Consider the following 72,089-nt stretch of genomic DNA (forward strand, 5'->3'; position numbering starts at 1 on the left):
TGTCATCTCCCCATAATGTATGTTTTTTTTTTCTCCCCCTATTGCACTATAAGCTACCTGGGTACTTGATAACAGTGTTGCTACCAATCATTGAATAACCAATATTACACTAAATTCAGAGAAAGCCTCAGGAATCACCTCCTGACTTCACTGGTTATAAGATGCAGTGGGATAGGAATGAGCCCTGTTCCACTAGGGCTCTGTCAGCTTTGGAAAATAAAAACATGTGGAGTATATATATATGCCAAATTAATGATTACTTTCTCGGTTATTTTATGCTTTATCTCCTTCCTTGTATACATATTAGGTGAGGTAAGATTGAAGTACAGCTTATCTTTTGAAAAGAAATACAACACCGATTTTCCTGATCCATTGTTCTACTCTCAGTAAGCCAATTAAAGAGTTTATGAACTCTTCCTCTGGAATCTTGCCACAATATACTTAAAAATTATACAAAAACAAATGGAAGAAAACATAAATGGAGCCAACCTCTGAGATGGTAACAGGCAGGAAGGCCAGGGGTCTCCAAAGGGAGGAAATAGGGTACAAGTGTCAGACATTTTTTATCTCTCTCTTAAGCAGCAGGAATTCCCTGGTGGCTCAGATGGTAAAGCGTCTGCCTACAATGTGGGTAGACCTGGGTTCGATACCTGGGACAGGAAGATCCCCCGGAGAAGGAAATGGGAACCCACTCCAGTATTCTTGCCTGGAAAATCCCATGGATGGAGTAGCCTGGTAGGTTACAGTCCACGGGGTCACAAAGAGTTGGACACGACTGAACGACTTCACTTTCACTTGAAGCAGCAGGAGGAAGTAAGCAAGTGTTAGATTTTTTTTCCCCTTCTCTATACTAATTTAAAAAGAGGTTTCTCTTAAAATTCTGTGTTGCCATGACGACACCTGGCTCCACCTGAACTTTACTTAAACCTTGAGCTAACCAATGTGTTTTTCTTAATGGAATTGTTTGTCTTAAGCTATGTTAATGAGCTATGTATTTATCCTAGACTCTGTCTTCAAGTCTGTTCAGCCTAAGACTCAGAACAGATTTGACAAACCAGTATGTTTTACTCATGCAAATGTTCTCTTAAGCTATGTTGATGAGACTGTATTTGCTTGGAAATCTGCCTTTCTTCAAGATTCATGTCAGTCATTTTATGGCACCGGACAACTCACCTTGTGCCAGTGTTATCTCAAAATGTATGTTGTGGGTGAGGGGCCTGGTGCCAGTCTCTGAGTTTTGAGACATTTCCTTGCTTTAATTAGCAGACTGCTAGTAGCTATATGACATCCAGCTAAAGACTAGCAGGGGGGCACCCTTTCTACTCCCTTCTGATGTCTATGTCAGAAGCTTTCTCTATCTCTTTTACACTTTAATAAAACTTTATTACACTACAGCTCTGAGCAATCAAGCCTTGTGACTGGCCCCGGACTGAATTCTTCTCCAGAGGCCAAGAATCCCAGTATCTTTTGTGGTTCAGCAACGAACTTTCACCTCTAGTGAGGTTATGCTAATAATTTAATTTTGTTTATAGAATAGTAGATCTGTGGGGAATCCTCTTCTATCTTTCCAGAATATGATTTATCATTGCCACTCCCAAACATCTGTTTTCCAAGTGACTATCTTAAACTGAGGTGCAGAGTGAAACTTCACTGACCCCAAGTCTCATGGGTCAATTGTTATATGTTAGTACTTAAAGCTTTTTTTAATATTTTAATTATTTTTAGCCATGGTGGGTCTTTGTTGTTGCATGTGGGCTTTCTCTAGTTGCAGCAAGTGGGGGCTACTCTTCATTGTAGTGTGCTGACCTCTCCTCGCGGTGGCTTTTCTTGTTGTGGAGCACGGGATCTAGGTGCATGGGCTTCAGTGGTTGCAGCTCATGGGCTCTAGAGCATGGACTCAGTAGTTTGGGCACATTGGCTTAGTTGCTCCATGGCATGTGAGATCTTCCTGGACCAGGGATCAAACTTGTGTCCCCTACATTGCAAGGCAGAGTCTTAACCACTGGACCACCTGGTACGTCCTAATATTTAGTTTTTAATTCTCTTTGGACTTGATTAAAAGGTCCCAAGAAACTTCAGTCTGTTTTTAAATTAGTTAAGTTTCTTTTTCAATCTTAAGGCTACCCCTTTTCTCTAATGACATCATGATGCTTCTTTCACTTTCTTGATATCACTGTGAAATTCGCCTGTCCGAAGCTGAGCTTTGCTTTCCCACTTTCTTGCCTCTGAGCTCATATATTTCTCAGAAATCTATGACCCAGCTCTGGCATTTCAGAGTCTTGCCAAGAGAACCTCACAGACTCTCTTCATCTGTCTCTTACTCCCAGTTTCCTCTGATACCACCCTAGTCTCTGATGCCACACATCCTGAGTCTGATCTCCTGTCCTGTTTACCTTTCCAGCTTCACACTGATTTTTAAATGGGAACATTATATTTTATATTCACTTAAGACCATCCAGTCCAACTCCCTCTCATTTCCTTTTTCTGCCCAGAAACTCTCAATGACTCCTTTTACCTAAACAGTTAATGACAATAACCCTCTCTGTCAGTCTTCCAGGTCTAACCCTACTCTTTCCTCAATCTTTCTTAGCATCAGGGTCTTTTCTAATGAGTTGGCTCTTCGTATCAGGTGGTCAAAGTATTGGAGCTTCAGCTTCAGCATCAGTCCTTCCAATGAATATTCAGAACTGATTTCCTTTAGGATTGACTGATTGGATCTCCTTGCAGTCCAAGGGACTCTCAAGAGTCTACTCCAACACCACAGTTCAAAAGCATCAATTCTTTGGCACTCAACCTTCTTTATGGTCCAACTCTCCCAACCATACATGACTATGGGAAAAACCATAGCTTTGACTAGACAGACCTTTGCTGGCAAAGCAATGTCTCTGCTTTTTAATATGCTGTCTAGGTTTGTCAAAGCTTTTCTTCCAAGGAGCAAGGGTCTTTTAATTTCATGGCTGCAGTCACCCTCTGCAGTGATATTGGAGCCCAAGAAAATAAAGTCTCTCACCGTTTCCATTGTTTCCCCATCTATTTGCCATGAAGTCATGAGACCAGATGCCATGATATTCGTTTTTTGAATGTTGAATTTTAAGTCACCTTTTCCACTGTCCTCTTTCACTATCAATGACAGAATCTCATAGCCTGCTCCAAAATAGAGTCAGTTCCTTAAGACTACTCCCAGTACCTCCTGTCTGGGGTAGATTTCTGGGGGAAATTGGCGAGAGAGATTTGTTTGTAGGTAATTTACAGGGGGCATGCTCAGAAGAACACTTCTGAGGGAAGCAGGATTAGCAGAGAAATTGAACTGTAATACAGTCCCAACAAAGGACTCAGCAGATCCAATGGCCTTTCAGAGTTGCCCAAAATTGAAACAAGAAGCCTGACATTTATATACCTACATTATCCCATCAGTGTGGGCTATGCCCAGGAGAGGGCATGACCTAAGCAGAGGCAGTTCCCTTCAGACAAGGCCAATTCCCCAGAAGGGGAGATGAGTGTCTCTATCTTGAAAAGTGTGACAATTCTGGGGAGCACAACACCACACCTATTACAACAAATTTCTTTGTATATCCATTGCTGTTATCTATTCTGTCAATCTATGTAATTTGAAACTTTTATTTTCTATTATTTCCTTTACTATCTTTACCACAGTCTCTTCTCTCTTGTATTCCTTCCAATTTAAGTTTATTTTGCTATCATACTTACTGGGATCCACTTTCTCTAGTCTCCTCCCCATCTACTACTCTCTGAACTTTTCCTTTACTTTACCCATTATATTTCTGCCTGTTATATTTGATTTCTGAAACTAGGAGTTTTCATTTTATATGTGTGTTGTTTTTTCTGGAGAAAACTTTATGCTGGATAGTTCTGAAGTCCTTGGGGCTTAGTTCACCAGAGTGCTCTATGATCTCTTGCTGATTCTGTACCATTTTTTCCACTCACTTGCAATTCAGGGCCTGTAATGACTTCTTTCAATGTTTCAGTTACTCTCATACCTATTTTCTCAGTTTGATCAAAAAATAATGATGTCTTAGATGACAGTGGTAACTGAAGATGAAGAGAATTGGACATTAGGAGAGATATCTTGGTGATACTATCAAGAGGGATTGCTTATGGTCTAATGTAGGAGTGAAGAGGTGCTCCAAAGTGGTTTTTGGCTTGGGTAACTGGATGAAGGTTTTATAGAAATGAGGAACACTGGAAGATGAATGACTGATAATAGAACAAGCAGGCACTCTATTTGGCTACGTGAAATTTGAAGTACCTGTTAGATAGCCAAGTGGATATATCAAAGAAGTAGGTCTGAACTGAGAGGAAAAGGTTTGCTTAGATGTCACTTCCTTTGGGAAGCCTTTCCTGAATACCCACTTTCCATCTCATGAAGCATTACCCTTGCTACCCACAGCATCTTTCATCACTCTCATTGTAGCCTTTATCAAATTTACACTATAGTTTCTTCTTTATTAGTCCATTTTCTCTGTTAGAATGTGAGCTCTTTGTGGAGCAGAACTTACGTTCTTCATTTTTTTTTTTCTCAAATTTCTTTCCTGGATATGTGCTATGAGTCAGTTCTTATCATTTGTCCAATGCATGCATATAACTAGGCAGCCAATTACATTTTTCTCCATAGCTACAATCATTGAAAATTATTTTCTAAATTCAGTCAAAATTTGCCTCCTTCTACTTTCTATTCAGTTGAGGATATACCTATGAAGCTAAGTGTTACTAATTTACTTGTCTGAATACTGAGTTCAATAAGTTGCCTTAAATCATATGTGATTTTATATATATATGTGTGTGTGTGTGTATATATATGCATATTAGCCTTTCAAGCCAAGCATGTAATAAAAATCCCAACGTTGTTTTCACATGTAATATCTTTTTTTCTCCTCCCACATGTAATATCTTAAAAACAATGTCTCCTCAAACATGTTTTTGTATTGTCTTCCATAGCCAAATGAGGATTTATTGTTTATACTAATAACTTTTATCTTGCTATATTCAGCACTCAACTCCAGAAGTTGAGATCATTTTTGATCCCTGAATATATATTTAAATATCTCAAAATACTGTTACTTCCAAGTGTTCAGCTGCAGAAGCTGGAAGCAAAGCAAATGTGCCAAAGTAGGTAACAGAAAATTTATTTTATGGTGGGGTTAAGATAAAGTTCATTTTTGGCCAAAAAAGCTTTTTTTGGCCAAAAACACCCACCAAAAATATTTCAAAACCATTTACTAGAGCAAGTCAATGATAACTTCTCCAAGAATGCAGTCAACACCACATCCTTATTTCTCATCAAACTTGCCACACCAGCGATTTAAATGATTTACCCAGTATTGACTAAAATTTTAATTTTTAATGTGTGCAGCTAATTTTAATGAATAATTACCTATTTTGGAAATATCAGAGTAATTTGGTATCTTTGTGAATATTCTTATGATATATAGTTTGAATTCCAACCTTGCAGCTTTCCAGATAAGCAAAAGATAAGAGAATTCAGCACACTAAACCAGTTTTACAACAAATGCTAAAAGAACTTCTCTAGACAAGAAACACAAGAGAAGGAAACGATCTGCAAAAAATAAACCCCAAACAATTAACAAAATGGTAATAGGATCATATATATCAATAATTACACATTTTTTCAAGTGCACATGGGACATTCTCTAGGGCTGACCATCCGCTGGGCCATAAGGCAGGCCTTGGTAAATCTAAGAAAGTCGAAATCTTATCAAGCAGCTTTTCTGATCACAACACTATGAGATTAGAAATAAACTTCAAAGAAAACTCTAAGAAACACATGGTGGCTAAACAATATGCTACTAAGCAACCATTTGATTACTGAAGAAATCAAAGAAGAAATAAAAAAAAAACACCTAGACACAAATGAAAATGAAAGTACAATGGTCCAAAACTTACTGGACGCAGCAAAAGCAGTTCTAAAAAAGAAGTTTATAGCTATACAATCTTACCTCCAAAAACAAGAAAAATTTCAAATAAACAAACTAACCTTACACCTAAAGCAACTATAGAAAGAACAAACAAACCCTAAAGTTAGTAGAAGGAAGGAAATCATAAAGATCAGAACAGAAATAAATGAGAGACAAAACAACGGCAAAGATCAATGAAACTAAAAGCTGGTTCTTTGAACAGATAAATGAGATTGAGGACTTAAGTCAGTAAAATTAGAAATGAGGAGTTACAACTGACTCCACAGAAATACCAAGAATCATAAGAGACTACTATGAACAACTATACACCAATAAAATGGACAACCTGGAAGAAATGGAAAAGGTACAGTCTTCCTAGACTGAACCAGGAAGAAATAGAAAATATGAACAGACCAATCACAAGACTATAGGGCTTATTTCTGGGTTTTCTATTCTGTTCCATTGACCTATATATTTCCATTTTTGTGCCAGTACCATACTGTTTTGATGACTTCAATGAGATATCACCTCACACTAGTCAGAATGGCAATCATCAAAAACTCCACAAACAATAAATGCTGGAGAGGGTGTGGAGAGAAGGGAACCCTCCTGCGCTATTGGTGGGAATGTAAATTGGTACAGCCACTATGGAGAATAGTATAGAGATTCCTTAAAAAACTAAAAATAGAGCTACCATATGACTCTGCAAAAAAACTGAAAATAGAGCTACCATATGACCTTGCAATCCCACTCCTGGGCATATGTCCAGAGAAAAATATGGCCTGAAATGATACATGCACCCCAATGTTCACTGAAGCATTGTTTGCAATAGCTAAGACATGGAAACAACCTAAATGTCCATCAACAGAGGAATGGATAAAGAAGTGGTACACATATACAATGGAATATTACTCAGCCATTAAAAAGAATGAAATAAGGCCATTTGCATCAATATGGATGGACCTGGAGAGTGTCATACTGAATGAAGTATGTTAGAGAAGGAGAAATATCATATGACATCCTTCAAATGTGGAATCTAAAAAGAAATGATACAAATTAACTTACTTATGAAACAGGAAGAGACTCACAGACTTAGAAAAGGAACTCATGGTTGCCAGGGGGAAGGGATAGTTAAAGACTTTTGGAAGGCCATGTATACACTGCTATATTTTAAATGGATAAGCAACAAAAACCAATTGTATACCACATGGAATTCTGCTCAATGTTATATGCCAGCCTGGATGGGAAAGTGGTTTGGGGGAGAATGGATACATGAATATGTACGGCTGAGTCCCTTCACTGTTCACCTGAAACTATCACAACATTGTTAATTGGCTATACCTCAATACAGAATGTTTTTGGTGTTAAAAAAATGAATTAAAAAATAAATAAATAGAAATATCAGTAAGGAAAACAAAACAAAAAACTTTACAGTGTGATCTCCTTAGAGGTGAAAATTGTTTATTTCCCCTCTCACTCCCAAAGTAAAATAATATTCAGCTGGGAAATAATTATTTACATAAAACAATATATAGAAATTAAAACACTTTAATATAAACATTTACAGAATATAGACTGATTTTTTATCAGTACTTTTTGAGAGAACTCTTTAAAACTATATATCATCTACATTTATTATAGACTTTCCCACTTTCAGAACTAGAAAATACAAAAATACACTGTAAATTATATTTAACAAACAAACAAAAAATCAATCTAAATTGCTTCACATATTTTCCTTGGAGAAAACCAAGAAACATAAACAAACATATAATAGCAATAAAAAATACCACCAACACTAACACAACCCAAACAGAGGATGGATTCTATAATGCCTGCTGATTTTCTCATTTAAAACTAATTTTCTCCCATAGGTAAATAATTCACTATCAGAGCAACTGGATGAACAGAAGCAGAGACAGCCTCATTAAGATAAATTACTTTATACGTAGGAAATATGTAATTTTTCTTCCATGTTAAGAAATGAGAAAAATAACTTAAGGAAAAGGCATATTGAATACTCTTACTTTACTTGGCTTTTGTTAACGGTTAAAGTAACTGTTCACTTAGGGAAATTCAAATAACATGAATTTCATGAAACCAAACACTTCAACTTATTTCTTCAATTCAACCTTAAAGGAACACAACTGAAAAGTTCAAAATCCAAGAGAAGACTCGTCCTAAAGCGCTGACATGTTTGTCTTTTAACTGGCTTCCTTTTCTCTTATGTTCTTATCTGTGTTCTTTTGTTCTTCTTTCTCAGAGGCGAGGTTTAGGCTTGTTTGTCTCTTCTTTCAAGTCAATTTCAATTTTTACACACAAAAAACTAAGCGTTCTTGAACTGACACTGACTGTACTCACCTCTCTTTTTCTTCATTGGATGTTTCTGTCTTTGTCTAAATTCCCCCATTCTATTTCTCCTGGGGTAAACAAGGCTAAAAGTTTAAAATCCAAGAATAGACTCATCCCAAAGCATTTCCTCTTCCGTCTTTTCTTCAACAGGTTTCTTTTTCTCTTTCTTGTGCTTACGTTCTTCCTTCTCAGAGGGTACACCACGGCTTTTTTTCTTTTTTCGATGCTTAAGCTTTCCTGAACTGACACTGAGTTTATCTCTGCCTCTTTTCCCTTCCCCAGTGCCCTTGTCCTTGTCTAGATCTGTATCCCCATAACCCTTTTTTCTTTTATGCTTGGACTGCTCCTTCTCTGGCCTTTCTTCACCTTTCTCCATGTGCCTTCTTCTCTTCTGATGTTTCCGCTTACGACCTGCTTGATGCTCACTGGTATCGTTTCCTGAGGAGAGGTGCTTATAAACGTCAGATTCTACACTGTATGTGCCAGAGTTATTGTCCTGCTGACTAAGGCTCAGGGGTACTGGTTTTTCTGGGAAACAGTCTCTTGTGGGTTGACAGTAGGTCACAGGGTCTAATCTCTGTTTGTTGTCATGAGTTGGTAAAGGATGAGGTAACAGGTTTTCTTCTGCCTGTGAAATACTGTATGATCCTGGGTAAGTCTGGAAAGTCTCAAATGGGAGTTTTTGCTCAAACATTCTAGGTCTGAGTCTGTAATCAACCATTTCTCTGTGCTTATGGGTTTCTACAGAGCTATCACTTATCTTTCTGAAAGAAGTCTTTGGCTCTAGTCCTCTGGCTTTCTGCACTTTGATATAATCCTCAAGTTCATCTTGGAAAGAGTTATATGTCCTCTTTGACTGAGCTGGTAACCAGTGATATAATTGGCTTTCCACTGGTGAAGTAGTGTATGGTCGTTGGTAGGTCTGAGAAGTCGCAAATGAATATCTTTGTTCACACATTCTTGGTCTGGGTCCAGAATCAATTTCTCTGTACCCATGGGTTTCCACAGAGCTCTCTCTTTCCTTTCTGAAACAAGTCTTTGGATCTAGTCCTCTGGCTTTCTGCGCTTTGATATAATCTTCCAGTTCATCTTGAAAAGAGTCATATGTTTTCTTTGATTGAGCTGGTAAGCAATGAGGTAACTGGTTTTCCACTGTTTGTGAAATATTATATGGTCCTGGGTATGTCCAGAAAGTCTCACCTGGGGATCTTTGTTCAAACATTCTATGTCTGGATCTAGAATCAACTGCTTCTCTGTACCCAAAGGCTTCCAAAGAACCTTCTTCCATCTTTCTAAAACAAGTCTTTGGTTCTGATCCTCTGGCTTTCTGTACTTTGATGTAATCTGTATATTCATCTTGGCAAGATTCTGGTGGCTTCCTTGATTTCTTCACTAGATTAATAACAATGGATTCTCTGCAAATAAGACAGTAGAAAGTTCTTGTTACTAGATTATTTTATTTGGAATATTTGCTTTGCTTTCAAAAATACTAGTTTGAAAAAAAAAATACAACAGAGGCCCAAGCAAAATTTTAAAACCTACCTTAATATAAAAGCTATAAATCATGACTTTGTATGCCAAAGAGAAGAAGCAGGAATAGTCACATATCTCCTAGGCACCTCACAATTTTTTATACATAAAAAATTTTCACACTTGGGATGAAAGGGAAGATAGGTATAAAGAAGCAGACATATCTGATACTGTTGTAGTACTTAAAAATGTAAGACATGTTGGGATGTGTGGGAAAGGACCAATAATATTTAATGCCCTAAAGATGGTCTGATCTGCATGTCACATTGCTGTAAAAAGTTCTAATTATCAGTTCCTTGTATAGATCTATAAATGTGACATCTATTTATTCTGGAACTCTGAAATTTTACAGAGTGTAAATGAAGGTTAATTTGGTTAGTTATACAATTTAGCTACCTAGTATTCAGACTCAATAATACAAATATTTTCTACCAGAATAATGTAAGTTATACTAAAAGCAACAAAATAAATATACAATACTTAAGTGCCCCCCTGTCCCACTACTTGACTTATCCAGTCCCCAACTGTCCAGTCAATCTTCTCCTTAAAATAACAGAACAAATTGGAATAAATGTGTACTAAGCTCCTACAATGGGACCTTACCCGTATTTTTATACTTCATTATAACCACTTTATGTCAGAGCTGTCCAAAATTACTTGGCAGAAAGATCTGGTATTCCAGTTTGATTCTGTTTAACAGCAAGACCTTTTTTCTTAACCACTATACCTCACTGGAAGGATGACAAATGGATAGCTGAATCTCTGGAACTAGCCAACCTTCCAAGGATTACAGGGATTATTTGAATTATCTGGCTAGCCTGAGAATGATCCTTTAGCATCCTTCCAAAGATGTCTGGTCAGCAGGGTTGCCTGTGAGCCAGCTCTTTCGGCATACTATCATACTATCATGGCTAGAGAACTCCCTAGGAGATGGAACTAGCATATAATATGTTACAAATACTACCAACCATATCCAGGATCAACTCTTAAGGAAATAAATGTCTAGAAAGTTTGTAAAATACATGTAAAGATACTTGACAGAACCCCTGTTTTTTGGTATCATACAAACACTTTGGTAAGAAATTCTTACTTAAGTTGATGTTCACCTCCTTGCATATGAGACCGGAACATTTCTAAAGATGTAAAGGTGATATTACAAATACGACAATCGTAGGTTCTCATACTAAATGCTGGAAAAAACAGAGTTCAAGTTAAAAAGGTCAATAGGAATATACTTAGAATTACATAGCTGGACAGGAGTTTACTAGAAACCATCTACTTGAACTTTCCCAATTTAAAGATAAGGCCTAGAGAAGATAAATGATTTGGTTGAAGTTGCAGAGTCAGTTAGTAACAGAGATAGCTTCTCAGAGCCCACGTCTCTTAAAGTCCAAAATTCTTCACACTATACCACACTGAAGCTCCAGCCTTGGTCTCTTTAAGAAACTGCTATCTGCTTGTTTATTTTTGTTATGCGAAAGTACAACAGACACTTCAAATGTAGTGTGCCTAATCTATCTTTGCCTCTTAATCCCTCAATCAACCTCTTTTTGTTTGTCCCCAACTTTCTTTCTACCCAACTAAAACTTGAAACATCCCAAAATATTAAAGATGAATAAAGGCAAATGTTTACTCTCTTACCTGAAATCACTGTAATGCATTAGTTTACCAAAAGTGATTTCCATAGACAGATTTTAGAGCGAGTTTCAGTGAGCCCCACTCTCAAGATAAATGCTGAAAGCAAAATTCTAAAATAAAACTATTAGTTACCACTTCATAAGAGTCAAGAACTATAGAATAGGTATACTAGTTACCTCTCTATTCTGACTGATAGATAGAACTGGAAGCAGGTGATAGGTTAAGTTTTATTTTCTTAATCTTATTATCCCTCCACTTTCTCTTCAGTCAGAAGATGCAAATTAATAAATTTCATTAAGCTAAATATAAAAACAATCTCACTCTAAAGAAGAGGCAATAAATTCATGGCTGCAGAGATTTTAGGGTCCAGCAAGGCTATCTTCTTTGAAATCAAACAGCAAATTGATCATTTAAAGGACACTAAATTAATCATCACTAGGTGTATTGGCCATGTCCAAGCAAAGATTAATCATAGAGACAGGAAACTACTGTCACAGGGAAAGGAAGATCCTGACTTTGAAGCACATGAGGACTATGCTCACTATTGATGTATTTTCTGCAGTGGGCCCAGGAGAGCTCAGCCGGTTACATCAAAGTCTGAATAAATGATTCTTCAAAACTATCCTCTCTTCCTGTGCTGACTTTTGCACTTGCCAAGTCACTTCTGATTATAATTTGGTTTCCTATATTACTGATACCAATAAGAGGATAATCTAAATGATATTTTTTTTTTACAAACCTGGGAACTGAAATATCTATTTATGTTCCTACCATAAACCAATAACAGAAGACAGTGAATTAAACTGCAATGTTTCCCAGACTTCTCTGATAAGAATCAATTGGAGTGTGAGTTAAAAATATAGATCCCCAGACCCCTTCTTCTGGAGAATATGATACATTGGGACAGGGAATTTGTATTTTAACAATATTCCAGCTAATTATTGTCACAGAATGGGTGGAAAAAAAACCTTAAAGGAGTGTCTTTCCAGTTCCTTTGTTATTTATCACCATCTTGCAATTTTGTTTTTGGTTTGGGAAGTCCTTCATTTGAGGCTAATCACCTTTGAAGATTCTGGCAAAGCTGAGAATTGAATCCAGGACTCTGCATGCTTATAAAAACCCTTTACAGACATTATAGCTAACATTATTTACAGGTGGGAAAATTAAGGCTCGGATTCACTTGGATACGTATTCTGAGGGCACCCAAGTTATGCAAGATAAGCAGGACTCCTGGTTTCTAATGTGTTAGTTACATATTAGAACCATGTGGAGAACTCTAAAAATTATTCATGTTACAGCTCAACATAAAACCAATTTAATCAGAATCTCTAGGGGTAGAACTAGGCTTTCTTACTTTCTGCAAGCATTCTAGTTGATTTTTCTGTGCAGAGACTGTTAAGCACCACTGCCTTGATGATCTCCAATGATTATAAACTTAGATTATATTTCAGAGGTTTTACACATTTGTCTAGTGCTTATAGAGTATATATAATGTTCTTTTCAGTTCCTCCTTGGTTTCTTCACAAGTTATATCAGAAGATTATAATACAGGCAATATAGTAGTTTAGAGGAGCTGCAGGTCACATATGAAAGACCTAGAAGCAGTTCTGGAAAAGTATGGTCTGCTTCTATTACCTTGCTGCTGCTAAGTTGCTTCAGTCGTGTCCGACTCTGTGCGACCCCATAGACGGCAGCCCACTAGGCTCCTCTGTCCCTGGGATTCTCCAGGCAAGAATACTGGAGTGGGTTGCCATTTCCTTCTCCAATGCATGAAAGTGAAAAGTGAAAGGGAAGTCACTCAGTCGTGTCTGACTCTTCGAGACCCCATGGACTGCAGCCTACCAGGCTCCTCCGTCCATGGGATTTTCCAGGCAAGAGTACTGGAGTGAGTTGCCGTTGCTTTCTCTATTACCTTAGCCCTTGTCTTTTTAACACGTTGATATTCTTTTTCTAGGATAGTCTTCTGAGAAAATAACATATGAAAATGGTGTAAACCCTTTCTGTGAAGACATGAAGCCTATGTATTTGTCTCAAGATCAAAATTCCTGGTCTAATCCTACTGAAACCTGCCTCTACTGTTTCTCATACTGTCCATTCTCCTGAGTCTGTTCCTTGGGCCTGTCAAATTTTGCTCCCCTCAGCCCTGCTAGGATTCCTTGTTTCTGACTTCACCCAGCAACTCAAGTTTCTTTGTATCTGGTAACTTTCAAAATCATCCATAACCTAACACATGTGGGGCAGACTTTTCTCCTAATCACAGTCCTATCTTATAACTCCCTGGACTAAGGTCTTTGATTTCAAAGGAGAGATTAGGGGAATGCATGTCTTTATAGTCTAACATTATGGTTCTCAATCTTGGCTCTATATTGTAATCACTTGGGGAGTTAGAAAAGAAAAAAAAAACACTAATGTGAGTGCCAGGGATTCTAATTTAATTGATTTGAGGGATGGCCTGAACATTAGGATTTCTAAAAGATCCCTGCATGATTTTAGTATGTAGTAGAGAATGAGAATCATTGGTCTAATATCTTAAATGGGGAAAATCAATTGAGAGCTACATGTAAGCAAAAATGCAACTTAACATGGCATTTAGCTTATGAAGAAAAAACAGAAAATGTACAAATTACATGTTTAAAAATTATGACAGGGAAACAATATTTTAAGAAAACTAACATTTGTTGAGGACATATTCTGTGATGGGTATGCTATATACTGCTTCATTTCACCCTTTTTTCAATCCTGTGACGTAGCCTTATTTTCATTTTATACCTGAGGAATTTAAGGTACAACTGGGCAAGTGACTCAAACACCTCTATGTTTATCCCACTGCCTCTCAATAAACAATTATCAAATATTGAGAAAAATATATATTCATTGGAGTATAAAGCACTGAGAAATATATTTCAATATAAAATACAATCCCTATCTTAAGGGGCCAATTAAGTTAAGAGACTATAACACAACTGTCAATGAATAGTAAAGCCTATGAGAAATCAGAGGAAAGGGAGAATACCAAGAGTGAGAGCAGTGAGGGAAGTTGTGAAGGACTTTGGAGGAAAAGGATTTGAATTATAAGGAAAATAGGTAGGGCATTCTAGGGGATGAAAATAATATCAGGTATGGAAGAGACAGAAATGAGCATGGTGTGCTGAATTCAAATAATCTGTTCAACAAACACTAAATACCTCTGTGGCACCAAGTATCATGCTAGATGCTAGGGGTACAAGATGAACAAAATGGGCAGGTTGCTCACAAATTCAAATGAGAAAAAGATACATGAACAGAGGGGTTCAATCTCATTTCATAAAAGATAAGAGAAGTATGCTTAAGACGTATGGGAATTCCAGGAAGCAGATACACTTAGTATAATATGGGAGTCTGAAGAGTGCTACTGAAGGAGATGAGGCCTTAGTTAAATTTGGAAAAGTAGTTAATGGTGAAAGGAGTTGAAAAGAGCATAGAAGTATTTATAGGAACTTTTTGAAATTTGGAATTGTAGAATAAAATATAAGGGGATGGCATGGGAGAGGCAAAAAGGTGTCAGATCAAAGAGACTTCTGTATTATGCTAAGGAGTTTAGCAGGTGGTGCAGTGGTAAAGAACCTGCTTGCCAATGCAGGAGATATAAGAGACATGGGTTTTGGTCCCTGGGTTGGGCTCATCCCCTGGAGTAGGAAATGGCAACCCATTCCAGTATTCTTGCCTGGAAGATTCCATGGACAGAGAAGCCTGGCGGGCTACAGTCCATTGGGTCACAAAGACTTGGACACGACTGAGCAACTGAGCACACAGAGCACAAGGAGTCTAGACTTTTTATTCTGTGGGCTGGGAAACCATCAGGTGGTTTAACCAGTATGTAACATGGTCAATTGTGTGTTTTAGAGAAATCTCTTCTCTAACTGCAATATGGAAGGTAATTTTGAGAGGAGCAAGCCTGGAAGTAAGGAGACCACAGTTACATAAATATACCAGACCAGGCAAGAGATAAGGAGGCATGGGCTAGAAAGGTCACAGTAGGGACTGACAGGAGCAGAGATATTGATGTAATATTTACCATTAAATCCAACAAAATTTAATGACTGATTAAATATGGGAGATAAAGGAGAAGGAGGAATCTAGAGAGGTCTAAAATAACTCAGCATAGTTTGATGACTGAGTGTGTGGTGATCCTAACTGAATTGGAATTTCATAAGGAATACTACTGGACATGGGAGAATAATCAATGGTGAGTTTGAATTTGGATACACAGAGTCTGCTATATCTCTGAGATTTCCATATAAAGGTGTCCAACAGGTAGTTAGATATGGGAATTTGAAAGGGAAACGATAGCTTAGAGTGATTTTGGAGAAATCTGAGGATAAAGGGTAATTAAGACAGAGTGGATGAGATCTCTTGAGGACAATGTATGGGTGGGAACAGGAATAGGAACATAATGATAAAAACCCTGGATAGTGTCACTCTTTAAACTAGACGGTAGAGGAGGAGGGGGTCCATGAAAAGTCAAGAAGGACAGAGTTGCAAGGATGAACAGGAGAAAGTGATGTCAAAGGAGCTAAGGAAGTAGAGATTTTTAAGAGGAATGTTTAGTGAATGGAGCAAAGATGTCTATGGGATTTAAGCATTTAGAAGTCACAACAACCCTGTGAGGAATAGTTTCAGTGAAATAGTAGAGTGGTGGTGTGGAGGGCTGGGGGGATGTGTGGCAACAAATGGCAGTGAGTTGAGGAGTGAATATCAGTGAGGACAGTAAGAGCATATCTGAAAAATAAGAACACAACAACAAAAACCTTGGCTAAGAAAACAAGGGGAAAGTATCATAGTGAAAGGGAAACTCAAGGTTAAAGGATTATTTGGTTAGGGTAAGATGCTTGGTATCCACATGTGATGGTTACATTTTTCTTGATGGCATAAGGAATAAGCTTGTCTGAAGGATGTGAGGAGGTGGGGTGTTGAAGAGTAGAACAAAGTGTTGGAAGGTGGTGTAGATTTAAAAATTACTGCTGAAAGGAAAATGAAGGAAAAGGAAAAGTACTAAGTAGGACTAAAAGGTCACAGGGATTGGATACTAAGACTCTATAGAGGTACCCAATCTCTAGCCTTATATAATTTTCCATAGCACCACTAAGTATTCTGAATGTAAAAGTAGAACAGGTAGACTGTGGAATTGATCCTAGGTTGAAATCTTGCTACTAGGTAGTGAGAGAATAACAATGAGGTATAAGTAAAGCCTTCTAGAAGGTGGTTACAGCATTAAAGTGATGGTAATGAAAATGCAATGGAAGGGTACAGGTAGGAGAAACAGTTCTAAGAAGACTTGATAAGACTGTGGATGGATAGGATATAGGGGAATTTTGTCAAAGATGCCCTCAAAGATTCAAGTGTAGGTGACTAAAAAATAGTGCTACTACTGGCAAAAACAAAAAACTTGATAAATTCAAGATGGTTTCAGGGAAGATTATTAATTCAGTGTTAGGTACGTTGAGTTACAGGTGAAGGTGAGACAATAAATACAACAATGGGGCTATAAATTAATGAAATAAATACAATAAATAAAAAATACATACATACTTTAGCTCTGTATCGTTATGGCAGCAATTCCTGTGCTAGTAAGATCTGGGCTGGATGAAGGACATGAAGAGAGCAGTAAGAATGATGAAGAAACAGAGAAAGAGATTAGATAGAGTAGAAACATATATAAACAATAGCAGATAAAAAAGAAGGCAAAGAGAGCAAGAAGGGAGAAACTGGGTGAAGAGTAAAAATAATTAAAGTGGCACATGTTAAACTGCTTTTGTCTTACTGCTTGCTCACTTATAATATATGGGCTTCTGCTGTTGCTGTTCTTTGAAATTCTCATTGGCTAATTTAAATTCTCCAGCTAGTTTTTTTTTAAATTTTTAAAAAAAAATTGGAATATAATTGCTCTACAGTGTTGTGTTAGTTTCTGCTGTACAACAGTGCTCCAGCTATTTTTTAATCCTCAATGTTTACTGTAATCAAAATGAAATAGTTAAGGCAGGGTTGAAAATCTTTTGAGCTTCCAGCTTCAGAGGCTAATGTAAAACGACTTCAATGACTGGATTAAATTATGCTGATGATCAGCAGCCCGCCTCCCTGGCCAGATGAAAATTTCACCAAAATCCTCTTTCTCTCATTCTAATAATCTTGCAACTTCAGAGTGTAAAATAACCCTCCTTTCAGAAGTGACCAGAGTACACCTCTCTCTCAGAGCTGACACACTTTTCAGTTCCAATTTACCCAATGCCACACAACTAGAAGCCACTTATTTCAGAGAACGCTCTGTATGGCAACAGGAAAAACAACCTATCAAGTCTGTTGTATCTTCTAACTTCCATGACTTTCAGGAGCCCTACGACTTCTATTTCTGCTGCTGCTGCTGCTGCTAAGTCGTTTCAGTCGTGTCCGACTCTGTGCGACCCCATAGATGGCAGCCCACCAGGCTCCCCCATCCCTGGGATTCTCCAGGCAAGAACACTGGAGTGGGTTGCCATTTCCTTCTCCAATGCATGAAAGTGAAAAGTGAAAGTGAAGTTGCCCAGTCATGTCTGACTCTTAGTGACCCCACGAACTGCAGCCCACCAGGCTCCAGCGTCCATGGGATTCTCCAGGCAAGAGTACTGGAATGCATTGCCATTGCCTTCTCCAACTTCTATTTCTACATTTGTCTAAATCAACATTCTTTAAAATTCTAGATAAAAACACAGATTTCTATGTAACTTTTGGTGAGATGTTGAATCACAATAAGCAGCAAACTTAATAATACAAACACAGGGTTAGCATTCAATAAATAAAGGTTAATAGTTCACTGATTCATATATTAAACTAATGTCTATTGAGGTAGGCCTACTCTGTGCCAGTTTCTATCTCTAGGAATGGAAATACAGATGAGTTAGATGAAATCCCCTTCCTCAAAGACCTTACATTCTAATGGGAGACAAAGACACAGGAAGAGATAATTAGATATGCAGGTTAAGGAAGCAGAGAAGACAAGCCTTGAAGGAAGTAAAAAGACTTACAGGGAAGTAGCATTTTAAAGTATGAGTAAGAGTTGGTCAAGAAAAGAGGGACATGAAGATGTTCCAGGCAAAATGGCAGCATGAAAGGCACAGAAACTAAAAGCATTTTGCAGGTTCATGACTCACAAAGATCACAGCAGGAAGTAGCAGGGAATAAGCCTGGAGGAGGAAGACAGGACAAGATGGTAGAGAACTATGAAGCTTATATTTTTATCCTTAGAAAATAGAAAAATAAGGATTTTTAAGCAGGGAAGTGACATAGAAAGATATGCACTTTAGGTGAAATACTCCAGTGGTTAAATTGAGGGTGGATTTGGGGAGACAAAACTGATGGACGGAGAATAGTTAGGAGGCTGTGTCAATATTCTTGAACAATGCTTCTCAAAATTTATTGTGAGTACAAACCACCCAGGGATCTTGTTAAAATGCATAAAATGCAGATTCAGATTCAGTAGGTCTGCAGTGAAGCCTGAGATTCTTTTTTCTAACAAGCTCTGAAGTGGTGCTGATGATGCTGCCTACAAACAACACTTTGAATAGCAAAGCTCTAGGAAAGATATTGAGGGCTTGAACTAGTATAAGAAAAGCAGAGCAGGAGATAAGGTAACAGTGATATTCAGAAGGTAAAACAGTCATGGCTTGGTACTTCATTAGATACAGAAAGTGAAGTAGATGGTGTTGGGGGATTTAAAGTTAACTACAGGTTTCTACTTGGAATGACTGAGTGGATTTGAAATGGCTATGAGGTGTCCAGGTGAAGAGGTAGCTGCTCTTTGGATATATGAGTCTAAAGTTTTACAGAAAGTTCATAAGCATATAGATGAGATAAGAAATCAAGGGAATGGATTAGATTATTTTACAGATTAAGGTCAAGAATGGAATCATGGGAATGCCTACATTTAGGCAATAATATTTTTAATTAATTTTTAAAATTTTATTTATTTTAATTGGAGGCTAATTACTTCACAATATTATAGTGGTTTTTGCCATACATTGACATGTAGGCAATATATTTTAAAAAGAGCCCCCAAATAAAACGGAAAAGAAAGAGAAACACAAGAAAAGAACACATGCAAAAAGAGTTACATAAAGCAGAATAGAGCTTCAAGGAGGGAGTAATGAACATTTCCGCATGAAGCAGAAAAGTCTAGTAAGGAAGGAACTGAAAAATAATAGTAAGCAGAGGAAAAGAAATGGGTGGAAGAGAGAATATGAAAAGGGAATAAAATACACTAGTAGTGAGAAGGTGCCTGTGGGGGGGAAATGAAAAAAAAAAATATGGTTAGACAACCAAGTGGATCACTCCAGTCAGGATCAGAATCTTTATTGTGCCGGAATTCTTGCCACTCTTCCTAAATTCCTTTGTTCATCCTCTGTCCTTCCCACTTCTATCAATGCAAATCATACATTTCCTTTAAAAAGATTTTTTGAGTCATTTTATTTCACTCCTCTGGTTATCAAAAATATGTACACAAAAATCCATGGCTGCAGCCTCTTGCAAAGAAGTGCTATTAACCCAAGTAGTTTATACACTTGCCCTTATCAGGTAAAGTGGTGCATCTTCATTTGTATTCCCAAGAATGACTAGCCTAGCACCCAAGAGACACTTAAGCCATACTTAGTGACTGAATGAAATAACTATATAATACTAATTTAAAATACTTTCTGTAAGTACCTATAATATAACATGAAACCATGGTAATTCCCATATTTGATAAATAAGAGTCATTTAAACCTTTCTGGGTCTCATTTTCCAGAAAACCACAGACAAACCTACATGGACTCAAAAGTCCTTACTTACTGAAAATTCTATGATCCCATGAGTATTATCAACCTCCTATTCAGTAAGAGTAAAATGGTATATATATAAGCCAGTATTTTTATAAACTATAAACTTCCTAAGAAAGAAATTTGGGATATTCTTACTGTTTACCATTTGCATCTGATTTTGCAGGAAGAGGTTTCTCTCTTATCTTGTCTATAAACTTCTTTCTAGCTTCATTTCTTTTGTGTTTTTTCCCAGCATAATGTTGTTGGGCCATTAATGGACTATTAAAAGAAGCAGGACAGAGCTTGCAATACTTGTTTGGATTATTCAAATCCAAAGCACTGCTGGAAGAAGGCATAATCTTGTCTTTAATCCCACCTGGAGGAGGCTTGACAGCAAGAGGCTTCAGAAAAGTTGACTCTGCAGAGGTAGTAATAGGCACACCTGCTGAAATGGTCATAATGAAAAGTGATCCACATGTTTTCATTATAAAGTATTAGAGAGAGTTCTTTTAAAACCTACTGTCTCTGGACTTTTTCCACACAGCACTGTTGGATAAAGGTATTCAGGCTAAAAATAATTGAATATAAGTCTGTCACCAAGTGTCTCCAACAAAGATACAGGAAGCAATATTCAGCAATCAATGAAGGCATGAGAGCTGTATTAGGATGGCTCTTGAAATAAGTGAGGGTAAAAGAGACAGGTACCAACTTCTAAGTTGATGTCTTTCTTAAGTAGCATAGTAAGTAGATCATCTATTCAGTGGTGTTTGTATCAAAATACAGTTTATGCAGTTGTTCAAGGCTATAAAATTATATGTTCCCACAATTACAGTTATTTCAGAGCTCTTTCATGTAGTCTCCTTTCTGAGCCCAAATTTATGAATTTGGGGGACTAAAGATAAGGCTTTACAAAATGCTTTATTTTGTGTGGTACACTGATTCTGTCCCTCTTGACTGACAGCAGAACAACAAATATACAAAAATCAGGGAGACTAGAATAAATGTAAAAATAATTCATTTCATTTATTAAGAAAACAATGTTTTAATCCTGATGTGGCCTATGCTATGAGTTGGAAATTAATGTAGGTAAAATTGTGATGCCAGGCATGCTTTATTCCTAAAATGTTGAAGTTAGTGAGAATATGGTAAATTATTTACTCCAGAGGATTAATCATTATTTTTTGTTCTAGCACACAACATTTTCAAAACACAGGCTGGAGCATACTCTGCCACTTCAGGCCAAAAGTGAGATCTGTGGGTCAGTTCTCTCATGTGCTGGTGGCCCAAAATCACTGGAAGGACAGATCAACATGTTATATAGTTCTCTGGATCTCTGGATCTAACATAAAGTAAGTTTTCAATAACTGCTGATTAATATAGCTAATGGTACTTTTTCTTTACATTCATAGGAAGAAAGGAATGAGCTATCAGGGTAGAAGAAGATTCCATACCACTTTTTTTTTGTCTACAGTTAAAGTCAGAAAATGCTGCAACATAACTATATTATGGTGAAGACATTGGTCTGAACACACATTATGAGATAATGTTTTGTAAAGTACTAAAGCAAAAAAAAAAAAAAAGAATGAGATAAATGCCAAGGGGAGGAAGTAAGAAGAAACTATGACTTAATAATTTGATTAGAAACCGGAGAGCTCAGGTTGCTTATTGTTGTTTCTTTATAGCAAACATGTTTTTATTTGGATTTAATAAACTGAAAAGGAGAAGTCACAACATTTCTTAAAATTTAGCTAGCAATAATGATCTCTATATTAAATGTCAAGGGCACAGAAAGAGATTAACTGAGCAGAAGAACCAAGTTTTTGTGGCAGAGTAAAATTCTCTCCAATAAAAAATGGATAGCAGAGATGCGAAAAAAATTATAGAGAGACTCTGTATTGAAGCTAAAGAGGTGAATGTCATCTTACCCGTTGCTGGCTGAAATCTTGATGGAGATACCTGACCACGCTCCTCCATTAATTGCTTCAGTTTTTTAGAATGGACTTTCCCCACATAGTGAGACCGAGCAACAACTGAGGAGCTAAAAACCATGTGGCAGAGACCACAAAATTTGTTTCTGTTCACTACTTCACTTCTATGCTCCTGAAATAAGCACAATCTTGTTAGAAAGATTCAATAACTAAGTTTTTAATTACAACATCAACATAAGCCACTCACCTGAAAATTCCTAACATCCATCTTCATTTTCTTACCAGGCACTTCATTTTGTTCCCCATGCATTTGAAAATAAAACCTAACATTTTGAGCATGTTTTTCACTCTGGAAAAAGATACAATATGACTTTGTTTATTCAACAACAGAGGCACGTCAAATTTACACCTCTTTGAATCTGAGGACAGCACCTGTGAGTTGGAATATATTTAGTGTGTACCTAGTTTATGAAAAGGTTTTACATGCTTTCAAGGCTCTAAATCTCAGTTAAAATGAAAATAATACTACAATTTAGAGACCAATAACTTTTAGTTTTTGACAGAAACTCCTGCTGCTGCTAAGTCGCTTCAGTCATGTCCAACTCTGTGCTACCCCACAGACGGCAGCCCACCAGGCTCCCCCATCCCTGGGATTCTCCAGGCAAGAACACTGGAGTGGGTTGCCATTTCCTTCTCCAATGCATGAAAGTGAAAGTGAAGTCACTCAGTCGTGTCTGACTCTTCGTGACCCCATGGACTGCAGCCTACCAGGCTCCTCCGTCCATGGGATTTTCCAGGCAAGAGTACTGGAGTGGGGTGCCATTGCCTTCTCTGCAGAAAGTCCTAGTTTTTGTCTAATATCAAATTTTTCTTCTTCCTTAGTTACACATCTTAGGCAATAAACCCAGCTAAAAGACTGCATATTCCAGCTTCCCTTTCAGCAAGATGTAACCATGTGACTATATTCTAGACAATAAGATGTAATCTGAAATGTTGGGTAGAACTTCTGGAAGTCTCCTAACAGAATGCGGGATGAACTCGTCTCATCTTCTTCTCTCCTGCTTCTGGAATTAAGATATAAAGGTCATCTAGGACAATGGGAGCTCTTGAGGACAGAGGCTAGTTCATCAGAGTAGAAAGACAGAAAATGCCTAGATCTCTGATAGTGTTATGAAGCTGTCACATCAGCCCTGTATTGTTTACCTCTCAAATTCTTTTCTGTGAGGCAATTAACCTTTCTAAGTTAAGCATATAAAAAAAATCTCTCAACACATATTTAACAAAATACACAATAACCAAAATGTTGATGTCAATAGAAGGGACACATTAATATGCCTGAGCACATACTGTGAAGCAATTACTCTATCTACAGCATTTTAAATTGTGAAGTGTGTGCAGGAATATAGCTGAAGTACATACCCACTGCCTAGTTGTAATAGATTTCAACATTTTTCTCTATTTCTTTCAATCTCCTTTTCAAAAGAGGTATAATTTTACACAAGAAGTCCTAGCTCCTCATTTCAACAATCGCTTCCTCCTTGGTCTTTCCCCAGTAGGTAACTACTATCTTAAAGTTGTTTTGTACCATTTCCTCTTACTCTTTTACCAGATATGCATGTACCTATAAACAGTAATATGTACTATTGTCATTTAAAATTTTTTATGAAAATGGAATCAGCCTATTCCTATCCTTTCAACTTTTTATAACTCAATATTATATAAGATTTGTCCATATTGATACATATGGCTCTAGTTCATTATATTACATGCTGCATAACATTCTACTCCATATGCTACCCATCAAATCCCCTAATGAAGGCAGTTATGTTTCTGATTATTTTCTTATTACAAACATCTCTGCACTGAACATATGTAAATGTATCTCCTAATATAATGGCCAAGAGTTTCTTTAAAGTAGATACATAGATATGGACTATCTGGCTTATATGAGGGTTTTCAGCTTTAATAGGTACTATAAAATTTATCTCCAAAGATGCTGAAGCAGTTTACAAGTCCAAATGTAGCACGTACGAGTATTTTTCACTTCCTATATTTTCTTAAGTGTTAAGTGCTATTAGGTTTTAATTTTTGTGAGTATGATGGTGTTGATAAGATAGTTCATTATCATTTTAACTTGAATTTCCCATATGATCAACTCTGAAGTTAAGTATCTGTACTCTAGGCTGTTCATATCATTTTCCCATTTTTCTATTGGGCTGTTCCTTGTTCTGATACATAGTTATTTATGTAGTCCAGATACTAATCCTTTGTTAGTTATTGGAATATAAATGCCATTCAATCTATGGCTTGTCTTTTAACTTTATAATGAGTTTTCTGTCATATAAATTCCCCTATCAAGTATCATGATATATTTTAAAGCTACAGTAATAAGATGAAATTATTTTAGAGACAGGCAAACATAGTAATACAATAAAACAATAAGAGAATAAAGTATATATGAAAAGTAGCTTATGATAGAGATGCCACTACAAATCAGTGGGGCAAAAATGAACTGTTAAATAAATAGTGCTGGAACACCTACTATCTGTATGGAAAACAATGTTATCACCTTGCATATATGAAAATAAATACCAGATGGATCACACACATTAACCCAAGAAATAAAACTTTTAACAGTATTAGAAAAGAATAGAAGGAAATATTTATCTGGCAAAAACACAGAGAATAGTTTCTTAAACATGTATAAACATAAATATAAAAGGAAATATTTATAAGTGCAACCTTATTAAAATTCAAAATTTTTGCCATACTGTCCTATATTACATGCCCAATAAATACTATGCTGAGATAGTCTGACAATATTAACCAAGCTGTATATTAAAGAGGAAAAAAATCACCTTTACAAGCAGGATATTTGTAAAGAAGTGCTTTCAAATATAGTTTGAAAGTCATGTATAGTTTGAGTTGGTTATTTAACAAGCTTAAGCACTAAACTTATAGATGGCACTGGAATTTAAATAAAAAATATGCTATAACATTATATAACATATGCTTTATAGTCATTAAACTATTATAGAAAAGTAAGAAGATGTAATGATAGGACAAAGTGTTCAGAATATGTTCTTATATGAAAAAGCAAGGGCAAAACAACATATACAATTCTCTTTTGTAAAAATGTATATGTGTTTAGAAAGCATACTGGAATCATATAAGCTAAAGAGAAGTTAATTAAATGATGGTTACCCACAAGTGACAGACTTATGATTGATTCACATTTTCTCATAATTTTGTACATTTTCTACACTGAATAGTAAGTACTTCATAAGCCCATAAAAGCTATTTTTCAAATTTAAATTCCAATGGTTCCAACCATGGTTATCAGAGAGCTCCTTGATTATATGTTTCTCTTTATTAACTCTTTGAGCTTTGGGGTGCCAGGATGTGCTAGGCACACTCAAATGTTTGATTTCATTTAATTTTCACAAGAATAGTAAGAGAGATTTTAGCTTCCATTTTGCAGCCTGAAGAAACATGCTCAGAGAGGTAAAGTGACTTGGCCAGGGTTACACAACAATGGCTTGAACCTAGTTGAGGTGGTTTACTCACTAAGTCATGTCTGACTTTTGCAAACCTATGGGCTGTAGCTTGCCATGCTCCTCTGTTCATGGGATTCTCCAGGCAAGAATACTGGAGTGGGTTGCCATTTCTTTCTCCAGGGGATTTTGCCAACCCAGGAATCGAACCCAGGTCTCCTGCATTGCAGGCAGATACTTTACTGACTGAGTGAACCTAGGTCCTCTCAATCCACAGCCAACACAATCTCACCATCTATAATTATAGTATTAATAGTTGAATCCAAATCAACATAAGGACAAAGATATAACTGCCAATAAGATTAGTACTGGGCAAAACAAGATCAGGTGTTTCTAGTTTTTAAAGTAGAACTGGCATTATATTTCTTTTAAGTAAATGTATCTGGTACTTTTTTTAATACAGATACCACATATGAAAAAAATCCAATAGTTGATAACATGATGTAGAAATGGGAGACAACACTAAATGAAAGGAAAGAACACTAGATATGAAATCAGAGGAGATCATCTTTAAGCTTAGTAATGCCAAGATTAGCTATGGTTAATCACTATTCCTCTGGGTTTCTAATCAATAAACTAAAGAAGTAAGAACATTAAATATTCCTTCTTTTAGCTCTAGAATTCTATGGTATTGGGCTTAAAAATATGTAGTTAAATCAAGTGCAAGACTAGTTCATTTTGTTTTTATCCTTCATTTACTGTAAAGGAAAATTCTGGAGTTCAGTGAGATCCCTTGATTCACATTAATAGTTTCCTATTCAAGCCTTATAAAACTTTCCTTATATTTACTACAAGGACATGAATCATACAGTGACTTGATAGAAAGGGAGGCAGAATGATGTGAAGAAAAGAAAATATGCTTTGGAGTCAAAAGAGACTGAGTTTAAACCCAAATTTCCCAAACTTAAGCTGGTAAATTACGTTCCTCACTGAGCCAGGCTCCTCATCTATCAGAGGGAAATAATACACAGGATTCTCATAAGTATCAAAACCAGATAACATATGAAGTTTATCTGCTGCATTAAAAAATCTATTTTATACTCTATTTCCATTGTTTTTAACCTACCTCATAATGTGAAATCCTTTGTGATTCAGACTGAAGCACCACTCCACATACATTACAAAAATTATCTGCAAAAAGTTTAGTCTTTTCCTGTTCATTCCAAGTTATATCTATGAATAAAATAAAGGGAAGTGAGACATATATCACATCAATGAATAGTTAGAATACATATTGTTTCATGAGATGAGATGAGATGAGATGAAGTCGCTCAAGTCGTGTCCAACTCTTTGTGACCCCATGGACTGTAGCCTACCAGGCTCCTCTGACCATGGGATTTTCCAGGCAAGAATACTGGAGTGGGTTGCCATTTCCTACTTCAGGGGATCTTCCTGACCCAGAGATTGAACCCTGTCTTCTGCATCTCCTGCATTGGCAGGCAGATTTTTTTTTTTTTTATCACTATGCCACATGTAAAACACAAAATTCCGAGGGTTGGTTTCTTAATCCTGCCTTTCATTATTGGTGCCCCAAATCATTTTATGAAGCTCACAAAGTTACTGGTACCCCCATAACTTCCCTGGTGGCTCAGTGGTAAAGAATCCATTTGTCAATGCAGGAGTGGGGGGTTTGATCCCTGGGTCGGGAAGATCCCCTGGAGAAGGAAATGGCAACCCACTCCAGTATTCTTGTGTGGAAAATCCCATGGACAGAGGAGCCTGGTGGGCTACAGTCCATGGGGTTGCAAAGACTTGAAAAAGTTGGACAAGATTGAGCAACTGAGCACTCACATACATAATCCTTAAAAAGGCATTGTTATAATACTGTCACTTATCTGGAGCTATGGCTCCAGTATTATCATATTTCCCTGGTGGCTCATACAGTAAAGAATCTGCCTACAATGTAGGAGACCCAGGTTTGATCCCTGGGTTGGGAAGATCCCCTGGAGAAGGGAACAGCAACCCACTCCAGTATTCTTGCCTGGAGAATTCCATGGGCAGAGGAGCCTGGTGGGGTAGAGTCCATGGGATGGCAAAGAGTCAGACACAACTGACCAACTAACACAAAAATCACACGGAACCACAAAAAACTTTGTCTATAGTAGGCAAACATTTTCCATTGTTATACAAACATTGGCACGCTCATTTGGCCAAACAAGTCTCACACAAGCCCCTGAAGTATTATTAATAACATCCACAAATTATGCTACATTTTTCACTGTAATAACACAAGTCAAAATATTTCTGAATTTACACTTGAGGTCCACACTTCAAACTAAGCTTTCTAATAGCTACAATGTATTCTGCCAAAATTTATTAGTGTATCTACAAGGTATAAATCACAAAACATCAAAATTTTGCTTGCTGTTTGGCTATTTAAATGAATAAGCTAATACTACACATACTTTCACGGTGAAATGCCCATGACATATCAAATGGACAAAAAATTGTAGAACAATAAATATAATACATTCATTTCCAACACTAAGAAAAATTAAATATACATCACATATAAATATGTGGAAAGATATAAATTAAATTTAAAAATGATTAACTTTGGGAAGGAAGGCCAGAAAAGGATGAAAGGGAAAAAATTTAACATTTTAATTTCTGTACAACTGTTTTAATTTTTGCAAGAAGTATGTAGGACTTTCTATTTAAAAACCTTTAAAAGTATTTATTTTAAAAGTTATGTTGGATATCTTCAACTGAGCTTTAGTTTTCAGTACCACTATATGGACTAAAAAGGCTTACTTAAATTGCATGTTCAAGATAATAATAATTTTAACAAGGAACATGTCAAAAACAAGTTGAACAGTTATAAATTTATGCCTATAATGTATAGTATCCCCTCTGAATTATTTTTAGGTTGTTCTAAAATATATCATTTCTCTAATTTTGACTGTAAAGTCAGCAAGGTAAAGAGTTTAACTAAAATATATTTCAGGACTTCCCTTAACTACTATATGCAATGAGCACAGTGATAAGATCTTGAACTTCTTATTAAAATTTGTAATAATAAGCAAATATCATTTGGTGGCAACATAACTTGTTACAGAGGGGAAGTTTCCATTAAGAAGGCAAAAGGAAACTACTAATTTAGAAGTTCAAGAATTCCTAAGATTTAACATTCACTTCTTTCCTAGATCAAACTTTAATTCCAGATTTCGCTACTTCTAATAGTCAAGGTTTGATACTGACAGTCAAGTTGGGAAATATGAAGGCTGAGTTTTTTAAACATAGTCTTTCATTATTGGTGACCCAAACATTTCCACGAAGCCCATGAAATTACTGGTACCCCTACAACTTTTCTTTTAGAATGGTATTGCCTAAACTTACTGCCTTTGACTCATTTTCTCAAACAAGTTCTTGGTCTGTATTTCTTTATTAAATGGTACGATATTCCAGACTCAAAATCTCAGCCATTATTCGCCACAGCAAATCACTGTTTCTTGTCCATTCTAGCTTATAATGTTATTTGATATCCATCTCTTCCTTTAAATTTACCATAACACTACCCGAGTTCAGACCCTCAATGTCTTGGACATCATTAAGATTTATTGTTATTTACTGAGGCTAGTTTCAAAATACTATGGTACACATTTTGGAAAGAGATAAGGCCTTTGTGTGTGTGTAAACAAGATAATAGCTTACTCTTTTAGTCCTTAAAACAAATCTGCGAGGTAAGTGTTATTTCCCAAATTCTGAAGGTTAGGAAATTAGGATTCACTGAAATCAAGAAAACTTATCACATGTGTTATTCCGTGGAGCTGGAACTTAAACTTTTTATCTTGACCTTTTCTATTGTACATACAGAACTGTCCCACATGTTGAAAATGATGCAGCAAGTGAATAACTATTAATTTCAAGAAATTTACAATTTATCAGGGAAGATGTGTATAGAAAGAACTATGATCCAAAGATCAAAATGTCATAAGTGATATAAGACATAAGGTACAATGTATTCCTGCTGAGAAGTTTGGGGAAAGCTTTCAAGAGGAAAAGAGGCTTTGAACCTAGCTTTAAACAATGTATAAAATTCAGATAGAAGAGTGGAATAAAGGTACTGGGGGGGGTCAAGAATATGATTTCATATTTCAAATATTTTGTTGTTCAGTTGCTCAGTCGGGTCCAACTCTGCGACCCCATGGACTTCAGCACACCAGGCTTCCGAGTCCTTCACTATCTCCCAGAGATTGTGCAAACTCATGTCCATTGAGTTGGTGATGCTGTCCAACAATCTCATCCTCTACTGCTCCCTTCTCCTGCCCTCAATCTTTCCCAACATTATCGCATCAGGTGGTCAAACTATTGGAGCTTCAGCATCAGTCCTTCCAATGAATATTCAGGGTTGATTTCATTTAGGGTTGACTGGTTTGATCTCCTGGCTGTCCAAGGGACTCTCAGGAGTCTTCTCCAGCACCACAGTTTGAAAGCATCAATTCCTTGGCCTTCAGACTTCTTTATGGTCCAACTCCTACATCCAAACATGACTACAGAAAAAACATAGCTTGGACTAGACGAACCCTTGTTGGCAGAGTGATGTCTCTGCTTTTTAATAAGCTGTCTAGGTTTGTCATAGCTTTTCTTCCAAGGAGCAAGTGTCTTTTACTTTCATGGTTGCAGTCACCATCCACAGTGATTTTGAAGCTCAAGAAAGTAAAATCTGTCACCGTTCCCATTTTTCCCCATCTATTTGCTATTAAGTGATGGGACTGGATGCCATGATCTTTGTTTTTTGAATGCTGAGTTTTAAGCCAGCTTTCTCAGTCTCCTCTTTCACCTTCATCAAGAGGCTCTTTAGTTCCTCTTTGCTTTCTGCCATTAAGGTGGTGTCATTAGCATATCTGAGGTTATTGATATTTCTCCTGGCGATCTTGATTCCAGCTTGAGCTTCATCCAGCCCGGCATTTCACATGATGTACTCTGCATATAAGTTAAATAAGCATGGTGACAAAATACAGCCTTGACATACTCCTTTCCCATTTTGGAACCAGTCCTTTGTTTCATGTCTGGTTCTAACTGTTGCTTCTTGACCTGCATACTGGTTTCTCAGAAGGCAGGTAAGGTGGTCTAGTATGCCCATCTCTTTCAGATTTTCCAGTTTGTTGTGATCCACATAGTCAAAGGCTTTCATGTAGTCAATAAAGCAGATGTTTTTCTGGAATCCCTTTGCTATTTCTATTATCCAACAGATGTCAGCAATTTGATCTCTGGTTGCTCTGCCTTTCTAAATTCAGCTTGAATATCTGGAAGTTCCAGTTCATGTACTATTGAAGCCCACCTTGAAGGATTTTGAGCATTACCTTGCTAGCATGTGAAATGAGTGCAATTGTGTGGTAATTTGGACATTCTCTGAAATATTTTAGGATGTTTCAAATCCTAAAAGATTATGCCACTGAAGTATTGCAATATTCAATATGCCAGCAAATTTGGAAAACTCAGCAGTGGCTACGGGACTGGAAAAGGTCAGTTTTCATTCTAATCTCAAAGAAGGTCAATGCCAAAGAATGTTCAAACTACTGCACAACTGAGCTCATTTCAGATGCTAGCAAGGTAATGCTCAAACTCCTTTAAGCTAGGCTTCAATAGTACATGAATCAAGAAACTGCAGATGTATAAGCTAGATTTAGAAAAAGCAGAGGAACCAGAGATCATATGGCCAACGTCCACTGGATCATAGAAAAAGGAAGGGAATTTCAGAAAAAAATCCACTTCTGCTTCATTGACTACTTGAAAGACTTTGACTGTGTGGATCACAACAAATTGTAGAAAATTCTGAAAGAGATGGGCATACCAGACCACCTTACCTGCCTCCTGTGAAACCTGTATGCAGGTCAAGAAGCAACAGTTAGAACTGGACATGGAACAATGGACTGGTTCCAAATAGGGAAAGGAGTACTTGAAGGTTGTATTTTGTCACCCTGCTTACTTAACTTATATGCAGAGTACACGATGTGAAATTTTGGGCTGGATGAAGCTCAAGCTGGATTCAAGATGGGCAGGAGAAATATTAATAACCTCAGATATGCAGATGACACCATCCTAATGGCAGAAAACAAAGAGGAACTAAAGAGTCTCATGATGAAAGTGAAAGAGGAGACTGAAAAAGTGGCTTAAAACTCAATGTTCAAAAAACAAAGATCATGACATATAGTTTCATGACTTCATGGCAAATAGATGGGGAAAAATGGAAACAGTGACAGATATTATTTTCTTGATCTCCAAAATCATTGTGGACGGTGACTGCAGCCATGGAAGTAAAAGACACTTGCTCCTTGGAAGAAAAGCTATGACAAATCTAGACAGCTTATTAAAAAGCAGAGATACTTAGTCATGTCCAACTCTTTGCAATTCTATGAACTACACAGTCCATGGAATTCTCAAGGCCAGAATACTTGAGAGTGGGTAGCCTTTCCCTTCTCCAGGGGATCTCCCAAACTCAGGGATTGAGCCCAGTTCTCCCAAATTGCAGGTGGATTCTTTACCAGCTGAGCCACAAGAGATTCATGTTGATGTATGGGAAAACCAATACAATATTGTAAAGTAATTAGCCTCCAATTAAAATAAATAAATTTATATTAAAAAATAATAAATAAAAAGCAAAGACATTACTTTGCCAACAAAGGTCCATATAGTCCAAACTATGGTTTTTCCAGTAGTCATGTATGGATGTGAGAGTCAGACCATAAAGTACACTGAGCGCCAAAGAATTGATGCTTTCGAACTCTGTGCTGGAGAAGAATCTTGAGAGTCCCTTGGACAGTCAGGAGAGCAAACTAGTCAATCCTAAAGGAAATCAACCCTGAATATTCATTGAAAGGACTGATGCTGAAGCTGAAGCTCCAATACTTTGGCCACCTGATGTGAACAGCTGACTCATTGGAAAAGATCCTGATTTGGGGAAAGATTGAAGGCAGGAGGAGATGGGCGCAGCAGAAGATGAGATGGTTGGATGGCATCACCAACTCAATGGACATGAGTTTGAGCAAACTCTGGGAGACAGTGAAGGATAGGGAAGCCTGGGATGCGCAGTCCATGGAGTCATGAAGAGTCAAATACAACTGAGCAACTGAACAACAACAAGGATATGAAGAACAATAATTGAAAGCTTGGAATGAGGCTAACTCATAAATGGCTTCATTAAGGCATTTAGACTTAATTCTGCATTCAACAAGTGTAAAGAAGTGACTTAAAATAGGGCTATGAGTTAGGAATCAGTCACAGGCAAAAGGTCATGAAGTTAAACCAGAGTGGGCAGTAGGCATAGAAAGGAAGAAGCGAATATAAGAGATGCATGTAAGCTAAGTCACATACGACTCTTTGCGACCCCATGGACTGTAGCCACAGCCTTGTCTAACTCAATGAAACCATGAGCCATCCCATGTAGGCCACCCATGATGGACGGATCATGGTGGAGAGTTCTGATAAAATGTGGTCTACTGGAGAAGGGAATGGCAAACCACTTCAGTATTCTTGACTTGAGAACCCCATGAACAGTATGAAAAGGCAAAAAGATATGACACTGAAAGATAAACTCCCCAGGTTGGTAGGTGTCCAATATGTTACTGGAGGAGAGTGGAGAAATAACTCCAGAAAGATGGAGTCAAAGCAAAAACAACGCCCAGTTGTGGATGTGACTGGTTATGGAAGTAAAGTCTGATACTGTAAAGAACAATATTGCATAGGAACCTGGAATGTTAGGTCCATGAATCGAGGTAAACTGGAACTGGTCATACAGGAGATGGCAAGAGAGAACATTGACATTTTAGGAATCAGTGAACTAAAATGGACTGGTATTGGTGAATTTAACTCAGATAACCATTATATCTACTACTGTGGGCAAAAATCCCTTAGAAGAAATGGAGTATCCATCACAGTCAACAAAGGAGTCCGAAATGCAGTTCTTAGGTGCAATCTCAAAAATGGCAGAATGATCTCTGCTCGTTTCCAAGGCAAACCATCCAATATCACAGTAATCCAAGTCTATGCCTCAACCAGTAATGCTGAAGAAGCTGAAGCTGAACAGTTCTATGAAGACCTACAAGATCTTCTAGAACTAATACCCAAAAGAGATGTCCTTTTCATTATAGGGGACTGGAATGCAGAAGTAAGAACTCAAGAGATACTTGGAGTAACAGGCAAATTTGGCCTTGGAGTACAAAATGAAGCAGGGCAAAGGCCAATAGAGTTTTGCCAAGAGAATACACTGGTCATAGCAAATGCCCTCTTCCAACAACACAAGAGAAGACTCTACACATGGACATCAACAGATGGTCAATAACAAAATCAGATTGATTATATTCTTTGCAGCCAAAGATGGAGAAGCTCTATACAGTCAGCAAAAACAAGACCAGGAGTTGACTGTGGCTCAGATCATGAACTCTCTATTGCCAAATTCAGACTTAAATTGAAGAAAGTAGGGAAAACCACTAGACCATTCAGGTATGACCTAAATCAAATCCCTTACAATTACACAGTGGAAGTGACAGATTCAAGGGATTATTTCTGATAGAGTGCCTGAAGAACTATGCATGGAGGTTCATGACATTGTATAGGAGGCAATGATCAAGACCATCCCCAAGAAAAAGAAATGCAAACAGGCAAAATGGTTGTCTAAGCAGGCCTTGCAAACAGCTCTGAAAAGAAGAGAAGCAAAAAGCAAGGAGAAAAGGAAAGATATACACAGCTGAATGCAGAGTTCCAAAGTTAGCAAGGAGAGATAAGAAAGCCTTTCTCAGTAATCAATGCAAAGAAATAGAGGAAGACAGCCAGTCAGAATGGCTGCGATCCAAAAGTCTACAAGCAATAAATGCTGGAGAGGGTGTGGAGAAAAGGGAACCCTCTTACACTGTTGGTGGGAATGCAAACTAGTACAGCCACTATGGAGAACAGTGTGGAGATTCCTTAAAAAACTGGTAATAGAACTGCTTCATGACCCAGCAATCCCACTGCTGGGCATACACACTGAGGAAACCAGAAGGGAAAGAGACACGTGTACCCCAATGTTCATCGCAGCACTGTTTATAATAGCCAGGACATGGAAGCAACCTAGATGTCCATCAGCAGATGAATGGATAAGAAAGCAGTGGTACATATACACAATGGAGTATTACTCAGCCATTAAAAAGAATACATTTGAATCAGTTCTAATGAGGTGGATGAAACTGGAGCCTATTATACAGAGTGAAGTAAGCCAGAAAGAAAAACACCCATACAGTATACTAACACATGTATATGGAATTTAGAAAGATGGTAACAATAACCCTGTGTACAAGACAGCAAAAGAGACACTGATGTATAGAACAGTCTTATGGACTCTGTGGGAGAGGGAGAGGGTGGGAAGATTTGGGAGAATGGCATTGAAACATGTATAATATCATGTATGAAACGAGTCACCAGTCCAGGTTTGATGCATGATACTGGATGCTTGGGGCTGGTGCACTGGGACGACCCGGAGGGATGGTATGGGGAGGGAGGAGGGAGGAGGGTTCAGGATGGGGAACACATGTATACCTGTGGCGGATTCATTTTGATATTTGGCAAAACTAATACAATATTGTAAAGTTTAAAAATAAAATAAAAAAATTAAAAAAAAAGAAATAGAGGAAGACAATAGAATGGGGAAGACTAGAGATCTCTTCAAGAAAATTTGAGACACCAAGGGAAAATTTCATGCAAAGATGGGCAAAATAAAGGACAGAAATGCTATGGACCTAACAGAAGCAGAAGATATTAAGAAGAGGTGGCAAGAATACACAGAAGAACTATACAAAAAAGATATTCATGATCCAGATAACTACGATGGTGTGATCACTCACGTAGAGCCAGACATCCTGAAATGCGAAGTCCAGTGGGCCTTAGGAACCATCACTAAGAACAAAGCTAATGAAGGTGATGGAATTCCAGTTGAGCTATTTCAAATCCTAAAAGATGATGCTATGAAAGTGCTGCACTCAATATGCCAGTAAATTTGGAAAACTCAGCAGTGGCCACAGGACTGGAAAAGGTCAGTGTTCATTCCAATCCCAAAGAAAGGCAATGCCAAAGAATGCTCAAACTATCACACAATTGCACTCATCTCACAGGCTAGCAAAGTAATGCTCAAAATTCCAAGCCAGGCTTCAACAGTACGTGAACTGTGAACTTCCAGATGTTCAAGCTGGATTTAGAAAAGGCGGAGGAACCAGAGATCAAATTGCCAACATCCATTGGATTATCGAAAAAGCAAGAGCGTTCCAGTAAACATCTACTTCTGCTTTTCTGACTTCGCCAAATCCTTTCACTGTGTGGGTCACAAAAAACTGTGGAAAATTCTTTGAGATGGGAATCCCAGACCACCTAACCTGCTTCTTGGGAAACATGTGTGCATGTCAAGAAGCAACAGTTAGAACCAGACATGGAACAACAGACTGGTTCCAAATAGGAAAAGGACTACGTCAAGGCTATATATTGTCTCTGTGCTTATTTAACTTATATGCAGTGTACATCATGAGAAATGCTGGGCTGGATGAAGAACAAGCTGGAATCAAGATTGCCGGGAGAAATATCAGTAACCTCAGATACTCAGATGACATCATCCTTATGGCAGAAAGTGAAGAAGAACTAAAGAGCCTCTTGATGAAAGTGAAAGAGGAGAGTGAAAAAGTTGGCTTAAAACTCAACATTCAGAAAACTAAGATCATGGCATCTGGTCCTATCACTTCATGGCAAATAGATGGGGAAACAATGGAAACAGTGACAGACTTTATTTTGGGGGGGCTCCAAAATCACTGCAGATGGGGACTGCAACCACGAAATTAAAATACACTTGTTCCTTGGAAGAAAAGCTATGACCAACCTAGACAGCATATTGAAAAGCAGAGACATTATTTGCTAACAAAGGTCTGTCTAGTCAAAGCTATATTTTTTCCAGTAGTCATGTATGGATGTGAGAGTTGGACTATAAAGAAAGCTGAGTGCCAAATCGATGTTTTTGAACTGTGGTGTTGGAGAAGACTTTTGAGAGTCCCTTGGACTGCAAGGAGATCAAGCCAGTCAACCCTAAAGGAAATCAGCCCTGAATATTCATTGGAAGGACTGATGCTGAAGCTCCAATACTTTGGCCACCTGATGCAAAGAACTGACTCCTTGGAAAAGACCCTGATGCTGGGAAAGACTGAAGGCAGGAGGAGAAGGGGATGGCAGAGAATGAGATGGTTGGATGGAATCACCAACTCGATGGACCTGAGTTTGAGCATGCTCTGGGAGTGTGTTGATGGACAGGGAAGCCTGGTGTTCTGCAGTCCATGGGGTTGCAAAGAGTCAGACACAACTGAGCAACTGAATTGAACTGAACTGGACTGTAGTCTGCCAGGCTCCTCTGTTCATTGGATTCTCCAGGCAAGAGTACTGATGTGGGTTGCCATGTTCTCCAGGGGATCTTCCCGACCCAGGAATCAAACCTGCTTCTCTTATGTCTCCTGCATTGGCAGGTGTGTTCTTTACCACTAGAGCCACCCATATCTATGGAAACTAAAGGGTATTATAGCCTGAGCTTAAAACTTGCCATGAATATGATAAGCCTTTAGATCTATTGCATTTAAGCTTAAGCAATGCTGTTGCTGATGCAGGATGTAGACCTCTGACCTTTTATCCAATTCATTCATCCAAAATTACTTGTCAAAAGCAAATTCTCCTTTTGGGTATAATATAATGAATATGTTAACTTTAGTGAATCAAAAATTAAAACACACAAAAATCTAAAATTCAAAAAGAAGACATCAGAGTGATGTTGCATATTGGAGTGTACTTAAAAGGTGTACTTAAATAGTACACTTTCCTAATTCAAAGATGATTAAATTTACATTCAAAATTTCAGAAACAAACCTTCAGGTAAGAATCATTCTGAATCAGGGTTTCACATCAAATTCACAGGCACAGCTTCAAAATCAAACATGCTGAATCAAAATAAAACTCTCTGTGGGTGGTCCCATCCACCCACAAGTCATTCTCATGATCAACCATGCTTGAGAGGACAGGCTCAGATCCTTACCCATAATGACTGTACAATATCTTTTTAGTAAATAAGATGATTTATACAAAGGTTTGTCATCTAGAATGATACTTATCAAGCTAACAGAGCTTTAGTGTAACATGAAGAGAATTTTTTTTTTATGAAGGAAGGAAGAAGGGAGGGAGGAAATAAAAAGAAAATATTCTTTGGCACTACTTCAAATCTATTTAAATCTCCAGGATTGAGGACCAAGAATCTGTGTTTGTAAATAGGATCCCTAAGTAATATCTTTAAACAGCCAACCTAGTGATCCTTGTTGCATCTTCCACCAAGGTAGTCTCAACCCAGGCTGCACATTATAATCACCTTGCTTGTTTTCAGAACATACTAATGCCCAGGCTCCATTCCAGACCAATTAACTCAAATCTCTGGGAGTGGTTCCCGGCCATAGTTTTGTTTTTTCAAAGCTTTGTGTGTGACTCTGTTGCACAGTGAAGGTTGAGAATCACTGCTATCTTTTTTAGCAGCCAAATTTTTACTTCTTTTTTCAGTTGAACTGAAATCTGTTTTCCTACAGTAGGGGTTCTCAAACTTTAGTATGCATCAGAATCACCTGGAAAGCTTGTTTAAAGAGATTGTTGGACCCCATTCTAGGATTTCTGATTCCATAGTCCCAAGATAGGGCCCCCAAGAATGTACATTTTAAAAAAGTTCCCTAGTGATGCTGATGCTGCTGGTCTGGGGACCACACTTTGAGAATCACTATCTTAGAGTTTCCAGTAGTTCTAGTTCTATTCCTTTAAGTCACTGTAAGCATACACTTTCTTCTTAAATATTTTTAGAGAACCATTACATCTTTATTCCTTCCCTTTCTCTTGAGCCTATTTGTGAGCTGATCCCAGTTCTGTCATGCAGCATGATTTGTAAATCTCTAACTAGTTTGCCTAAATCCATGTCATTCATAAAGTGTAACACAAACACAATCACCCTAATGGGGGTCACAATCAGAACAAACAAATGAAATCACCTTAATCTTTTAAACTGTGGTAACAAAAAACCCATATAACATAAATTTTACCACCTTAACCATTCTTCAGTGTACAATTCACTAATTTTAATTATATTCTGCTCCCTATTTTGAATATTTCTTCTAGTAATGCAGCCTAAGATTGCTTTGCCATCTTTGGGTGGTCACATCATACTGTTAACTCATGCTAATTTTTTACTAAATTACAAACTTCTTTTCCACCTGAAAGTGAATAACCTCTGTACCTCCAAGACATAGTTATATAGATAGGATTTTTTCTGGACCCCCAAACAGATCCCATATACATTCAGATTTATCTCAGGAGGATTGTGGAAGGTGGCTTTTTACTGAGGGCAATTACAAATGATGGGGTATTGTTTTTCAGAGGTCATGCCATACTACCAATTCTCCTCAAACTGCATTTCCCCTAAATTTGACATGAATGTAATGATATGCGAGGCTTGGAGAAGTCAAGCAATTGTCACAAAGTCACACAGCTAGTTTAAGTGTCAGAGTCAGGATTCAAACCTAAGTCTGCCCAAGATTTCCCTGAGAGCTGGCTCTTAAAAAGACCAAAGTCTTGAATGAGAAACTTCCTCTCTAGGTTTGGCATATATAAGAAACATATGTTTGATTCACACAGGATGCTAAATAAATATTCCTTTAGGCCCTACTTTACCCTGATCCCCACTCCTTGAGACATGATTTTGGGACATCCAGAAAAAAATGGCCTATAGCCAGCTCTGAAAATAGGAGAGAAAACTGGTGATAGTACAGATGTTTTTCAGGGGGAAGGCCAACTTCAGGAAGCAGATGTTAAATTAGGAGTAGGGGTAAGGTGAGTAAATGACATTGGCTGTGAGGAAGATGGCTGAGAGAGGAACTAATGTTTACTGAACAATCACTACATGCCAGGAACTGAAGTGTTCTCTCAAAGAACTAGACTTCAAGAGCTGGTTCTGATAGGAAGCAGGACCAAGGTATAGCTGAAGAAACTTGGAGATTTGTATCTTCCTCTCTTTTCTTTTCTTCATTATACTCTCACCATGTCTTTTTTAAACTGGTTAGAATAGGAAACAAATGTATTTTTGTTGGTTGATTGCTAAAATATGGGCTTATATCAATTTTTAATTCCAAAAGCAGTAAGATTGTAAAAAGCACTAGAAAGAGGGAGACTGTATTACAGACTTTACCCTGCAACTAACTAGCCATATAACTAAGAACATATCACAGACATATCATGTATCAGGTTACCATTTCTGTAGTTTCTTTTGTACTTGACTATATCATGGGTTGATGGTCAAGGGAAAAGACTGTATTTTAGAATACATACAGAAGCAAAATTTTGTTGGGGTACTTACAGACGGACCCAAATATCTTAGCTTTTTCCAAATGATAAGCCTATCAGGAAAGCAAAAAAGATGATTTGAAGTATTAAGCAGCTATTCAGTTCATACACACTTTACGGGTCTAAAACTTCAAAAGGTCCCAGTATTTCTTCCCCTAATCCTCCATTATTAGCATCTCCTTGTCTATGTCCTAACCCAAAAGCTGGTTCTTTCTCAAATATTTCTTGGCAATACACACATATTTCTGAGTATAAGGTTTTAGTCATCATAGCTAATGTCAGAAAGAAAACATCTTCTTAGCAAACTGAAGTATTATTTTAGTTATAATTTAGGTATCAGTGGCTCAGTTTTCAATTACAAAGAATACACCAAATTCATGGGAGATGGTCCTGCATCTTTCAATCTAATTTGGTTGGAGAGCAAGGATTAAAATATATATAAATAGATTACATATTAGAAAATCAAATGAAAAATACTGAATGCTGTGAAATGAGATTTCATCTTTTGTATGCAGCAAATAAGATGCTTTAAACATAGACAGTAAACATCTCCCAGTTAATCTTAAGTATACTGTTTTAATATTCCTAACATAGCACTTCTGAGATGTTCTTCATTCCTTGACATGTTTTGCCTGCTATCATAATCCTGGAAAAAATATGCATCAGTTCAGTCGCTCAGTCACGTCCGACTCTTTGCGACCCCATGGACTGCAGCATACCGGGCTTCCCTATCCATTACCAACTCCCGGGGCCTGCTCAAACTCATGTCCATCGAGTCGGTGATGCCATCCAACCACCTCATCCTCTATCATCCCCTTCTCCTCCTGCCTTCAATCTTTCCCAGTACCAGGGTCTTTTCCAAGGAGTCAGTTCTTCGCATCAGGTGGCCAAAGTATTGGAGCTTCAGCTTCAGCATCAGTCCTTCCAATGAATATTCAGGGTTGATTTCTTTTAGGATTGAATAGTTTGCTCCCCTGGCTGTCCAAGGGACTCTCAAGAGCCTTCTCCAACACCACATTTCAAAAGCATCAATTCTTCAGTACTCAGCTTTCTTTATAGTCCAACTCACACATCCATACATGACTACTGGAAAAACCATAGCTTTGTAAGATTTATACTCTGAATCAAAGCACACCTTAGGGCAGACTGGCAGTGAGATCTTAATGATACATTGGTATACTCTCAAATATGGACTGGGATATAGTGTCTTTGAAGCATACAGGAATTTCTGATGCTGATACCATTTCTTTGTGTTTTAACATAAAACAAAAGCAATGGGTCATAAAGAAGTACTGTCAAAAACTAGGTTCAATATGGGAAGAGAACCAAAGTCTGATAATGGAGCGAGAGCTTAAACTCATAGGATATGGAAAAGATTAAGAATAACTTTTAAATATCTGTTTTTTCCAGAATCAGCAAGTTCTATAGAGTGTAGATATATAGTCATGTAACACAAGTTTCAGTTTGGAGCAATGAAAAAGTTCTGGACATGGATAGTGGTGCAGGTGGCATAAAAACATGAATGTCACTGAATTGCACACTTGAAAACGCTCAAAATGGAAACCTTTATATTATGCATATGACAATAAAAAATAAAATATTGAAAAAAATTCAAAGCACCCTTCTTCTCCCTGAACTATGGCATGAAAGGCAGTTGACAACCTGCAGAGCCAACTTGTCCCTCAAGAAACTGCATGAACAAGTAATAAACCTTTGTTTTGCTAGCAGTAGTGTGCCTGCATGCTAAGTCGCTTCAGTCGTGTCCAACTCTTTGTGACCCTATGGACTGTAGCCTGCCAGGCTCCTCTGTCCATGGGATTCTCCAGGTAAGAATAGTAGAGTGGATTGCCAGGCCCTCCTCCAGGGGAATCTTACTGATCCAGGGATTGAACCCACATCTCTTATGTCTTCTGCATTGGCAGATGGGTTCTTTACCATTAGTGCCACAAGTGTAGTGTAGTGTTAGTCGCTCAGTCGTGTCTGACTCTTTGTGACCTCATGGACTGAAGCCTGCCAGGTTCCTCTGTCCATGGGGTTCTCCAGGCAAAAATACTGGAGTGGGTTCCCATTCTCTTCTCCAGGGGATATTCCCGACCCAGGGACTGAATCTGGGTTTTCTGCACTGCAGGCAGATTCTTGACCCAAATGATCTTCTACTGAATAACATTTATGAAGGCTATTTTAAATGAAAGAGTGATTTTGTGACAAATTATAAATGGGATCTTATAAAAAAGAGTTCATGTATTTGATGCTCTTACAATTTGATTATATTTATGTATAGTTGTAGCTTTTGGTTACAGAATGAATCAACCAATTTTCTATTAATGAATGTGCTTAATCTCTTTACTTCCTTTCTACAAGGAATGTTTACATGACTTGAGAAAATAAAACTTTCATAATAACTTGAAATGGGAGAGAAAACCATGACCTACAGTACTAGGTAGTAGTAAAACAATAAGTAGTAGAGCATTGGGTAGTAGTAAAAAAAAAAAAAAAAGCAGCTTTTGAGTTGGTCAGATTCAAATCCTATCTCTACCCTTAACTGTATAAACTTGAGAAAATTATTTAGCCACTCTGAGCCAGTTTTTTCATCTAGAAATACATTACCTCTCTCAGGATGTGATGAATATGAAATAAAATAAAAAATTTTTAAATGTTTAACACACAAAGGCACTCAAAGTATGCTTGTTTACTATTCCAGGAGCTTTGAACCTTTTACTTAATATTATATATAATTGTTTTATTTCAGATCAGAGTAATTTGAGAAATAATCTAGTCTAGAGTTTCTCAATCTTGGCACTATTTTCACTTTGGGCCAGATAATTCATTGTTGTGAGAGGCTGTTCTATGCATTGTAGGATATTTAGCAGCATCCCTGGCCTCTACTCTGGAGAAGGAAATGGCAACCCACTCCAGTATTCTTGCCTGGAGAATCCCATGGACAGAGGAGTCTGGTAGGCTACAGTCCACAGGGTCGCAGAGTCAGACACGACTGAGTGACTTCACTTTCTTTCTTTCTTTTCTTTCTGGCCTCTACTAACTATAATAGAATTTGGTAGCACTCCCCAGTTGTCACAACCAAAAATATCTCCAGATATTGCCACATGTCCCTTGTGGGGCAAAATTATCTCTAGTTTATAACTGATTTAGTCTAATGTCCTCATTTCAAAATAATGAAACTAAGGCCCAGGAAGATTACAGGAAATAAAGGACTGGAGAAGTTAATATTTTAAAGACATGATTCTAGATACAGGTGCATTTGGACCATGGACTTGAGCATTACTAAAATTCCCTGTGTTGACACAAATATATGCAATTTAGATTGTACCAGAATATCTGCCTTTGGGGGAAAAAAAAAGCAAAGAGGATTCATTTGCCAGAATCTCATTTTTAAAGGGACTTTGTTAGATTGTGTCTACTCCAAATAGCTGCAATATTATGCTAAAGTTCATGTATACAAAATGCAACTGAGTGTGAAATCCAAATGATCATACTTGAAATTTCCTTCTAGTACTATTAGACAACACCAGACAATTTAGGATGAAATAGATTTTTTTTGTGACAAAAGAATAACATATATGGCTTGAATCAGAAAATAATAATGAAATCTGTGCTTATAATTTGGTTCATTCTCTCTAATGGAATTAAAAACCTTGCAAGATCTCTGAGGAAAAGAACCAGAAGATCATCACATGTCTTTAGTTCTAGGTAAGAAAAACTTTGTTCACTCCAATTAAATTTTCTTTGGTGATGAGGGTGAAAGAGGAGAGTGAAAAAGCTGGCTTAAAACAACATCCAAAAAACTGAGATCATGACATCTAATCTCATCACTTCATGGCAAATAGATGGGAGAAAAGTGGAAACTGACAGATTTTATCTTCCTGGGCTCCAGAAGCACTGTGGATGGTGACTGCAGCCACGAAATTAAACCATGCTTGCTTCCTGGAAGAAAAGCTATGATGAACCTGCTGCTGGTGCTGCTAAGTCGCTTCAGTTGTGTCCGACTCTGTGTAATCTCATAGACAGCAGCCCAGCAGGCTCCCCTGTCCCCGGGATTCTCCAGGCAAGAACACTGGAGTGGGCTGCCACTTCCTTCTCCAATGCATGAAAGTGAAAAGTGAAAGTGAAGTTGCTCAGTCGTTTCCGACTCTTAGTGACCCCATGGACTGCAGCCTACCAGGCTCCTCTGTCCATGGGATTTTCCAGGCAAGAGTACTGGAGTGGGGTGCCATTGCCTTCCCCGATGATGAACCTAGATAGCATATTAAAAAGCAGAGATATCACTTTGCTCACCAAAGTCCGTAGTAACAAAGGTCTGCTGACAAAGGTTTTTCCAGTAGTCATGTATGGATGTGACAGCTAGACCATAAAGAAGGCTGAGCAGTGAAGAACTGATGCTTTCAAACTGTGGTGCTGGAGAACACGCTTCAGAGTCCCTTGGAGAGCAAGGAGATCAAACCAGTTAATCCTAAAGGAAATCAATCCTGAATATTCTTTGGAAGGATGATGCTGAAGCTGAAGCTCCAATACTTTGGCCACCTGATGCCAAGAGCTAATTCATTGGAAAAGAACCTAATTTGGGGAAAAATTGAGGGCAGGAGGAAAGGGGGGCAGCAGAGGATGAGCTGTTTGGATGGCATAACTGACTCAATAGACATGAATTTGAGCAAACTCTGGAAGACACTGAAGGACAGGGAAGCCTGGCATGCTGCAGCCCATTGGGTCACAGAGTCAGACAGGGCTTAGCAACTGAACACCACCACAATGTGATATGAAGTTTATGCTTATTCAAATTATGTGACTCTAATTTATAATTGGCTATATTTACTAAAATGAATCTTACTTGCATTTGTTACATGACAATAGATTTAGTTGTACAAAACATCAATTTTTCTCAAGACAATTTATCAGATATTTATGGTAAGAACTAGCTACTAACTGTTTTAATGCTTTGCTGAAGTAAGAATTTCATAGTCCAATTGATCTTGATGCCAAAAAAAAAAAAAAAACCAGCATCATAAAGAATGCCTTACATGTTCTATTTTAATAGGGACAAGAATGCAGCAAACCTCAAAAGGGTTGGCTGCAATACTATGAACATATATCTCATTCTTAAGTTACAGATTTTAAATCAGGAGCCATTAAGAAAGCTAAGATGTAAACATTTTAATTCTACCAGAAGTATATGTGCTATATTCTCCATGACTGTACCTTTAGAAATAATCTTTCTCAAACATTCTTGATTAAAATGTATTTTTAAGAAATAGCTGACTTGACCTTTGCAATCTTTAAATACCATCATTATCTTAGGAAAGAATGAGCAGAGCTCAACACTAAGTTGTAGGACACTAGGGAACTGATGTTAACCATGCCAAGGAGTTTTAACTCTTTATTTCTCTAAAGGGCACACTCCATTTAAGGAGTTTTCAGATATAGATTAATTGTGCCAGAAATGCCGATCTGTACCTGTCAGCATTATGAACACTCATAGCTATAATGCTACCTTTACTTTCTCAGATTATAAAATTAGTACCTGACCTATACATTTGGCAAGTTTTATTTACACAGATTATCACAATAAAAAAAACAATGAAGGCTTTCTCAGGGCATATTAACAATTATAAAATGTAATGGAATTAACAAAATAATTGGGAGTACTTGTTATATGTTTAATATTTATTGAATATTGAAACTAAATTCTTGACCTTCAAAATCATAAGCACTCTGTGGCTAGCTAGCTCAGCAGTCATGCTTATGAAGTTAGAAACTGAATTCAAGTCCTGTCTAAATTCATTAATTTACTTAATCCATGAGAACTACATTGCATCAGAAAGTCACCATGTCCCTCATTCCAACAGGTTAGTAAATGTGAATGGATCTGCAAGACTGGTTTCAGGTGGAAAAGAATCAAAGTTCATATCCTAACAGATATATATGATGAATATAATATTAATAGATGTTTATGAATCCAGATGCTTAGTCAATATTTTCACATACTGACACTCAATAAAGCAGAGGATCGGAAACTTAGAAATGGTCATTAACCTCTCTCCAGATATCCCCACCCTGCCAAAAGCAGAGAATTAAAAATTAATTCTAACAGTTGGCTAATTATTCTTCCTTAGTACTAACATTAGATGTATCATATGATTTGCTTTAGTGTGCCTATAATATTTGAGACAACGTGGGCAAAGTACAGATTTACAATGAACAATGGCACAGTCTTGACAGCTTAGAAGTCTGACTAGTTACACTTAAAACTGTCTTTTCCCCAACTATTTTATTTTTACTTTATAATTTTACTATCAAGCACTACTATTGAGCTCTATAATATAGCTACGTCTAGAGCTCTATAATATAGCTACGTCTAGTTTGCCTGTATATTCTGGGCACTGAGCCAAGCGTTTGGTGCAGGCATGCGCGCATGCACACACACACACACACACACACACACACACACACACACACGGCATTCAATAAATTATTCCTGAATAAATGAAAAAAAAGGCTATTAACTAGGTTTTCTCATGCTGGCCTTGAAACTTTTCTTAAGAACATTAAGACAAAGGAAAGCCTTGTTAGGTAATTGCTATGCAAACAGATCATTAAGTAAAATGCCAGGATGTCCTCCAATTTAAAACAGAATCTATGTAATAATTCCTTTTTCTTAAAAGGAAGAAGGAAATAAACAAGAGGGTTTCTGTTTATTTTTGTTTAGATTTTTACTATGATCATATGGTAACATCAATACTGGATGAAAACTCAGTTTTGAGCCATTATACATTTTTGAAAAAACTTCACTGAATGAAATATGAAAGGTCCTAGAAAATCTCATGACTTGCCCCTCTCCATGAATTTGTTTCTTTGTATGTGTTTTTTCATACGTGTTCACTTGGCATTTATTTGTTGATTTGTTTTTAAGCTGATTGTCCAATTTCCCACTTGGAGCCTTTCAAAGCTTCTAATCTTCCCTGCTTAGCAATTTCTAATCTCCACTGACATTTGCTCATTACCAACCCCAAGACAGATGAAAGCCTCAGGAGTATTGACTATAGTTGAAAATGGATCAGCAAATGTTTTAGCAAACAACTTTTAATAGTCCTATCTGTAGTGGATTTGTAATAATCTGCTGCTGCTGCTAAGTCAATCTGAATCTTGACAATTCTTTGCCACTTGTTAGTCATCTTTAAACTAGGACTTAAAAAACAAAACAAGCAAAAGATATTGGCACACCACCAAGAAACATTTTTCTCTCCTCTCCTTTATCCACTATCATAACTGGTGACAATTTATGGCCTCTATAAATATCTAAACAAAAATAACTTGATATCTAAATAGCATTTTGGACAGTGTACTATATCAACTATGTCTCATTTGTTAAGTGAAAAGTCAGGAGTTTTGGTTTGGACTGAACAGTTAATGAAGGATATTTACCCCAAATGAAATGGTAAGACATAATTTTTAGATAGCAATTATATTTGGTTTCTCATATCCTAGTAAACTGTATCAACACTAACAACAAAGATTGTATTACTCACTGAATGTCAGGTCATAAATCTTGGTCAAGGTTTCTATAGTTTATGAACCACTGTTCTAGTGCACAGCCATGGAAATGCTATTGAAAGAATATCAATGCAGAACTGCAAAACCACGGTTCATACTTTCAGATCTGAAATTGATCTAGAGTTTGGCTAGTTCAATACCTGTATTTCATAAATGTCAAGACCCAAATCCAGGAAGCTTGAGATCTGTTCAGGGTCAGAAAAATCTAGCAGATAAACTAACACCAGAACCTAGATTCAGCAGACTCCTATTTTAGGGCTCTCCTCATTTTTACCAGCTAGAAGTAGTATAGACAGGGTATTGCCACTACTTTCTTAATTTGTAACTCTTAAAGTCATTAATACCTGCATATATTCAAAGATACTGCAACCAAGTCAGTCACAGAGCCAGGCAAAAAGCCATCTTTTCCATAAGATGCTGGTCCTAAACCTTACTGTGAAAAGGCCATGTGAGTCAAACTGAACTGTGATCTTGACTCCTGAAAAACTGTTGACTCCTGAAAAACTGTTCTCTCCTTTGTGTTGGTTATAGACAGAAACTTTGGTATAAAAATAAAAATTCCAGAAGGTTTCATACTTTTCATCCCTGAGCAATTGTGTTTAAGTCCAGGATGACTGAAGACACTAAAAAGAAGTCTTTCAAAAGCTGCCTTCAGTAAAAGAGATCATAAATTTTAAAAACATCATGTATAGTGTATTTCTAACTTCTATATTTAGTAAGTGCCATTTATGTAATGTGCCTATGACAAACATTGTAAGGGATTTTCTTCTGCTTTGCCATTCCTCCAAACTGAAAGATGTCATAGGTTACGGGATACATCATTTAAGAATGTGAAAACTATTTTTATGGAATACTTTTATTTCTACTTCTAGGAAAAATTAACTTTGATTATTTTACTCTATTTTGGGGTCCACGATCTTTCACTTTGGAGGCAAATTAGCAGCATAGGGTAACACAGTATACTGGAAATTAATAATGAAATTTACGATGGCAAAATGCTTTACAGAGATTTTCTGCGGTGGACTCGGTCTCACCCAGATAAGAAGCATTTCCAAAATTGCTTTAAAACACATTTCAATGGCAAATTTTACAGTTTGCTATTAGTAGGCTGTTCACAAATATATAGTACTTTGTGTGAACTAAATACCACTTCAGCTGAAATAGTCACGAAATATCTTATGTTAGGAGTAATGTGTGTTGGTATGTACATTATTTATTAAAGCCAAAACCACCTTAAAGATGGGCACAAAAACCTTGCTTTAGAAGGTTACACCCTCAAATAGCCAAAGAAAATTCTGAAATCTGTGCCTCTGCCACTTTTCTTTCCTTGGTACAACCCCCTCCACCAGACCCTACGACTCTAAAATCCAACCGATCCTACCTTAAAGCTCAACATACACTCTAACCTCCCCAAATGTCTAATCCCGGCTCTCCTTAAATACACTACTCTAAGTTTCTACACTGAAGGATGCTGAATTTCCCCAAGGGAAATTTCCTCCCTCTCGTTTCTTTGGCCGTTTCTCTCTCATCTCTTGCCCCTCTCGCCGTCAGTCCCACTTCCCTTTCCCTGACCTTCTAGTTCCAGCGCACTTTTCTACCTTGCTCTCTCTCCTTTCACCAAATCACACCTCGGATTCCTAGAGAGAGCACACTAAAGCGCCCTGGCTGGGAGAGAAATTAAGTGTTTTTTTTTTTTTTTTTTTCCTTCCGTTCGAACTCCTGGCTTGTGAGTACCTGCAGTTCCTTTTCCTGGGGGGCCCCATCCTTTTCGGGCAGAAGGAGGTAGGGAAGCCCCTCTCTGCTTCATCCCTCTGGCACACTCGGGGATACAACGGCGGGGCGGGGCGGGGCGAGCTTGGCCTTTACTGCGCCACAGCAGGTGGGGGGTGGGGCGGTGGCGAACCGCGCCCAGTCCGCTCTGGGACAGGCAGAAGAGAGGCAGCAAAGGAGATGGGGCCTCCCCCACACCCCGGGACGGGAACTCACCTTCTCTCAGGCAAGGGCGGGTGTCTACTTTAAAACTACTGCCCCCCCTCCCCGCCGCCGCCATAGTGGAGCCGCCAAAGCCGCCGCCGCCGCCGCCGCCGCCGCCACAGTCACCGGCAGGCGGGCAGGCAGACGTGGAGGTGGCGGAGGAGGCAGGCACAATCGCTGCCGCTGCCGCCGCCGCCGCCGCCGCCGCGGAGGCGGTGGCGGTGGAGGAGGAGGAGGAGAAGGAGGCGACAGAGACGGTAGCTTCCTGAGGGGAAGACTCCGCTGCCAGCTGTGTGACAGCGTTCGGCGCCGCCGCCATCGCAGCGAGGCGCCGACAATTGCTCTTGCGCCTCACTCCTGTTAAGCTCCTCTTGCCCCGCCTCCCGCTTAGCCCCGCCCCTTAGCTCCTCTTTTCCTTGCTTCGGTTCAAGCCTCTTTCTCGCTCCTTCTCTCCACCAATAGGAACGCTTCAGACCCGAGGGCCACCCCCTCCCTTCCCCCCACGGCTTGGCGTAACCAACCTCCCTTTGGAGGGGAAGCGACCGTGGCCAAGGGCAAAGGGCAAAAAGCGCGGGATGTAAAAGCACGTGGTCTTCACACAGTGATGTCTTTTCCGTTGGAGGAGCTAATCTAAAACCAATTTAAGGAAAAGAATGTCTGGAAACCAATTTATTTCATCACCAAAATCGCTCTGAAATATATCTTCTCCCGCCGTTCTTATAGCCCTCAGTGAACAGAAAAATAGCAGAATCCTTGGTCACGATTCATTTTCATCACGAGCCCTAAAGTCCTGCTTAACTATGGATCTACCCATCTAAATTACAATTAAAAAACTGGAAATCCAGGACGCTTAACTATGGATCTACCCATCTAAATTACAATTAAAAAACTGGAAATCCAGGACCCAACCATAAAACTAGAATATTGCTTATTTGAATCTCCTCACCATCTTTCCCCCAAATTCCAAAGAAATAATTATCTTGATTCGTATTAGTTATTATTCCCATACTCTTTTTACATATGTTCCAGTACATAGATATATGCCTAAACCATGTTGTTTAGTTTTGTTTTCAAATTTGACAAAAATTTATGTATTTTTCTAGGTAGCATTTTGGGGCTTGTTACTTTCGCTAAAATTTTGTTTCTGAAATTCATCCATGTAGCTGTAGTTCACTCACTGTCAATGCTGTAAAATATCCATTCATTTCTCTGTTGATGGGTATGTGTCATGGTGCATCTGTGCAAAAGTTTCTCTTGGGTATGCTCTCCTTTGCATTTTCACTTCCACAGCCCTATTTCAAATCCTCATTGTCTCTTGTCAGAACTATAGAATTTGCCTCACTGGTCTCCTTTCCTCTGATCTCAAGCCCTCCAATCTATTTTCATATTCCTGCCATTTATCACTGTCTCCCCTTTGCTTGTTAGACAGTCAAAGGACACAGTTTTGCACTATTAGTCTCCCCTTTCACTTCCTATTCTCTTCCCCTTCCACTGTCCCCACCTCCTCACATTGCTTTTACTTTATTTAGCAGTATTAAAATCTTACAGATTCCTATAAAAGCTGTTATTTCATGATGTAATGCTATTGTATATATTGCATCTTCTTCCTGAAATGTCCCCTTCCGCTATAATTAGGCATCTTCCTACTGAATCCCTATACACCCCTTGAAATCCCAATAATATATCACTTCTTCCAGGTAACATGTCCTGTTCCTACTTAGCCTTAATTCCACCCTCTTCTGTGCTACACCTATATCATGTGCATATTTTGAATGTGTGCCTCTCTTCTCCATAGACTGGGACCATTTAGAAACAAAAGATAGTTTATTTCTGATTTCTCATGATCCAGCACAGTGAAGTCCTAGGCAAAGGTCAAAAATCAATGGTCCCTAAGCCTAGGTCCCTAAGTCCTTAGGTCTGGCCCACAGATGTGTTTTAACTGCACAGTTATTTATTTACTTCCCTGTCAACATTTGAAACATTTGGCATTTCATGCAAAAGAAAAAAAAATGTCTTAAAAACATTTGAAGATTTGGCAGTATTTGTTGTGCATTCCTAACTGCCAACAACTGGCTGGAGCTGAATAGCAAACTCAGAGACTTGGAGTGCTAGGCTCTTAAGGACATTTTTATGTTGTTTTTGTGGTTCAATAATTTACCCAAGATTACCTGAGTCATTGGGTTTCTCTAATGTTCTTTCCTGTCCTTCTCTAAGTTAGTGCAGCATTTACTCATTGAAGAAAGTACCGGAAAGATCACACACAGGAAATATTCTGCTGAAACAGCCAGTAGGACAAGGCATGCATAAAAGAGTGTAATTTATCCCTCCCAGTATGGGAGGGAGAATCCCTCAAAAGCATTGTTTCTCAAAATATGAATCACAGTTCATATGTAACTATATAACTGTATAAGAACTATTCAATCAGAATCTGGGGAGTGTGCATCCCTCAGGATTAAGTCAGCAAAAGAGAAATTGCACTAGGTATTTCAAACAGAAATTATTTAATATAGAGAATCAGGTATTTTTTAAAAAATCAGGAAGGTTAGAGGAATAAAACTCAGAGGACTTTCCCAGATATTGTCAACTAGTCTTGGACAGTCTTTCCATCCTCTTCTGTGTTCTCCTCTGTGTTGCAGAAGCTGGAAGCCTATGAATTACATTTCCCAGACTTTTTGGTCAGCAGGATTCTGAATATGGTTTAGGATTCTGAATACGGTTTAGGTCTCACCAGTGGTACACATTTTAGAATAGAATGGAGGCCATTCTTTACATGCACTCAAATAGATGTAAAACATGAGTTTTTGTAGTGGTCTCAACATTCTTCTGCACAGCTTATACCCAAAGGCTTTGGAGGACCTGTAAGGTTAGCAGTGATTTACTTGAACCTGCTGACCTCTGTGTGGTGGTTACAATTTCCTGTCTTTGGACTATAGTAGCCAACAAATACTAATTAAGATACAGTTACTTCTTCCTTCTTAGGCACAACAGAAACTTTTGTGTTTTCTGTTCAATCAAACAGTAAAAAGAGGGGAGAGGATATTGCATGACATAAAAGAAAGTAGTTAATTTTCTCCCCATTCCCCAACTCCATTTGGTGACATGCCAGAAAAGAAAAATGCCACCGAATCTGAGTAATACACTATGACAATAAGCACCTACTTTCCTGTCTTCCTCTACACTTCTCATTGTTCTCTATGACTGTAATGCTATTAAGTGAATGGCAAAATAATTTCTTTCACAAGAGAGAGGAGGTGGAATGTAGCAAAGAGTGACAATTAATGAAAGCCTCCTATGGGCTAGACTTTTCCCATAATTTCCCATTCATCTCACAACAGTGATATTGAATTGGGTTCATTAACCTCATTTAAAGAATGCACTCAGATTCATGGATATAACTAACTTTTCGCTGGTTTTCAATTTAGTGATTGAAATGGTCTGCTTATATCACTGGACCACAGGGAGGGGGACAGTATTGGCTGAAATGAGTTTTAACTACTGACTCCTAAAATCACAGAAAGAAGATGGGGGTTGGGGTGTGTGGAAGTGGGTCTAAGGTGTAGGTCAGAGTTGCCAAAAAAAAATAAAGGAGTATATCTTTGAATATTTGAGAAATCAATAAGGAAAAGCATACCAATAGTTATTTCACTATTTCTATGGTGAAACATAATATACATTGTTTGGAATAATATGGGGAAATTAAAAATTCTATTGCCAAACACAATACACTTAAAGATATCAGAAAATGGAAGAAATAATTAGAATATAATTTGGTGGCATATAACTAATGTGATTTACATAAAAATGAACGTGACTCAGAACAGTAATATTCAAATTTATCAACAAATAAATAAAAGGTGAAAAACAATTGCAATCACATATCCAAAGTTGCTCAGTACCAGTAAAATTAAAGAAAAGCAAATAGACACATTGATATTTACACATAAGAAAGACACAAAATAGCATGAATAATGTAACAAAGTTTTAAACAAAAATATATGCATATGAATATACAGATATAACAATTGAATTATATACAAACACACATACAATGTATCTGCAAAATACTAAGAGTATTTTAGATTTCTCCATTGTTGAAGCAGTAATATAGATAAAATTATGACAGGACAAGATGTATCTCATTAAGAATTGATGTTATATGACCCAATCAAAAAATGGGCCAAAGAACTAAACAGACATTTCTCCAAAGAAGACATACAGATGGCTAACAAACACATGAAAAGATGCTCAATGTCACTCATTATCAGAGAAATGCAAATCAAAGCCACAATGTGCTACCATCTCACGCTGGTCAGAATGGCTGCTATCAAAAAGTCTACCAACAATAAATGCTGGAGAGGGTGTGGAGAAAAGGGAACCCTCTTACACTGTTGGTGGGAATGCAAACAAGTACAGCAACTATGGAGAACAGTGTGGAGATTCCTTAAAAAATTGCCATATGACCCAGCAATCCCACTGCTGGGCATACACACTGAGGAAACCAGAATTGAAAGAGACCTGTATGCCCCAATGTTCATTGCAGCACTGTTTACAGTAGCCAGGACATGGAAGCAACCTAGATGTCCATCAGTAGATGAATGGCTAAGAACGCTGTGGTACATATACACAATGGAGTATTACTCAGCTATTAAAAAGAATACATTTGAATCAGTTCTAATGAGATGGATGAAACTGGAGCCTATTATACAGAGTGAAGTAAGTCAGAAAGAAAAACACCAATACAGTATATTAACTCATATATATGGAATTTAGAAAGATGGTAACGACGACCCTATATGTGAGACAGCAAAAGAGAGACAGATGTAAAGAACAGACTTTTGGATTCTGTGGCAGAAGGCAAGGGTGGGATGATTTGAGAGAATAGCATTGAAACATGTATATTACCATATGTGAAATAGATGACCAGTCCAAGTTCAATGCATGAATAGGGCACTCAAAGCCAGTGTACTGGGACAACCCAGAGGGATGGAATGGGGAGGGAGGTGGGAGGGGGATTCGGGTTGGGGGACACATGTAACCCTGTGGCTGATTCATGTCAATGTATGGCAAAAACCACCACAAAATTGTAAAGTAGCCTCCAATTAAAATAAATTAATTAAAAAAAGAATTGATGTTATGGAATTGTATTTTTATTAACATGAAAGTTGTCAAATATCCATACAAGTTAAATGAAAAGGAAATTACACAGAGACTTTACAGAAAATATATCTGTTTATGTCTAATGTCTTGGTCTCACAGTATACACTTTTGTGTATTCTCATTCTTGTTCTCTGCTCCTTACCCCCATCACATAGATGCATACACACACACACACACACACACACACACACACACAGAACTTTCTTGTCAGCCTAGAGAGGGTCTGAGAGGACCATCCTACCATGTGACAGCATCCAGATATGTAGCAGAATCACACAATGCTCTTTATGTTACATAAACATCTAGAAAATTTCAGAAGATTCTCACTGTTTGAGAACTATAGGGAAGTGTTTTCCTAAACCTAAGTTTATCTTCTATGATTGGTTAAGGGAGGAGCAGCTTAAGTGTTGGTCGCATAACCACTCAACTGAGTTTGGAATCAGCGACAAATTTCAGCACCCCATCTCCACTTGTTTCCTGTGTTTTCCTGACTTCTGATTTTTACGTTTTATGTTATCCATACTCTTTACGTTACCATGCAGCTCTTGCTTTAAGAGACATCAACTGCCCTCTTAGGTCCTAATTAGAGTTGTTCTTTCAGCCATAGACTTCTCAGGATTAAAATGACAATGGAGTTTTAAAAAAAGTAATTGCATATGTAATATTAATAGTGTATGCTAGCAAATTTTTAAATTTTAATACTAATCTTACCAGCCAGCCAATAGTTGTTTTCTGGATGTAAAGAATGTCAGAATAAATGTCACTGTTAGCCATTTTTTGTTATTACTAAAGGGTGTATTCCATGTGGGCACTTAAAAAAATATTTAGTATTAATACAGAGAGATTTTATGCTGCAGGAAGTGTCTGAGAATCTACTTGATGATACCTGCTATGAGTGTGTGTGTGTCTATGTGTGTGCTGCATAGACCATATCCAGTCTTTGAATTTCTCTTAAACAGAGCCACTCACCACAAGTCTTTTCTTCAAGAAAGATTTTCTTTTAAAATAGCTGCATTGTATTGGTGTTTTTCTTTCTGGCTTACTTAAAGTGAAACAAAAAAATAAAATAAAATAGCTGCATTGTATAAGTGTTTGGATGAGGGTCTGAGTATCTTTACAGGGTCTTTTAAAACTACTCAAAGCACCATAGGACATTTACTTCACTAAAATATTGAGTTGTCATTTATTGGGTGTTGAACATGACAGAGGATGTGACCTACCTCAGGTCCTACAAAGACTTATGGGTTTGACTATGGGACACACACCTGCTGACTCTCACTTTAACACTCAATCCAACAGACCTACTCCCCTGAGTATTTTGTCTTGTAAGCCTCTAGGGACAGCACAGATGTGAGGTCCCCAGAAGGAAGGATATTGCAATTCTATAGCAAGTTTATATGGTAATAGTTCATAGAGTCCTTCCCCAAAGGGACCTATAGCCTTGTACTTAGCTAATTGTACATTGGGGAAAAATTACCCAGGCATATTTAGCCTCCTGGACACTGAGGTCTAGTTGACATTGATGCCTGAAAACCTAAAGTATATTCATGGCTCTCTGAGAGGGAGCATATAAGTTATCCCAGATCTGACTTACTGTATTTCTAATAAGTCTATCAGACAATCTGCTTGTCATCTCCCTGATCCACAAATACATAACTAGAATAGATATACATGGCAGGTGACAGTATCTCCATATTGGTTCCTTAGCCTGTAAGGAAAAAGCTATTATTCTGGGGTAATCCAAGTGGAAGCCTTCGAAACTGCTACCACTCTGGCCAAGACAGTAAATTTAAAAAGAACATACAAAATCCTGTGGGGAGTGGCAGAAATTTGTCCCATCCTTAAAGACCTAGAGGATGTAGTGGTAATAATGCCTATCATTTTCCCTCTTATCAGTCTGGATCATAAAAAATCCAAAGGGATTAAAGAGGAGGAGAATAAACCACCACAAACTCAAACAAGTATTAGATCTATTTGCAGCTGCCATATTGGTTGTGGTATCTTTGCTAGAACAGATTCTAAGTACAAAGGACATGGTCACTAATCTAACAAATGAATTCTTTCCAACCTTACCATGAAGAACGCCCAGGCACAGTTCACATTCACATGATTTGGACAACTGAATTAATGTGTGGCTTTGTCCCAGAGATATGTTAACTTTCCAATTCTGTTATAGTTTGAAGAGATATGAAACATGTGGACATTCTGCAAAATATTGCTTTGGGCCACTATATAGATGATATCATGTTAACTGGATCAGATGAGAAAGATACATTTGAGTCCTTAGTAAAACACATAGTGGGAGATAAAACCATCACAGATTCACATCAGTGAAGTGTTTAGGGATCTAGTCATCTTGGACATACACAGACAATCTTATGAATATACCGGATGCATTATAGCATTTTTGGCCATCCACCAATCAAGTAGGATGGATGAGACACCTGATAGGCCTCTCCAGGCTATGGAGGCAGCACATTCCAACTTAGAAATACTGTTCTGACCCATTTACCAAGAATGGTAAATGCAATGCAAGAATACCAACTTTGAGTGGGGTTTAATTAAGAAAAGGCTCTGCAACAGGTCCAAGCTTGTGTGTATGCAGCCTTGCTGCTTGGCCCATATGACCCAATAGATCCTATTGTATTAAAGGTAGGTACATGTAGAGGGAATAGATGACATGTGTAATTTATGGCGAGCCTTGGCAGGAGATTTACAACATAATCTCAATGTCCTGAAGCAAAGCCATGCCACCTGCAATGAAGAATTAGATACCATTCAAAAAAGACCCCAAGCATTTTATTGAGCCTTGATAGATACATAGCACCTGGTCCTTTGACACCAAGTGAATATACAGTAGAATAATGGCTCCGCCTTTAAAGCTGCTGTAACTCAGAGGGTATCTAAAGCTCTAAAAATAAAATATCACTTACACTGTTCTTAGAGACCCCAATCCTCAAAAAAGGTTAAAAAAGCTAATGATATTATCAAAAGACATTTACACAAATTAACTCAAGAGACAAAAGACAATTAAAGTCCTACCCATAGCTTTAATGAGGGCTCGAACTGCCCCAAAAAAGGAGGGACTGTCCCCCTTTAAATGTATTTATAAAAGGCCTTTCTTATGCACAGACATTGTTATAGACCCCGAAGCCTTGAAATTAACTAGTTATGTAACTCAGCTCTCAGCTTTTCAACAGGCATTAACAAGACTCTGGGAGATGACTCCTGACCCAGCCTCTGGGTCAAACAAGCCTCTATTTGAGCCAGGAACTGAGGTCCTCATAAAAACACTGAGATCTGGGGGCCCATCCCTCAAGCCCCTCTGGGAAGGCCCTTACCAGGTTATTCTTTCTTCTCCCACAGCCGTCAAAGTGCCAAAAATTGATTCGTGGGTACATCACACTCGAGTTAAGAGGTGGCACCCTGACCAGAACTAAGTGACTTCATTTTATGTCTTTACTTTCTATGCTCTGACTTTGTACTTTTCAGATGGGCCTGATAATCTATGTGAGCCTACTTCTGCTGACTCCAAAAATCCTGAGTCTGCTGTTTGATCCTCAAGACAATGCCTTCCTGTCCTGGGCTCACTCCTAAGCTACATTCCACAATTGGTCTAACCCCTGGGTCTGTGGAACACCCCCCTCTTCATCAGTGAAAGGCTTCCCGTGGTGGACATCTCCACTTCAAAGAAAAGACTTTCTCCAAGTCTGTAAATACCTTCGACAACAATCACATGCGATGCCTCTTCTTCATCTGATGACATCTACCAACCATAAAATAGACTGGTGCAACATACACTTTAACTATGGACATAACCTGACTTTTAATTTTGATTTTTAACTTGTTTTAATGACTATGTTGCCTTGCATCTGTAACTATATAACTACATTTGTTTCTAGCCACATAAAAGCTTTTAAGTTACAAATGGTTACTGAAACTCCTGCCACTGCTACAGCTGCCTCCAACTACTATTTGGGGTCCCTGGATCAGATATCCTCAATATGAAGATTAGGAGAATATGCTGCCTCACCAATTTAGGGGCAACGCCCCTTGTCAGCTCGAAAGCAGTTATGGAATGAGAACTACACCCCTTTCCCCTAGACCACATAATTCTCCTAAAAAAAAGAGTGGGGAGGGGGAATGAGAGGGTAACAGGCAGGAAGGCCAGGGGTCTCCAAAAGGAGGAAATAGCCTGCAAGTGTCAGACATTTTTATCTCAAGTGGCAGGAGGAAACAAACCAGCAATGTTTTTTCCTTCTTTATACAAATTTAACACGAGGTTTCTCTTAAAATACTGTGTTGCCATAATGACACCTGGTTTCACCTGAAGTTAACTATTCTCAAACCTTGAGTTAACCAATGCCTTTTTCTTATGGAAATGTTTATCTTAAACTATGCTAATGTACTATACATTTACCCCAAACTCTGTCTTCAAGTTGGTTCCGCCTCTTGGCTCAGAACCTACTTGACAAACCAGTATGTTATACTCAGATATTGTTCCTCTAATCTATGTAAACAAAACTATTTGGTGATATGCCCTTCTTCAAGATTCAAGTTAAACATTTTATGGCCCAAGATGAACCATTTGGTGCCAAGATTATCCCAAAGTACATCTTATGTGTGAGAGGCCTGGTGCCATTCTGAGTTTTAAGACATTCCTTTCTTTCATTAACAGACTGCTAGTGACTATATAACATCCAGCTGAAGACAGCAGTGGGGCACTCTTTCTGCCCCCTTCTGATGCCTATGTCAGAAGCTTTCTCAATCTCCTTTATACTTTAATAAAACTTTATTACACAAAAGCTCTGAGTGATCAAGCCTCGTCTCTGGCCCCGGATTAAATTCTTCTCCTCCAGGGGCCAAGAATCCCGGCGTCTTTGCGTGATTCAACAACAACCTTTCAGTATTAGGCATGGGCAAGTCACAAAAGCATAGTTAAACTACTGATGTGGGTGCCAAGGCTCCCTCCCAAGTTATCAAAACTGTTTCATCAGAGCCTCAAGTCTCAACTCATAGTTGTGGCTATGGAAGATTCCTTATGACCTGCTTGATGGAGAAACAAACTGATTTGTGGATGGGTTGGCCCAGTATGTGGGTAGGAGCTGAAAATAGAATGCTTCTGCACTATGCTTTGCTCTGAAGTAGGCTTGAAATGTGTACATTTTAAGGGTAAAGCTTCCCAATATGCAGCACCATGGGAAGAGTATCTTGGTCTTTCATCTTGGTTTAAAGAGAATTGGCCCAGGGTGAGAATTTATTTGAACTCAGAGGCAGTGGAAGATGACTTGTCAAGTTGGTCAGGGTCCTGGAAGGAGAAAGATAGAATATCCAGTACAAGAAATTCTGGAGAGGAGGCATATGGATGACGGATGAACTAATGGGAGTAGGCACAAAGTGAATATCTTTGTAGTGCACATTAACATCCACTAAAGAGAGCTATGACAAACCTAGACAGCATATTAAGAAACAGAGACATCACTTTGCCAACAAAGGTCCATATAGTCAAAGCTATGGTTTTTCTAGCAGTCATGCATGGATATGAGAGTTGGACCATAAAGAAGGCTGAACATCAAAGAATTGATGCTTTTGAACTGTGGTGTTGGAGAAGACTCTAGAGAGTCCCTTGGACTGCAAAGAGATCAAACCAGTCAGTCCTAAAGGAAATCAATCCTGAATATTCCTTGGAGGGACTGATGCTGAATCTGAAGTTCCAATACTTTGGCCACCTGATATGAAGAGCCAACTTATTATAAAAGACCTGATGCTGGGAAAGATTGAAGGCAGGAGGAGAAGGGGATGATGGAGGAGGAGATGGTTGGATGGCATCACTGACTCGATGGACATGAGTTTGAGCAAGCTCTGGGAGGTGGTGAAGGACAGGGAAGCCTGGCGTGCTGCAGTCCATGGGGTCACAGAGAGTTGGACACGACTGAGCAATTGAACAACAACAACAAAGACCAAGTGGCACTAGTTGTAAAGAACCCGCCTCCTAATGCAGGAGACGTAAGAGATGCAGGTTCAATCCCTGGGTGGGAAAGATCCCCTAGAGGAGGGCATAGCAACCCACTTCAATGTTCTTGCCTGGAGAATTCCAAGGACAGAGAAGCCTGGTAGCCTGCAGTCCATGTGGTCTCACAGAGTCAGACACGACTGAAGCAACTGAGCATGCACGCACACAAACACAAACAGCACCTGCCACGGAAGTGCTATTAAACAATCAAGTAGACAGGATAAACAAGCCAGTTGGCCTTAGCCAGTTCCTGTTAGAAGCCTACTATAGTGAGGGCAAAATGCTTACTTCAAGGGAGAATTAATATAATTAATGAATTAGATTAATCAATTAATATAATGTTCATTAATAAAAATGATGTTGGCTATGCACGGGCCCAACAGTATTTGTCTCCTGAATCCATTTCTTTGTTTACCAGCCCCACTATGATGCTCTGTCCCTCTGTGCCATCTTTTGCTTTTGGAGATCAATGGGAAATTTTCTCCTAAATCATACTATACAATAAAACCAGGGGTTAGGAAAAGACATGAAAGAAAAGAAAATGACAAAAATCATTCTTTTCTTTACCAACTCTATTAGTTAATTTATCCTATAACCACTGAATGTTGAAAATAATGTGAACTTGGACTTGAATGCATAATTGTCTGACTTCAAAGTCTGAGACTTTAACCACTGCATTAGATTTTCTCTCTCTGTCTTTTCACACACACCCACTCACACACACACACACACACACACACACACACACAACTTCCTTGAGAGATGAGATACCATTTAGCAAAGAACAAAACCAGTAGAGAATAAAACCAGTACACTGGCTGCTGGAGAGGCCACTGGAGTGAATTCAGGAGACCTCTCTAGCTCCTGGTACCAGCAACTCACCCCATAACTCTTTAACAACCTTGCATAAATCCCATCAGCTCTCTTCTTACTTCACCTATCAGTATGAATTTCACTTGTCATGCTTCTCATATATCCAGGTTTGTGCAGAAGAACATGAAAATTAGTTGAATTATTTTAATTAAATGCCTCTAGTTCATGACATTGAAGCATGGTGGCACCAAGAGGCTGATAGGGAACAATTACTACCAAAAGCAGAGGTCTTGGGTTCAGTAGCTCTGGTAGGGGTTCCAGCTTTATGAGAAAAATGTGAAAGTGGTTTAAAGCACTGTGAATTAACATACTGGTTATCATTTTGCTACAAAAAATGAAATCCAGTTAGCATCATATCCAGTGAGAGTCCACCCAATTTCCCATCAAATGATGTGTGTCCATTGCCTTAAGAGCCACCAGCTTCCCTCCTGGATTATATATGGTATCTTCCTTCTTTCAATTGGAAGCCCTTTCACTACACTCAAGTAACAATGAAGTACAATGAAATGCATTTCTGTCCTTCTTCACCAAACACCAGAATTTAACATGCAAACCAAGATTGCTCTTCCAAGTAGGCTTCCATTCCCATGATACCACACACCCATGCGATAAAACTGCCATTAATCAAGACACAGATCCCAGGACAACCAGTGTGTGACCCACACAGGAGCACCAGGATCACAAAAACATAGCTAATCCACTCAACCTTTTTTTCAACTGTTTTTCCAACACAAAACCAAACTGTATTTTCCATTTCCAGAACCCATATAATTTATAGAACACAATGCCTTTTCATAGTCCTTTCTCTATTAATATACCACCATATTAGACATTTATGTATATAGCACAGATGACTTATGGAGTTAATTCTCAAATTTTTACTGATCATACCTTAGGAGTTCTTTTCAAAGATAGAGCCAAGCTAAAGGCAATAGCATTGAATATAATATCATAAAGACCTGGATTATGATATCAAGTTTTTCATACAGTGACTATGTTACCCAAGACCTCATCTAATGGATGGAAATGCTAATACTTCACATCACTGTTATGCTGTAGGCAATAACTGGGATGATTTTTGTCAAGGAGCAAGCACAGTGCCTGGCACAGAGCAGTCATGCAGAGTGCCCTGGGTTTCCCAAAGTATATGGACCATGTAAACTTTCTTCAATCCTTGCAAACACCAGTGGGCACTTATTTAAAGATCAACCACCACAACAAAAATAATTTTAAAATACTACTGCTTGTTGGTATTTATTGTGAAAAGTCAGTAGGACAGAAAGAAACAAAAAGAAATATGGTGATTTTAAATCATGTCCACAAACTCTTTGAGGTGGGGTTTGTGGTCTTCTCCCTGAACCTGGGCATACTTATAACCTACTTTTAATCATTAGAATGTGGCGGAAGTGACAGTGACAGTTTCTGGGCACAAATCTTGGGTTACTTGCACTTGGAACCTAGTCGCCATGCTGTGAAGAAGCTCAGGTCAGTGCAGACACCACATGCAGATGTTCTGATCAGCAATTTCTGCTCAGGTCCCAGCCCACAGCTAGTCTCAACTAGATGAGCTCAGATGACACCAGCCCCAGCCATCAAGTCACCCTGAACCTCTGAATTTTTACAGCTGAGACCTTAGATATTGTGGAAAAAGAAAAGCTGTCCCTGCTCTGTCCAGTCCAGATTTCAGACCCACAGAGTTAGTGAGCAAAAGAACTATTTAATGCCGTTAAATTCTATGACAGTTTGTTGCTGCTGCTGCTAAGTCGCTTCAGTCGTGTCCAACTCTGTGCCACCCCAGAGACGGCAGCCCACCAGGCTCCCCCGTCCCTGTGACAGTTTGTTACACAGCAATAAATAACCTGAACGTAGGTATTAAAGTGACTTTGTTACGTGAGGGAGAAAGCAGAGTGAAGACAGTTTCTGAATGTGCCCAATGTGACAAACCTTAGGTTTTCTCATTTTCTCCTCCCAGTGGTCAAGGAAGGAAGGTTCTATTGCTCCCATTTTGAAGATGGGCAATGCCTAAGTTATGGGAGTTAAATTACATTTCCTGGGATACACACTCTCTCTCTCTTCTTGTTAGCTGAGAGAGGATCTGAAGTATATATTTTGTCAAGTGATTTAGTGTTTGGGTGCTCTGCCTGATTTCCTTTACCAAAACCCCTTCATGCCCCCTCAACTCCTGTTATGTGATGTCAAGAGGAGAGTGAAAAAGTTGGCTTAAAGCTCAACATTCAGAAAACTAAGATCATGGCATCTGGTCCCATCACTTCATGGCAAATAGATGGGGAAACAGTGGAAACAGCAGCTGACTTTATTTTGGGGGGCTCCAAAATCACTGCAGATGGTGACTGCAGCCATGAAATTAAAAGACGTTCAAAATTACTGCAGATGGTGATTGCAGCCATGAAATTAAAAGACGTTTACTCCGTGGAAGGAAAGTTATGATCAACCTGAGTTCGATCCCTGGGTTGGGAAGATCCCCTGGAGGAGGGCATGGCAACCCACTCCAGTGTTCTTTCCTGGAGAATCGCATCAACAGAGGAGCCTGGAGGACTACAGTCCATGGGGTCACAAAGAGTCGGACATGACTGAGCGATTTACCACACAAGCATATACGGAGATTTTGTTAAATAACAGGATCAATACTTCTTCATGCATTTTCTCTTTTACTCTTCACAACACTTCTATATGGTATGTACTTCCATTTCTAGTTCACAGATGAGGAAAAAAACATTTAGAGAAAATACATAACTGGTCAATTATTATGCAATCAGCAAGAAGTTTAAAGTTGGGGTTTTATTAAATATGTCTATATATTGGATCTCTTTTTGAAGGTGCCATTTTATTCCTGAACCATTTTTCATCCCCTTTCTAGCCATAAATGGACTCTTCTCACTTATCAGTTCAGTTCAGTCACTCAGTCATATCCAACTCTTTGTGACCCTATGGACTGCAGCATGCCAGGCTTCCCTGTTCATCACCAACTCCTGGAGTTTACCCAAACTCATGTCCATTGAGTCAGTGATGCCATCCAACCATCTCATCCTCTGTCATCCCCTTCTCCTCCTGCCCTCAATTTTTCCCAGCATCAGGGTCTTTTCCAATGAGTCAGCTCTTCGCAACAGGTGGCCAAAGTATTGGAGTTTCAGCTTCAGCATCAGTCCTTCCAATGAACACCCAGGACTGATCTCCTTTAGGATGGACTGGTTGGATCTCCTTGCAGTCCAAGGGACTCTCAAGAATCTTCTCCAACAGCACAGTTCAAAAGCATCGATTCTTTGGTGCTCAGCTTTCTTTGTAGTTCAACTCACATTCGTACATGACCACTGGAAAAACCATAGCCTTGACTAGATGGACCTTTGTTGGAAAAATAATGTCTCTGCTTTTTAATATGGTGTCTAGGTTGGTCATAACTTTCCTTCCAAGAGTAAGCATCTTTTAATTTCACTTATAGGTCTAGGTATACAATATCCAATGTAATAGTACCTTCAAGTTAATGACATGTCCCCATTCTATTATCCCTTTTCTATCCTGGCACAAATCATGCTGCATTGGGTCCTGGATGAAGGGCAAAGAATAGAATGAGGCTCACCAAAAATTTTCTGCCCCTACCCAAAAGTTTATTCTGTATGCCACAAGAATGCTTTCTACAAGTCTGCTGTCCTTTCCCAATATGGTGGTTTTAAAGTTTGGTTAACTAGAGGTTTCGCTTTCTCTAAAGGGAATAGAAATCTCCACACCTGATACAATACTTACAACTGTGTGGATCTTCTGGTGAAGAAAAAAGATCTTGACCTGGTTCTTGGGCCAGTATTGTTAAATAGGATATCAGCTCTGGATTTACTTCATTACAGTGATACTGAATGAGGAGTCACTATAGGATCTGGGATGACAATGCCTGTGACTCGCATCATATTAAACAGGCACAGGCAGCACACCAGGGACTATATGCCGAAGGTCCAAAGTTGTGGAACATTCTAGTTCTGCTGGTTCTGGCTGTTCTTTATTTAGCTCATGGTTTGGATATGGGATTCCACCACTTCAGCTCAATGTCAAACTGAGCTCCTTTTTATACTACTTGTTTGGAGTATTCAATCAGTTCCCAGTTTCTCCATAAGAAATTACTCTGTAACACCTGGACGGCTGAAGACAAATATACATCCAGGGATGTATACATGAGAAGGGAAAAGCTACCCACTCGAGTATGCTGGCCTGGAGAATTCCAAGGGCCGTATAGTCCATGGAATCACAAAGAGTCGGACACAACTGAGCGACTTTTACTTCACTTTATAAAACTTTGCTTTCAAGTTTTGAAGGTAGCTCAGGATTCATATCAGGAGCTCCTGGTCCCTCTGCCCCATTAGGGTCCTTAGAGGTATCACTCACAAGCAGGCAACAGATGAGAGCATAGACTACAAACCATCATCTCAGAAACGATGGCCTCAGCTCAGCAGCCTATCACTTTGAAGATGATGACCTCTGCCCGGTAGTTGAACACATTGCAAATGATGATCTCAGCACAATGTAGCAGTCCAAGCCTTGATGCTGACACTGCCAGATGTCCTATCACCACAGTCCGATGCCGAAACCCACCCAAAAAATTCTGACCAGACTCACTTTCTCTGTTCCCAGACTCAATCCCTGACTCTTCCACCCCACCTGTTTATCCACCTGAATCGCCTATAGTTTCCCCAACTGCCCTTTCTTCTCTCTCTCTCTCCTCCTACCTTATCCATCAGTTTCAATCTATGCAGGCCTCTGTTCCCTACACAGATGATGCCAGTGGCACCATGGTTACTGTCCACTACTTAACTGAAGATCCTACACATCCTACTTACCTACATCTCTAAGATTTCATATCCTCTCATATACCATGTAATGACAGCTTGCAAGGAACTAAAGCCTGTTGGCAGGCCCCAATATCTATCCTGCTGCATCAAGGAACTCCCCATAGATTATTCAGATTTTTTCTTAACCCACTCTTTTCCATCTTCATGCACTGCCTCTTGGTGTAAACTAGCACTCTATACGCTTTCTGATATATTCTTATTGGTGCCACTTCATTTAGTTTCTCCTCTTGGGTACCTATTAGTAATGATGGCTCAGTGGTAATGAATCCCCCTGCAGTACAGGAGACGCAGGAGATGTAGGTTCAATCCCTGGGTCGGGAAGATACCTTGGAGGGGGGCATGGCAACCCACTCCAGTATTCTTGCCTTGAGAATCTCATCGACAGAAGAGCCTGGAGGGCTACAGTCCAAAGGGTCCCAAAGACTCGGACATGACTGAGTGAGCAAATGAGCAAATCTTGGGTACCTAAAACCTGAATTCGGAGAAGGCAATGGCACCCCACTCCAGTACTCTTGCCTGGAAAATCCCATGGGCAGAGGAGCCTGGTAGGCTGCAGTCCATGGGGTCGCAAAGAGTCAGAAACGACTGAGTGACTTCACTTTCACTTCTCACTTTCATGCATTGGAGAAGGAAATGGAATCCTCACCTCCACTATCTCTCCACAAAGGCCTAAAACTCTGCCTACTACTATGTATTTCATTTGGTAGCTGGCCGTGATTACTGTCCCTGTAATTGTTTCCACATCATTTTCCGTTGTAAACTCCACAACTGCAGTAGTTATGATTTTCCCTTGTCCAACAACCCCACACTACATGCTCCACTATTTTGCAGTCTCATCATACCCAAGGCCTCCTTTCTGTGACTTGCTGGATAATATCTGTGTAACATGTTCCCTAAGAGCTGAACTACTAACAATGCTGGGCATACGAACTGGTGCTCCAGCCTGAACAACCACTCCTGCAACTAATCCCTATCCCCTTGGAGGTGTTTGATGTCCATATTGACTACTCATCATTCTCTCCTTATCTGCCCCCTGCATTTCTTTCCAGCATTCTCTTAACCTCATTAAATTTCCATTCATGGACCCCATATCCCTTCTGTCTCCCATCATCAATCAATATTATAAACAGCCATGCCCCTCCATTAAGACTATTTGACCCTCACATGTCTGCACTGATTTAAACTTTCCCATCAGAAACTCTATCCTCCAAGCCCCTTGGGGCTACTTGTTCTCCTGTGGTATCACACCTATTCAGTAGGGTAGCATATTCTATTCTTCCATTCCTCCCCCTTCCATGCTATGCAATTTGACCTTTGTTTTATGCATATTTAGTCTCTGATCTCCCTACATACAACTAGAAATTTAATTTCTCTCATCTAGTTTTCCCACAAAAAGAAGCAGCAAATTATCTTTTTACCTATTATATTAGGCCTCTTTGCAATCACTGGTATAAGAGGCACAAATTTAGGTATTTTCAATTTATTATCACAAACTTAACACATATAGGCCACCCAGACAATGATATCACTTCCTTAGAAGCCCTTAATATGGCTTAAATCTCTCTAGCTGCTATGGTAACTAATAAAAGTTAGCATTGAACTACCTATTGCCATATCAAGGTGAAGTTTGGGCCTTAAATGTGGGCCAATAGTACAGGAAAGGTCTTCAGAATATTCCAACAGATAGAACAAACCAAAATAATAAATAATATTACAAAAGTACTTAGATTCCCTGGGCCCTGGCTGATTTATTCTCCTGGATGTCTCCTTCTGTCTACAGTGACAATACTCTACTATCTTCCAGGGAGCTGTAATAACTGCTTGTTGTTGTTCAGTCGCTCAGTCATGTCCGACTCTTTGAGACCCCATGGACTGCAGCAAGCAAGGCTTCCCTGTCCTTCACTATCTCCCAGAGCTTGCTCAAACTCATGTCCACTGAGTCAGTGATGCCATCCAACCATCTCCTCCTCTGTTGTCCCCTTTTCCTCCTGCCTTCAATCTTTCCCAACATCAGGGTCTTTTCCAATGAGTCAGCTCTTCACATGAGGTGGTCAAAGTATTGGAGCTTCAGCTTCAGCATCAGTCCTTTCAATGAATATTCAGGGCTGATTTCCTTTAGGATTGACTAGTTTGATCTCCTGGCTGTCCAAGGAACTCTCAAGAGTCTTATTCAGCACCACAGTTCAAAGGTGCTTTGGTGCTCAGTCATTTTTTTAATTGTCCAGCTATCACATCCATACATGACTACTGGAAAAACCATAGCTTTGATTATATGGACCTTTGTAGGTAAAGCAATGTCTCTGCATTTTAATACACTATCTAGGTTTGTCATTGCTTTTCTTCCAAGGAGCAAGCGTCTTTTAATTTCGTGGCTTCAGTCACCATCCACGGTGATTTATTTTGAGCTGGTTTTACAAACTTGATCTCTCTCAAGAATAAGCTTATTTACAAGAAACATGGTAGGTTGCTGTGCTAACTCAGACATCAGGGATACATTTTTAAGATCCCTGGAAAAACTTGTGTCCTCACTGATATGTGATTTAGTACCAGCATCCTCTTGGCCACATTTCCTATTTGTGTCTGTTGCCTCCTTCAGCATCCTGATAAGGCTCACCCTTCCCACACCCATACTCCTGTCCTTCCTCCAACTGGTTTGACTCTGCCTAGGCAAGCAGGAGCACTTGCCCTGCTGAATCCTACCAGGGGCCCCTGCTCCCACCCACTGTAACCAGGCTCCTTTCTATCTCATTCAGTGTTACAAATCTGGAAAGGGAAACCACCATCATTTCACATACACATCCTTTTAAGCCACAAGGGCAGAGGAGGAAGAAGAGATGGGAACTCTGAGAAATAATAAAAATGTTATAATCTGAAAAATCTGTCTTTTTTGGAGAGGAAAACCAAATAAGGGAGGATTCTGTCCTTTTGGAGACAAAAGCCAAAAGCAAATTCATTCATTTAATTCAATACACACTTACTAAATGTAGTTCCGGGAGTGGTACTAGATATTGGAGAAATAAAGGTGACTAAGAGAACATATTATTTGACCTCAGAGAGTTTGTAATCTGATGGAGCCATCAGGCTTCTGATACATGTAAAGAGTGCTATGAGGATATCCCAGGATGAAAGGGGAGCAATCCTTGTTGGGTGATTAACTGAATATAGGGGATTCACTGAGGATTCACAAACAAGTGACTTCTAAATTTGTGTTTAAGGATGAAAAGGAGAGGAGGAGTTTGAGGGTATTTTAGATATAATATATCAGAATTCAAAAGAGATGAGCATGTATGATGTCAGGAAGACATGGGAAAATATGACCCATTCAAAGGTCAGTGTGTGATTGAATTTAGCTGAACTATAGGGAGTAAATAGCTTCCCAGGTAGCTCCGTGGTAAAGAATCTGCCTGCCAATGCAGGAGATGCAAGACACGCAAGTTCGATCAAAGGTCGACAAAATCCCCTGGAGGAGGAAAGGGCAACCCACTCCAGTGTTCTTGCCTGGGAAATCCCAGGACAGAGGAGCCTGGCAGGCTACGGTCCATGATGTAGCAAGAGTCAGATACAACTTAGCGACTAAACCACCACCACCAACATAGGGAGTAAACGGAGAAGAAGCTAAAGAAAGAAATGTCATGAGTCAAATCATGAAGAGTCTTGGATGATGTATCAAGGGATCTGGATTTTATTCTTTGATTAGTGGGAGTTCCTAAAGAGTTTAAAGCAAGGAAGTAACAGAATCAAATTTGTTTTTGAGATATAGTACTTTGACAGCACTGTGGAGGTCAATTTAAGTAGGAGAGGCCGGTAAAAAAGAATTTAGTAGTAATCCACAGTTTTATTGATGCAACAGTACTAAAATTAAATCATTGACAATAGAAATAAAGAGGGGAGAACAAAACCAAGTGATAATTAGGAGGTAGGACCTGGCAGCTAAGTGGATGAAGGAGAATAAGAAGAAGTGACCAAAAATGACTTCAAAATTTCTGACTTGGACTATGTGGCTGATTGTTAAGATAGGAGATATGAGAGAGAGAGAGAGAGACATTTCGTGGAAGAAGAGGAAAGAAAAAAAGGGGAAGACTTTTATATTGTATATTCAGTTTGATAATCTCTGAAGAGTGTCTTAGAAGCAACTGAGTGTATGGGTCTTCAGTTTAGGAACAAGATCAAGACACTTAGATGTTTGAATCATCAGCCTATAGATGGCCATTAATTAAGGCTAAGAACCTGACTGGGCTCATGTAACAAGCTCATATAAAATGAAATGAGAATGGGCTAAAAATAAAGCCCAACGCAGGAAAGGCTAATATATTAGAGGTAGTTAGAGAAAGAAAACCAGCAAGGGAGATTGAAACACACTAGGCACATTGCATGAGAATCACAAGAAAATGGTGTCACACAATCAAAGGTAGGAAGTATCAGTTGATGAAGAGTTCAAATAAGATAAAGACTAAAAAGTGTCTGCTGGAGTTAGCTTTGATAAGAGCTATTTTACTGGAGGGGAAGGGGGCTGTATTCTACAGTAGGTTCAAGAAGGAATGGGAAGTAAAAAAAGTGCAGAGAATTATAAGAGACAATTCCTTTTAAAAGTATTGATTGTGAAAACAATGACCAAAGAACCGCCATCTTTTTATTGACTGCAATGAAAAAGCCAGTAGATGGTGAAATGTCAAAGATCCAGGGAAGAGAAAGGACAATTTAAGGAGGAAGGTCCTAATGTCACAGGAGGGGAAGGGAGTTTTGGAACACAGATGTAGGATTTAGTTTTGAAAAAGAAGGTTTCCCATTCTACTAAATTTCTACAGATGATGATAAGGGTGAATACAGATATAGATACTGTCATGAGGGATGGAGGAGGAACTTTAGGGAATCCCATGTTTTGGACTCTGTTTTCTCTGCCAAGTAGATGAGGTCATTTGATGGAAACAGAAGACTGAAGGACAGTAATGAATGTCTGAAATAACTACCGAGTGAAAGCAGAGAGAGAGCCAGTGAGGGACACATAGAAGCATTCCTTTTTTCTTTTAAAAAATCAATCCATTGAAGCTTTGGCTAGCACTGAAGGCCAAGTTGAGACTGTAGAACTAGAGCTTATAGAGGCACATGTGTTTGGAGATATGCTACTAAGGAAAATAACAAAGGAAAGCTATGATTAGCACCCTTAGGTGAAGTAGGAAAAAAAAAACAGACAGTTAAATAAAATTGAGTTTGAATGCATCCAAGCAAGGGGGTAGGATGGTCAAGAAGGACAGAAGGGTGAGTGTATTGGCAAGAAAGTGGTTAAAGTTATGAATTGGCAAGTTAGAGAAAATAGAATGTCAAATACTTGAGATCTCTATGAGATTGTACACTAATTTTAGTGGGGAAAAAAAGGAAAGACACGTGAAAATGTAGGAGGTGGTAATTAGAAAGTAGCACTAGAGTTTAAAATGTTGGAAGTATGAATGAATGTTATGAATTATGACTGTGTCCAGGATGTAACCATGAGAGGGTATTCCTGGTATGGAAGAAAGGGGAAAACACTGAAATTAAGTAACCCAAGAA

The 72,089-nt window shown here is 38.6% G+C and overlaps 1 protein-coding gene across 5 annotated transcripts; it reads right to left on the minus strand.

Annotated features, from left to right (window-relative positions):
* Positions 1 to 7,377: 7,377 nt before the first annotated feature.
* On the minus strand, positions 7,378 to 50,061 carry ZMAT1 (zinc finger matrin-type 1). 5 transcript variants are annotated; one of them, XM_006051773.3, is made up of 7 exons: positions 49,662 to 50,061; positions 26,809 to 26,915; positions 22,436 to 22,537; positions 22,186 to 22,360; positions 20,424 to 20,705; positions 10,906 to 11,005; positions 7,378 to 9,700 (listed from the first exon to the last, which is right to left on the minus strand). In XM_006051773.3, the coding sequence occupies exons 1-7, from the start codon at positions 49,966 to 49,968 to the stop codon at positions 8,377 to 8,379; spliced, it is 2,397 nt and encodes a 798-aa protein (XP_006051835.2). In that variant the 5' UTR covers positions 49,969 to 50,061; the 3' UTR covers positions 7,378 to 8,376. The 5 variants fall into 5 exon arrangements, with proteins under 5 accessions (XP_006051835.2, XP_044792560.1, XP_006051836.1 ...); XM_044936625.1 differs by having other exon boundaries at positions 20,424 to 20,678; positions 49,662 to 50,060; XM_006051774.3 differs by lacking the exon at positions 49,662 to 50,061 and adding an exon at positions 44,406 to 44,556.
* Positions 50,062 to 72,089: the final 22,028 nt, after the last annotated feature.

The sequence above is a fragment of the Bubalus bubalis genome, chromosome X (assembly GCF_019923935.1).
Source record: "Bubalus bubalis isolate 160015118507 breed Murrah chromosome X, NDDB_SH_1, whole genome shotgun sequence".
NCBI classification, from domain to species: Eukaryota; Metazoa; Chordata; class Mammalia; order Artiodactyla; family Bovidae; genus Bubalus; species Bubalus bubalis.

What these genes read in the sequence shown, in the direction of transcription:
- ZMAT1 (XM_006051773.3), bottom strand. Translation starts at nt 49,968, where the DNA reads ATGGCGGCGGCGCCGAACGCTGTCACACAGCTGGCAGCGGAGTCTTCC. An exon ending in TGGATGTTAGGAATTTTCAG is followed by an intron (nt 22,361 to 22,435) that starts GTGAGTGGCTTA and finishes TGCTTATTTCAG; the next exon opens with GAGCATAGAAGTGAAGTAGT. An exon ending in GGAGGTGAACATCAACTTAA is followed by an intron (nt 9,701 to 10,905) that starts GTAAGAATTTCT and finishes TCTTATTTGCAG; the next exon opens with AGAATCCATTGTTATTAATC.